The sequence below is a fragment of the Vicia villosa genome, linkage group LG4 (genome assembly GCF_029867415.1).
Source record: "Vicia villosa cultivar HV-30 ecotype Madison, WI linkage group LG4, Vvil1.0, whole genome shotgun sequence".
Taxonomy (NCBI): domain Eukaryota; kingdom Viridiplantae; phylum Streptophyta; class Magnoliopsida; order Fabales; family Fabaceae; genus Vicia; species Vicia villosa.
The window spans coordinates 129095660-129167748 of record NC_081183.1 but is presented as its reverse complement, the minus strand read 5'-3'; the positions used below and the strand labels follow the sequence as shown (position 1 = coordinate 129167748).

The 72089-nt window shown below is 35.2% G+C and overlaps 3 protein-coding genes across 5 annotated transcripts; 1 reads left to right on the top strand and 2 right to left on the bottom strand.

Moving 5' to 3' along the window:
• The first annotated feature begins 30108 nt into the window (after window positions 1-30108).
• LOC131595207 (kinesin-like protein KIN-13A) lies at window positions 30109-37822 on the top strand. Of its 3 annotated transcripts, none has more exons than XM_058867503.1 (13): window positions 30109-30408; window positions 30531-30779; window positions 31198-31419; window positions 31957-32145; window positions 32593-32697; window positions 32974-33051; window positions 33223-33304; window positions 33923-34085; window positions 34509-34838; window positions 36079-36297; window positions 36391-37030; window positions 37129-37194; window positions 37441-37822. In XM_058867503.1, exons 2-13 carry the CDS (start codon window positions 30582-30584, stop codon window positions 37624-37626), a joined length of 2478 nt encoding a protein of 825 aa, XP_058723486.1. In that variant the 5' UTR covers window positions 30109-30408; window positions 30531-30581; the 3' UTR covers window positions 37627-37822. The 3 variants fall into 3 exon arrangements, with proteins under 3 accessions (XP_058723486.1, XP_058723487.1, XP_058723485.1); XM_058867504.1 differs by having other exon boundaries at window positions 30517-30779; XM_058867502.1 differs by having other exon boundaries at window positions 30514-30779.
• Window positions 37823-41377: 3555 nt separating this feature from the next.
• On the bottom strand, window positions 41378-47872 carry LOC131595205 (ubiquitin-like-specific protease ESD4). The gene is made up of 9 exons (XM_058867501.1): window positions 46900-47872; window positions 45846-45922; window positions 45670-45763; window positions 45440-45538; window positions 43937-44029; window positions 43723-43842; window positions 43484-43587; window positions 42370-42442; window positions 41378-41958 (listed from the first exon to the last, which is right to left on the bottom strand). The coding sequence occupies exons 1-9, from the start codon at window positions 47629-47631 to the stop codon at window positions 41896-41898; spliced, it is 1455 nt and encodes a 484-aa protein (XP_058723484.1). The 5' UTR covers window positions 47632-47872; the 3' UTR covers window positions 41378-41895.
• A 5403-nt stretch (window positions 47873-53275) lies between these two features.
• LOC131595204 (ABC transporter C family member 14-like) lies at window positions 53276-59546 on the bottom strand. Its single transcript, XM_058867500.1, has 11 exons — window positions 57335-59546; window positions 56777-57097; window positions 56595-56681; window positions 55881-56507; window positions 55622-55786; window positions 55248-55542; window positions 54476-54690; window positions 54087-54392; window positions 53926-53989; window positions 53587-53826; window positions 53276-53457 (listed from the first exon to the last, which is right to left on the bottom strand). The coding sequence occupies exons 1-11, from the start codon at window positions 59426-59428 to the stop codon at window positions 53363-53365; spliced, it is 4509 nt and encodes a 1502-aa protein (XP_058723483.1). The 5' UTR covers window positions 59429-59546; the 3' UTR covers window positions 53276-53362.
• Window positions 59547-72089: the final 12543 nt, after the last annotated feature.

Genomic DNA, 72089 nt, shown 5'->3' with positions numbered 1-72089 from the left:
AGATGCTCTTTGTGAAGCATGTCAGAAGGGCAAGTTCTCCAAACCTGCATTCAAGTCTAAGAATGTTGTCTCTTCCTCAAGGCCGTTAGAACTCCTGCACATTGATCTGTTTGGCCCAGTCAAAACAGCATCTGTCAGAGGGAAGAAATATGGATTAGTCATCGTAGATGATTATAGCCGCTGGACATGGGTAAAGTTCTTGAAACACAAGGATGAGTCTCATTTAGTGTTCTTTGAATTCTGCACTCAGATTCAATCTAAGAAGGAGCGCAAGATCATAAAGGTCCGAAGTGATCATGGTGGCGAATTTGAGAACAGATTCTTTGAGAAGTTCTTCAAAGAAAATGGTATTGCCCATGATTTCTCTTGCCCTAGAACTCCACAGCAAAATGGAGTTGTAGAGCGAAAGAATAGGACTCTACAAGAAATGGCCAGAACCATGATCAATGAAACCAATATGGCTAAGCACTTCTGGGTAGAAGCAATAAACATTGCATGCTATATTCAGAATAGAATCTCTATAAGACCTATTCTAAATAAGACTCCTTATGAATTGTGGAAGAACAGAAAGCCCAACATTTCGTGTTTTCATCCTTTTGGATGTGTGTGTTTTATTCTGAATACTAAAGATTATCTTGGTAAGTTTGATTCTAAAGCACAAAAGTGTTTCCTTCTTGGATATTCTGAACGCTCTAAAGGCTACAGAGTATACAACACTGAAACATTGATTGTAGAAGAATCAATCAATATCAGGTTTGATGATAAGCTTGGTCTTGAAAAACCAAAGCAGCTTGAGAATTTTGCAGATATAGATATTGATATATCAGAAGCTGTAGAACCAAGAAGCAATGTTGCAGAAGCTGGAAGTCTCAGAAGCAATGGATCAGAAGATCAAGTTGCTGCATCTTTAGAGAATCTCAGGATTTCTGAAGAACCAACAGTCAAAAGATCACCTAGCCTTGCCTCAGCTCATTCAGAAGATGTGATCCTTGGAAAGAAAGATGATCCAATCAGAACAAGATCATTTCTTAAGAATGACAATCAGAAGCAGTGATCAGAATCTGAAGGCGTAAAGTCTTTCAGAAAAATACAGTTGTCATCTACTTTCTGATGATGAACACGTGTCTGTACGGTTGGTACAAAGCGTGCAGTTGAAAAGACACCGACCTAGGTAACTGTGTTAAATCATTTCTTTTACCACGTTCTCTCACCTAACGTCACTTATCATTTAATGTAAATTGATTTCTTTTGATTCTGTAACTGTTCATTTTCTAATCTTATTGCATTTTTTTTAAATCCGTCTCTATATATTCTTTTCAAATCATCTCATATATCTTTTTCGCTCCCTGTCTCTCTTTCTTCTTGCATACTCTCTTTTTTGAAAACTTCTTAGTCTCTTCTAAACCCTAACCGAAAACCCAGAATTTGTTCTTCTTATTTGTTCATTCTGTTTCAATGGCTGCTTCTTCATCTCAAAACGTTGGTTCATCTGCTCCTCTCCATATTCAAGATGAAGTAAATCAGGAACTTACTCCAGTTGTTGCGTGCTCCATTCCTAAGGATGAATTGGAAGTTCTATGTGAACTCATGGTTGATTTTGATAACATTGAAGAACACCAATTTCATCTCAAAGAAGATATAATTTTTCAAGGATGGACTTCGTTGTTCCCAGAGTTCTGTGGACCTGTCTACCCAGATCTTGTCAAGGAATTCTGGGTACATGCAGTTGTCGCCCCTAAATCCATCTTGTCTTTCGTCCATGGAAAGTTTGTGGTAGTAACTGAGAACATCATAAGGATGATGTTTGATCTGAAAAACCATGAAGGAGCTTTTGAAATCGATCAAAGGGCAAATTGGAAAGATGTTTTATCCACTCTCTACACAGACGTAAATGAAACAAAGAATGTCAAGGACATGAGAGATCTCTACAAAATCTGGACCAAGATTCTTCTTGGGTGTTTTTATCACAGGAAAGGGACACATGCTTCTGACTTCGTCAGCAATGAGCAAAAATACATTCTGTATTGCATTGCCACTAAGAAGAAGGTTGATGCTATCTACATTATCTTCAACCATATGTGGAAGGCTGTGAAGGACTCCAGAAACGCCTTCAGAGAAAAAAGTTGTACAAACATTCCTTTTGGTAGAATCATCACAAACCTTCTGGTTCATTCCAAGATTGTTGAGAACCTAGAATCTGAAGGTGTTATTAAAGACCTTGTTGTCACCTCTGGGAGCTGTCTGAATGCTTTCACTTTAAAGAAGATGAAGGTGATTAAGACTATCACAAAGACTCCCCAACCTCTTGCTGGAACAAGAATCAAAAGAGAACCAGTTCTAGCTGAATTTGAAACCTTCTTCAATAGTGAGGTACCAGAAGTCAGAACTAGGTATCTGAAGTCACAAAAAGAGGATAAAAGTCTTAAGGATCAAGAGAAAGGTGCTCCTATTAAAGTAAATCGCAAGAAGGAAGGAAGGACCAAAAGAAAGTTTGATCATCCTTCTGTTAATCAGGTGAAGGTAGTTCAGAAAGTTGCTGCTACCACTGAGAAAGAAGTGGTTCCAGGAGAAGTCATTGCAAAGGTTGTTAAGGCTGTTTCTGTTGATTTTGAGAAGAAAAAGAAGGACGCTAAGAAGAAGAAGTCAAATAACAATGCTGAGATTGTTGAAGTTATTGAGAAGGAGAAAACCAGAAAAAGGAAGATGATACTTCAAGAATCCGATGAAGAAAATGTTGTTCAAGAGACTGAGAATCAGCAGGAAGTCCCGGCGACCGTCAGAAGAAAGGAGATCTCTAGCGGCAAAACAAAGATTGTTGAAGAGCCGAAGAGTAAGAAGCAGAAGAAGACTGAGGCTGTGATCAAAGCTATTCAGAAAGCATCCAAAGGTATATGCATTTCTGAAACTGATTCTACTCCTGCTGGTATTTCAGAAGTTGCATCAATAGCGGTTGTCCCTACCCCTGAACTAGAAAAAGCCTCATCAGAATCACCTTTAACGGTCCATGTTCTTACACCTCCATCTTCTCCTGTAACCATTCCTTCTTCTCCACCCACCATCAATCCTGTTCTGGATATACCACCCATTCAAACTCTCTTTCCACCTCACACAAATATCTCCATCTCTCAACCTCCTCCTCATGCAAACTTTGAACCTATTCCTTCTACCTCTCAAAACAACCAAAGTGGTTCTGATTTTCCAGATTCTGCATCACATGAGCAACTGCTCCGTGATTGCATCTACACTCCCAGGCCTCGTCCTGAAGCCGAATTGGTAGTGTTAGATTCTGATACTGAAGCAGAATCTTCTTTTAGGTTGGATAGAGAGTGTAACACCCCAAATCTACCCAACGTTTATGATACAAATATTCAGAGTAAATTTCAAAATTTAACAATATTTGGGATATCACATTTCCACTTAATACACAAAACTTATTTTACATACTTGCAATTAGAGATACATAGCACACCTATAACAATAAAAATTCACAACCTGTATAATCTCAACTCAAAACAACTTTCAATTAAAAAAAAAACCACGCAGCGGATTATTCGACATAATTTCAATGTCAACATGAACTTCAATTGTCGTAGCATCTTTTTAAAGTAAACAACGTAAGTCAAAACAATTCTTTAAAATAACAACTTGAGTTCAACAGAAAACAACAAAGAAAATTCAGATAAGCGTTCATTCCCCCCGAGTGCTACGTATCAGAGCAATGACACCCTCTCGAACTAAAACGATAACAGCTACTCTCCTTGGTTACCTGCACGTTACCAGCAGAGGATAACATTCAAACAGAAGGGGTGAGATATCGAATAATATAAGCAAGAGTATGATAAATATTATGTTAGACTAGGATCATACAATATTCACCACTTCACGACAAACACAACACAACCATTCAATACTCAACATAAACAACTTCATCAATACGACTCAATGCGACTCAACTTGTGCAAATGAATGTGGTACCATTGGAGCAGAACTCCTAACTTAAACATATGCCAGGTTATCGAGGCATTTTCAACTTAAACAGGTGCCATCAAGGCCAACTTAATCGGATGCCATCAAGGCCAACTTAAACAATGCAATGTATGCGACGTTATGAATGACATACAATCAACAATATCCACACAACAAAGCAACTTAGAACAACTTAATCAACTTTCAACTTTGGCTATCTAAGCCTCCAACAAAATTTATTCCATAATTCGGAACGAATTCAACATATTCAACTGTACCTGCAATTTTATGCGTTCGACAATTATTCAACAAAATAAACACGTCACAATTATCTACTAGTGAGCACGAATCTCTCCAACAAATTTCATCCAATTCCGGACAACTAACTATACCGCTAAATTCTACCGGTGTGACTAAATTCCGTACTGTTTCCTACTTCTTGCATTGCAACCACTCAATTATACATTTTCTGTTGAATTCTACTGCTGTTGAATTATTCGGCTATAAGTTAATCGTTCTAACTAATTTTTTTGCCACTACCAAACTGCACTGTCATCATTTCCAGTCCTGATACAAAAATCTAATTTCTGCTGTTTCCATGTTTCTGCTAAAATTATCATCTGCACAATTCTCTTGTTAGCACCAATTATTATTATTGCTATTATTTATACTACTTAATCAAGTATTTCCAATGTCTAATTCCATTACCCATATTTAATAATTCATACTACTACCTAATAGTAAACTAAAAGAAACCAACTACCACCAATAACAACACACTCACGTTTTAGAAGAAAAAATAGGAAAAAGTGAGTTATCTTTTCAAAGGTTCATTCACTTATTTATGTATATTATAATCTAAAGACACTACTTTTATGTAATAATCTAAAGACAAAACCATAATCTAAAGACACTACCTGTTCTAATAAACTAAATACACATTAAGAGTTCATGTGGCCCCCCACTCAAGGTGCTAGGCGACCACCCCCCACATTCTCAGCTTTTCTTCTTTTTTTTTTCATGTTTACCTATAATATAATAAAAACAATTCTAGATAGGTCAAAAGTAAAGAGAGACAGAAGGGCCAATAGGCGCCGCCCCTATGTGTCTGTGTGTATATCATTTTATTACCACTATTCCAATTGTTTCTCTCAAATATCAACGGGTCTCTGTAATAAACCAGTTCCAATACAATCAATACCACATAATAGAAAATTATATAAATCTCAATCCTACATATTCACTATCATAATCCCGGTTATAAGATTTGAACCCCACCCTTACCTGATTGGATTGAAGGAAGCTCAAAAATTTGATCGGGATCTGAACTCTAAGACAACAACCTTGAACTACTAGCACCAAACCCTTATTTGCCTTATGCTGCTACGTGAAGCTTTTTCTTTTGCTTTTGTTTTGTTAACTGCTACTTCTAACTATTAGAAATTTTAAGACTTAATAAAATAAAAGGGCCACTATGGGTCTTAATGGGTTTACTAGTAGTCACTTTAATTTTTGCTATTACCACCCAACTTAACTTAACTATTAAATTAGTAATTCTACAAAAACTAATATTATTTATAATATTAATTTCTCGTTTAATTTTACTCGACTATTAATTTAACGACTTAACCACATATTCGACATATTCATCTAATATTCTAAACAAACCAAAACAAAATATTCAATAATATTTAATTAAAATAGTTAATTAAATACGGGCGTTACAGAGAGCCTCAACCTTATTCCATCCCTAATCTTGTTTTCTCTAAAACCTATATAAAATCCCACCGTTTGTACCCTATTGGTGTAATTTTTGAAAAGGTAAAGAGGAATCTCAGAAGTATCTTTGATACTCTCAGAATTGCTGAAAGTTCTGGCTTGAATGACGTCGCCATGCGGAAGTTCTGGAGAATCTTACGTAGAAAATCATATGCTCTCTTTATGGAACTTCAGGAAGCCTGTGTAAAAGCTGCTCCACGGCCTCGTGGAATTCTAAGAAGCTATGAAGACTTCTGGTTTGCTCGTCTCGGAGGAAGGTACACCTTGGAAGAAAAGCCCTTTGTGGATGAATTGGAAGTAGCAAGATTGGCTGCTGCATTGGAAGCTAATCCTTGCAGGGAAATTGTGGTCTGGAGACCTCAATATCCAGTTCTGCTCGGGGATTTCAAGACCCTCTTTGACTTTTGAGGGAAAACCCTTCTAAGGAAGACCCAAGCTTGGTCATTCCAGAAGTTGTTGACCCACCAGAAGTTGAAGGTCCTTCTGCCCCCAGGAATCTAGCTGCCATTCTTCAGGCACTTGAGAATGGAGATTCTGAGATTCCAGCTACAGATTATGGAAATGCTTCAATGCAAGAAGCAGATGTAGAAGATCATGTTGCTGAATCAGTTCCTGTTGAGGAAATCCCTGCAAATGATCTCTCAATGGAAGCTACAGAACACAATTTCATCCCTTTGGATAGAAGCTATGAAGCTTCTTCTAATGAACCTTCCCGTCTTGCAAGGACTCTGGAAGTTCTGCAGAAGAACCAGGATGAGCAATGCTTAGTCAATGCTGAGTTTAGAGCTTTCATAGAGAAACAGAATGAGCACAACAATGGGGTTCAAGAGATGCTGGCCAAGATCTTATCGAAGCTAGGTCATCTTAGATTGAGTCTTAGTTGTTTTGTTTTTTGCTTTTGCTGCATCTGTTTTTGTGCATCTTTTCTTCTTCCTCTTTGTGTACTTCTGTACTTGTCTGTTTGAACTTCAATGAAAATCATCTTTTTCTTCCATGTGTTTCCTTTTGTTTTTATCTGAATCTTTTATGTTTTTTGATGATATGACAAAAAGGGGGAGAAATATGTGATAAATGATTTGATTTAATCAGTCGCTTTACTAACAGGACTTGCAAAGTTCTATGCTTTTCAGTTGTGTTGTTGCAGGAACTGAAGATTCTCTTTAAAAGATCAACATAAGAAGCAACAAGATGTGGAAAAGCAATTCTTTAGAGAATCAAGCTCTTGGATTCATGAAGAAAGCTGAGTGCTATGAAGCTTCAGAATCAGAAGCCAGAAGGAAGAATGTTCAGACACTCTGATGATAGAATATGATCTGAAACATTATGTCTATGTGTTCTGACACATACCATATGGCTCTGATACATATTATGTGTTATAAAACATACTCTATGTTCTGACTCTTTCATGCTGACTTCTGTCGTTTAGTTTTGTTCTGTAACATTTCAGGATGTAGAGATGCTCTGATAATGCTCTGGTACATTCAACAATGTTCTGATACATTCTAGCATGAAGTGATGAAAGAAGAAATTCAAGTTCTGAAGCTGTCCTAGTGGAAGCAGAAGTCAGAAGCTGTGAATGTTCTAAAGATCAAAGAAATTCAAGTTCTGAAGCTGTCCTAATGGAAGCAGAAATCAGAAGCTGTGAATGTTCTGAAGATCAAAGAAATTCAAGTTCTGAAGCTGTCCGATGGAAGCAGAAATCAGAAGCTGTGAATGTTCTGAGGATCTAAAGAAATTCAAAGTTCTGACGTTGTCCTATGGAAGCAGAAATCAGAAGTCATGAATGTTCTGAAGATCAAGCACATGTGAACGTCTCTACTGAAATACTCAGGGAAGTCTTTTATTTATAAAATTCTTCTAGTATTAATTTCAGGGGGAGATTATTCATCTCAGGGGGAGATTGTTAATCTCAGGGGGAGACACATTCACATGCTTATGCTATAGCTGTGTAATTGACTTTAGCCGTCTGCTCCTTCTGATCGCAAATTCATATCATTTATATATGTTTTTGTCATCATCAAAAAGGGGGAGATTGTTAGAACAAGATTTGTTCTGATCAATACTCTAAGTTTTGATGATAACAAGGATATGAATTTTGTGTGAGATAATGTGGTACTCTAATACATTGCAATTTCCCTTTCAGGAAATATATAAAGAGTATGCACAAATCAGCGCTCAGAAGCTTTGACTCAGAAGGTTCAGCATGCAACATCAGAACATGGTCTGGCAAGACATCAGAAGATGGTCAGGGCAGAATCAGAACATGGGTCTATGAAAGCATCAGAAGAACTTGAGTTCAGAAGCAGAAGCACTGAAGTTCTCATGGTATCACGCTCAGAAGCACTTCAAGGTCAGAAGACAAGAAGATGCTTTGCACCAAGCTGTTTGACTCTGATGATATTCAAATGTTGTATACACAAACATCAGATCAGAAGCAAGTACAGGTGGCAGGCTACGCTGACTGACAAAAGGAACGTTAGAAGCTATTAAAGGCAACGTCAGTAGACACAGCGTGAACAAGGCTCGAGGTAGTTGACAAAAGGGTGAAAGATTAAATGCAATGCTGTACGGAATATGCAAAGCATTAAATGCTCCCAACGGTCATCTTCTCAAGTGCCTATAAGTATCAAGTTCTGATGAGAAGCAAGGTTACCGATTCTGTGAATATTAACTTGCTGAAACGCTGTTCAAATCAAAAGCTCAAAAACTTCATCTTCATCAAAGCTCACTACATTGCTGTTGTAATATATTAGTGAGATTAAGCTTAAACTTTAAGAGAAATATCACTGTTGTGATTAAAGCTTTTCAGAAGCAATTGTAATACTCTTATTTGATTACATTAATTTGTAAGTAACTAGAGTGATCAAGTGTTGATCAGGATACTCTAGGAAGTCTTAGCTTGTGTCTAAGCAGTTGTAATTAGAGTGATCACGTGGTGGTCAGGATACTCTAAGAAAGTCTTAGCTTGTGTCTAAGCATTTGTTCCTAGAGTGATCAGGTTGTGATCAGGATACTCTAGAAGACTTAGTCGTGGGCTAAGTGGAAAACCATTGTAATCTGTTACGATTAGTGGATTAAATCCTCAGGTGAGGTAAATCACTCCGTGAGGGTGGACTGGAGTAGTTTAGTTAACAACGAACCAGGATAAAAATAACTGTGCAATTTATTTTTATCGTCCAAGTTTTTAGACTACACTTATTCAAACCCCCCCTTTCTAAGTGTTTTTCTATCCTTCACAAAATTCATATACATTGTTATCATCAAAACTAAGAATATTGATCAGAACAAATCTTGTTCTAACATATGTAAACAACAAGGATAATGTTAACAATAATATGCATAAATCATATAGATATAATTCACAAGATTAATCAATCACCAATGTAATATGCAATTCAATTCAGTTCTCCTCCTCAACTCCATATGCATGTGGTACCAAGTTTTTGGATTTCAAAGTTATGTTTTTGATTGATCCAACGTCTCAGGTTCCTTATCTTAATTAAGATTCCACTAATGAATCTGAGACCCGCCTCTGGTTTCTCATTTGAACCAACAATTCCACCAATGAATCTAAGACCACCTCACTGGATCAAAATCCTACTTATCTTCGATATACATGACACATGAGTGTAACAAACAACATAAATATACTTCTCAACAAACGGTTCCTTATCTGAACCCACAAATTCTCTAATATCAGACCATCACATTAGTTCCTCATATGAACTACTTATCTCAACAATATATTTATAATTACAATTCAACACCTTGTAGTCCCTCATATGAACTACTTATCTCAATAACATATATATTTATAACTCAATTCAACTCATATTGTTATATCATTACTTAACAAAACTCATCAATAGAGCAAAACAAAATTATACACAACACGAGCATATAATTAAATAATTATTTAAATATACTCACCAACAAGGTAAGAAAATTACTATACATTCTGAATAGCTCGTCAACAGGGTGACAATTTTTATCTCAAAACCCTCACTCTCAACCAGGTAAACTCATAATCAATCGAGTTTCCAAGGAGAACTCTAACCTTAGCTATTTTAACATATAACAACTCTAAATTATATCAAAGTCAGCTCTAACTCATCAAATAACTCAATGCAACAAATTATTATTGACCTCTCGCCATTTGGCAAGGATTTTCTCAAAACATTCGCCATAACTCTAAAAATGTTTTGAAGTAAATCTAAGATTTTCCCTCAACGTTATTGGCACAGTTTAAACTAATAAAAATAACACTATAAACTCTAAACTTTTCCTCATGCCAATTCGGCAATGGTTGCCTTAACCCTCGCCCAAGCTCTAAAGTTATAATTCTGCCATTTGGCAAGGGTTTCCCAAAACTCTCACCATAACTCTAAAATGGTCTCACTTCACAATTATTATAGACTCATGATAAAATTATCGAACTCTTTAGTTTAAAATTTCTTTAAAATGCAATTGATTGCATCTCGATTGGAGTTACGAAACTCCAGTTCTATTAGTTTATGTTCAGTTATATCACAATATTTCCTGCTAGTTGTACATCAGATTTGAATAATTATTTAAAATATGAAACTGAGTTAGAATAAAAAAATGAATATGTTTCGAAAAGCTTAGAGTGTCTATTTTCAGATTATGACTTTTATTTTAGGACCTAAGATCCCAATCAGTTCAATTTAATCAAACAATATAAACTAATACAAACACCGAACAAAATGTTTTCTACTAGCCATACTCTAGATTCTAACAATTCTTTAAAATATCAAACGTTGTTGGAATTAAGTAAATTAATATGTCCTGGAAGGATTAAAATGTCTATTATTAGACTATAATTTTTATTTTTGGACTTAAGGCCCCAATTGGTATAGTTTCATCGAATAATGAAAATTGATACTCAAAGTTAATGAAATGAGATACTTTTTAAGTCTAATATGTAGAAACTTTGTCTATTTTCTTGTAATATAAGGTTTACTCTTAAATGACTTGCGAAACTCAAGTTATGCATGAAACAAGACAACAAACACATAAAAATCGGATAAATACTATTGTTGTAGCGCTTTTATATCCAATTTCCCCACTTCAAAAGAAAGATTATCACGTTATCTTTCAAACACAACTGACAACACCTCAAACGGACTTACGAAACTCAAGTTACCCATTTCCTTGATATTTTCAACATTTTCGGACTTTTTGAATCTTGGGCGACCCCCCCCCCCCCCCCCCCCCCCCTCTCTCTCTCTCTATATATATATATATATATATATATATATATATATATATATATATATATATATATATATATATATATATATATGTTATATTTCATAGGGTTCAATATAAGAAAATATCAATTACTCAAAATAACTCAGAACTCATTAACGAGATAAGAAAATTATTATTTATACATTGTTCATAACTTAATAGACAACATGACCATGAACAATTGAGGCTAAATATCACATATTAACAATCTATCACAACATATTAACATCCATACACAAAACATGATACAATTATCATAATTTTATATATTTGGCTTAGGGCTAACCATCGTCCATTCAATCAATATCGCCTTATCAAAAGGCATCAACATGATTATCAACTCAAAGCCAACATATCAAAAGAGAAAATACAAATAAGAATTCATATCAAACAAATATGTTATTCACAAGGGAATTATACTCATCAAATACAACGAAGCAAATATAAACAGGAATCCATATTAGTCGATAATCCAAAGATTTTGCCCAAACCTTGTCAAAACACGTATGACCAAAACTCTTTTAACTTCTCTATTCAAATTAACACTAATCTCATTATTTTAATAAGTCTCACCAGAACCTCATCATTTACTAAATTCATCCTTACTCCTTAATTTAAATTTAAATATATTTTTCTTCCAATTATAAAATATCTCTTATTTTCTATTATTTTAAATATTAATTAAATTAACAATAATTCTAATTAAATCTCTACCATTCCTCTAATAATCCAAAAAATCACAAACATCACTAGAATAAATAAAATAAAATCATATAAATTCAATTAAAAGGAATAATTAAAAATTGAGGTGTTACAAGGAGCATTGATGATGGTTCTTTTATTTTCCTGTTAGTTTATATTGATGATATGTTGATTGCTGCCAACCATTTGCATGATGTAAATGAGTTGAACACCAAGTTGGGTAAGGAGTTTGATATGAAGGATTTAGGTGCTGCAAAGAAGATTCATGGGATGGAAATTCAAAGGGACATATATGCTAATAAATTATGTTTGTCTTAGAAAAGCTACGTTGAAGGAGTTTTGAGCAGATTCGACATGAGCAAAGCAAAGACTGTGAGTACTCCATTGGCGAATCATTTTAAGCTTTCTTTGAAATAATGTCCGAAGACAGACTCAGGGAATGAAGGTATGTCTAATATTCCTTAAGCCAATGCAGTCGGTTGTTTGATGTATGATGTGGTTCTCACTAAATCAGATTTGACACAAACAGTTAGCTAAGTGTGCAAGTTCACGTCTAAGGTAGGGAAGCAACATTGGAAAGCAGTTAAGTCGATCCAATGATACTTGAAGGATACAAGGAATCATGGTATCATGTTCAACATGGATCAGAGTGTTCCATCAGTTGTGGGATATGTAAATTATGACTATACAGGTTATCTGGATGATAAGAGGCCTACAATAGGGTATGTTTTTACTCTTGCAGGGGCCTATATGCTGGAAAGTGTCAATTTAATCCACAATATATATGTCTACAACTCGGGCCGAATACATGTCAGTAGCTGAAGCTGCCAAGGAAGCATTGTGGCTTATAGAGTTAGTGAAAGAGTTGGTTGTTGAAAAAGATGAAGTTCAGTTGCATTTCGATAATCAGAGGGCTATCTATTTGGTGAACAATCATGAGTATCATGCTAGGACCAAACATATTCATGTAAAGTTCCTCAAGATCAGAGAGTTGGGGGCATCCAAACAAATATTTCTTCAGAAGGTTCAAACTTTAGAGAATGCAATTAATATGTTGACCAAGTCAGTCACCAATGATAAGTTCAAACACTATTTGGACTTGTTACATGTTTTTCAGTGTTAAGTAGGAACAACACACCCCAAATTACTAGGATATTGATATTATGCAGTTATCTTCATAAGGGTTTGATATTCGTCAAAAATGGGGATTGTTGAGTTTCACTCATAGGTAATGTCAAGTGGGCAAGGGCGGGAACCGCGGAGCGGCGACAAGCCTTGCCCTTGTATTTGGCCCAACTATTTCTTAGAGGGTGGGGGGGGGGGACGATTGAGGTGTTCACCCCCTTGGTACGGTTTATGGGTATTTATTGTAATTTGAATTATTATTATCCCTATATATACTTGTAACACTTAACCCTAATGTGTAGTCCAGAATAAATCAATAAGACGGAACTATAACTGCTTTATAGTCGCTGACCGAACTCCGTAAACAAGACTTTTGTGTGTTTCTCTCTACTCTGATCTTTCTAAAAATACTTAATATATTAATTATAACAATTTTTTTTTTTTAAAATCTTTTCCTTCTTTTGTTCATTTGCAAAATATAATTATACTTTTAACCACTATTTAGTCATGATAAATTTTAAATTATATGTTGTCGTTTATCTTGCACGTCTTAAAATCGATTCTTCTTAACACTAATGAGGAGTGCTAGCAACACTCTCTTTTGTACACTCTCTCAAGTACTCACTTTCTTATTGGTTGAAATATGTGTGGGCCCCTCATTTTAAAAATAGGTCCCACATAAAGTAGTAGGACTCACACATGTTTCAACTAATAAGAAAGTGAGTGTTTGAGAGAGTGTTCAAAAGAAAGTGTTGCTAGCATTTCTCTAACACTGATATTAGACAAATCAATAGTAGAATGTGTGGTGTTGGTGTCGGATGTTTGTTTAGAAATGATGGAACATTTTTAATTTTACTAAACAATTTTATTAAACAGAATTAAAACAGTGATGATGTCTGTCATTCAAACTTGTTCCTACTTAATCGTTGGATTAAGCCACTCATACCATGCTTTAAGCAAAAGCAATGACTTTTTTTTGTTGAAAAGAAGTGAGCTGCAAGGCATGACAAGTGACAACCAGTTAGACATGATTGAATTGAAGAGGAATCCCTTTTTAGAAGAAAAAGAAACAAACGGTAGGCCCTCCTTCCTTTTGAAATTCTTATGCGTCATTCCCTATCATTCATGGCCTCAATCTAGTTCAAACAAGATTATTTTTTGTGTGCTTAAATATTTTTAATAAATTAAGCATGTGATTTAGCCGTTGTTTGTTAATCAAATCATGTTACTCTATCTATCTTATAATAAATATTACATTTATATATTTTTAGTAAATAAAATTTGTTTTAAAATAGTATTTTAATTTTTAATTTAACATGTTTTAATTATGTGCATTATTCTTAAAATATTATATTATATCATATTTTATATTTCCAATGTTGGGAAACACTTTAATATTCAATCAAAATAATTTAGTAAAATTATTAATTTTCTTTTTCATATTGATTACATTTTTTAATATTATTGTAAAAAAAGTTAGATGATATTCATTTTTTGGAAGTATTAACAAATTTTCAATAAATAAAATTTTCAATTTTTTTATAAAGTTAGATGAATAATTTAATTGGCATCAATAAAATTAATCGAGTAAAGATTTTCTCAATTTCTTTTTAAAAAAATGGATTTTCTTTTAAGAGTGATGACCTAAGTTCGAAAAAGAAAAAGATTAAACAACAATATAAATATAAATATCTTAAAGTAAAGATTAAAATTATTAATTTTTGTACTTTAAATCTGTAGTAATGAATAATTGCATTTCTTTAAAAAAATTAAGATGATCTCTATCAAAATTAATTACATGTAGTGTATAACAGTTTTTATTTATAAGATAATTTTAGAAAATTTGTTTTCATTACAATTTTTTAACATATTTATTCCTTTATTTTGGTTTCAGAAATAAGTAATCTAGACATATTTATCTCTTAAATCACCTATTATATGAACCAAAACATCATCTCAATCAATTTTTATAAATATAATACTAAAAATTTATCTGAGATGATGTTTTGGTTGGTAATTTAGGAGATAAGTAACCTAAAAGATAAGAAGTTCAATATAAACATGACTTAACAAATAGACAATCTAGTAGATAACAATGCAATATATAGGCAAACTAGTAGATTAGCAGTCATATAGAGACGACCTTCTATTAAGGAATAAGAGCACGTTTTTAGACCTTTACTTCATGTTTTCAGATAGTTCATTGTCCATATGTACCTTGCAATAAGGTAATTCAAATGCCAAATTGTGTTTCTTCAACCGCCTCTTCCACGAAAGTCACATAATGAGTGACGTTAGAGGCAACTGGGGTGTGAATTCTTTGACTTTATTGAGGGAACCACATCCTAACTTACTCTCATTCTCTCTCTAATAACACAATCTCTCTCTTCTTGTTTACCTCCTTTTTTTTATCCCTTTCTCACTTCTGTTTCATGAAAATTGTCTAAAGTTATAGAAAGTTAGAGGGTAGGAAGTTAGAGGATCTGCTTCCGTCTTATTGCAATCCATTTTTTTAGAAATGACAAGTTTTGAGACGATCCCTTCCCATGGACAACACAAAAAGATCATGAATAATTTTTTCTGGCTCACAAAAAATGGTAGAAGCTAAGATCTAATAATGAACTCCACCGAGAGACATGACATCTTTTAACCTGGTCTGGAGATACCTACAAACACTAAGATACCCCAAATCAATAAGATACCCCAAATCAATGTTAATTGAAAGTAAGAGATTTATAGAATTAAAATAATTTGTATTTGTATATGAGGTCTTTTATTTAGCTTTTATAGGAGAGTTTTAAGGTTTAAGTCCCTAAAACCTTATCTTAGAAACACTTATTTCATTAGACAAATACATAAACTCTAAAATCTAATGGTTTATCTTGTTCTTGTTTTGAGAGGCATTTATATCATTAGTGATTTAAATAAATACTTTTGTGAAACTCTTTATTATTTAAGTTATTTTTTATTGGTGAACTGCTACCATTGAATTTAGTTGGGTACTATTAATTCCTTTCCAATGAAACAATGATACTCATAACTATATCATGTTTTAATATTATTTTATTTTAAAATATATTAAAAATTTAAATTTATTTATACTTAGAATTTGTTTGAGAATTGATTTTGGGAAGAGAAGTATTTAAAGGATTATGTCTACATTTTAAAATGGATTTAATAGTTCTAAAATATTTAGAAAATAATATGATTTCATATGTTAATGTAATACATTATTTTTAAAACTTTTAAAATGTCAAACACATTTTAAAATATAGACGTGACATTCCAAAACTTTATCCTCCAAATCCTCTAAAAAAAATCAATTCCCAAACAAAATTTAAAAATACTGATATCCAATAAAAACTCATTAGTACCAAAATTTAATAAATGGATACTTTTATGAGTAACTAATTTAAATTTGTATTTAAATTTTTATTAAATAGACATTAATTAGAAAAAAAATAAGCAAACTAAATCTTCCGCTGTACTCCTTCTGGTCTCAAATACAAGAAGATTTTTTTTTCAATTGCCTTCAATATAAACACTTATATTCACTGTTACTATTTTAAATATATTTACACTCTCAACTAACGAGGAACATGTATCACAATAAATCTTATTTTTTTTAAATAGAGAAAAGATATGATAAATGTAAGAATTTTTATTGATTATATGTGTAAAATTGTTTTACACCAACAATGCACTATCATTAAATTCTTTTAAATATATCATTTTTTTATATTTTTATATTTTTAACAATTTTCAAAACAAAAAAGTAGAGTAACATTAGAAAAAAACGTAAAATTTAAGAGTATGTTTGGTTCGAGGTAGAGCGAGGGGAGGGGAGAAAATATTTATAATGAAATGTGTTTGGTTCAATTTTTAAGAGGGGAGAGGAGGGGAGGGGAGGGGAGTAAAAATTCTCAAAGTGACAATTTTTGCATCCCCAAATCGGAGAGATTAGGAGGGGAGAGGATGAAATATGAGTTTTAATATTAATTAAATTAATATATTTATTACAATATCCTCAGTTTTATTTTATTCTTTTAAAATTACTATTTTCTTTCATGTTTTTTTTTTTTTTTTGTGATTTTTCTCTATTACTTTCGTCAATTTATTATAATCGTTCGTCACCTTCAAATTATTTTTTTATTTAATAAAAATTATAATTGCTGTAATTTTTGATTTTTTATTATAATTTATTTTATGCAATCAAAAGTTGTTACCAACGTATAATTTATTTTGTGTCAAGAGTTATAATACGAATCAAGTGTATTCAATTTTTTTAATGTTATGTGATAAGTTATGACTTTTTAATCACTCAATCATACAAATATTATTTTTAGAAAAATATTTATGAAATTTTCACCTTTGAATATCATATCACTTATGTAAAATTACAAGCATAAAATTGTAAATTATTATTAAAATCCCTCCTCTCCCCTCGTGAACCAAACATAATTTTAAACGAAATTCATATCCTCCTCTCGTTTTAACCAAACATATATATAATTACAAAAATTCCTTCTCCTCCCCTCCTCCCCTCCTCCCCCTTCCCTCCTCTCATTTGAACCCTAAGACTACATTTGGAAGTTTGGAGGGAAAGAGAGGGGAGGGCTTTGAAAAAATAGAAGGATTGGGTGAAAAAAATTAAATGATTTTGATTGAGAGAGTTTTAGAGGGTTTGTTTTTATTCATAACACTAAAAACCCCATAATTTGGAGGAACTTGAAATTTGTATTGAATGAGGGTTTCGGAGGGCTTACATAAATTTTTAAAATATCTTTTATGTTATTATAGTATTCAAAAAATTAAAAATATAGTAATGATATACACTCTTTTATCATTCTATACAAAATCATCTTTTTAAAAAATGTCAAATATTTTCTTATAATTTTTTAAAAGTTCATTTTTGAAAGTCTTACCATCCCCTCCTTTCCAAACTCCCAAACATAGCCTATATGTATTTTGTGAGATATTGGATCGAACTCTAGTATGGTCGAAGGGTAGTTTCTTGGTTCGATAGTTCGACAGAGTTAAGCATGAAGTCGAAGGTGGTTCACATGCTGGTGTCGAAGTGTGCATGCTGTAGTCGAAGATGGGTCTAGCATGCAGATGTCGAAGATGCTAGGGTTGTTAGCATGTTATATTAGGTTTTAGTGTTTAAACCCTAATTTGTTAAGTTAGCTTGTGTATTAAGTTGGCTTGTGTAATGGGCCTTGCTGAAAAAGCCCATTAGTTAGTATGTTAGGCTTTATTATAAATAGCATACTAGTCTCTCATCATTGCTAAGCTGCAAATCCTAATTTAGGGTGAGAGAGGTTATTTGTTATTCTTGTAAACTTGTAATCTTGTTTTAAGAGAAAGTAAAAGAATAGCAGTTATAACCAATTCTCGTGTTCTTCTTTCTCCTCTCTAATTCCCTATTATACTTTGTTATTGGTATCGTTTTTCACAACAAGTTGGTGCGGTGAGCGTGGAGAAGATGCCTTCAACAAAGTATGAGATTGAAAAATTCACCGGAGTGAATGATTTCGGTCTGTGGCGCTTGAAGATGAAAGCCCTACTGGTTCAGCAGGGTTGTTTGGAAGCGTTGAAGGGGGAGGCATCCATGAATGCAGAATTGACGGCAGCGGAGAAGACGAATATGATCGAGAAAGCACACAGCGCAATTTTGTTGAGCCTTGGTGATAAGGTTCTCCGGCAGGTATCAAAGGAGACGACGACATCAGGGTTATGTGTGAAACTTGAAAGTTTGTATATGACCAAATCGCTGGTAAATCGACTCTACCCGAAGCAAGCTTTGTATTCATTCAAGATGGTTGAAGACAAAGTGTTAGCTGAGCAGTTGGATATGTTCAACAAGCTGATTCTTGATCTTGAAAATATTGATGTAAAGATCGATGATGAAGATCAAGCGCTGTTACTATTGTGCGCTTTGCCTCGATCACATACTCACTTCAAAGAAACTCTCCTGTATGGAAGGGAGTCCCTGTCCTTTGAAGAAGTTCAATCAGCCTTGCATTCTAAGGACTTGAATGAACGAAAGGAGCATAAACCTTCGACTGTTGGTGAAGGTTTGGCCGTTAAAGGAAAATTCTTGCAAGAGAATGGTAAGTTCGACAAGAAGGGCAAAAGCCAGTCGAAGTCTTACAGTGGCGAAACATCTGGCATTCGATGTTATCATTGTAAGAAGGAGGGTCACACAAGAAAGGTGTGCCCTGAACGCCTGAAAGATCATGGAGGTAAGGATAATGGCAATGAAGCCATTGTTCAAGATGATTTTGAATCATCTGATGTTCTTGTGGTTTCAAGCAGTGACTCGAGAAGAGAGTGGATTATGGATTCAGGTTGCACTTGGCACATGACTCCAAACAAACACTTATTTGAGGAATTATGTGATCAAGATGGTGGATCAGTATTGCTGGGAAATAACAAGGCTTGCAAGATTGCAGGTATTGGATCTATTAGATTCAAGCTCCATGATGAGTCAATAAGGTTGTTGACTGAAGTCAGGTATGTTCCTGATTTGAAGAGAAATCTGCTTTCTCTTGGTGAATTCGACAAGAAAGGATATGTTTTCCAAGGAGAGAAAAGTATCCTAAGAGTCATGAAGGGTTCGAAGGAAGTCTTGAGAGGCGTGAAGAAACAAGGCTTGTATACCCTTGAGGCTGAAGTTGTAAGTGGTTCGACAAATGTTGCATCCACGAAACCGTTGTCGAAGACAGAAATCTGGCACATGAGATTGGGCCATGTCAGTGAAAGGGGTCTGATCGAATTAGGGAAACAAAATCTGCTTGGTGGAGACAAAGTCGAAAAGCTGAAGTTTTGTGAACCCTGTGTATTGGGAAAATCTTGCAGAGTGAAGTTCAACAAAGGCAAACAAAGAACACATGGATCCCTTGACTACATCCATGCTGATCTTTGGGGGCCTGCAAGGTGTGCATCACATTCTGGGGCAAGGTATTTCCTATCCATAGTAGATGATTATTCCAGAAAATTATGGGTATTCATCTAGAAGACTAAGGATGAAACTTTTGAGAATTTCAAAAGTTGGAAGACTCTGGTTGTAAATCAGACTGGCGGAAAGGTCAAGAGGTTGAGAACCGACAATGGCCTTGAATTTTGCAATGAGGCATTCGACAGCTTTTGTGCTGCCTCTGGTATTGCAAGGCACATAACTACTGCAGGTACTCCACAGCAAAATGGTTTGGCTGAAAGGTTTAATCGAACTATTTTGGAGAGAGTCAGATGCATGTTGACTAGTGCTGGACTAAAGAAGGTGTTCTGGGATGAGGCTGTTTCGACAGCAACATATCTGATAAACAGATGTCCTTCGACAGCGTTAGATATGAAGACACCTGAAGAAGTTTGGTCGGGACATCCACCAGATCTCGACAAACTGAGAGTATTTGGCTGCGTAGCCTATGCTCACATTAGGCAAGACAAGGTCGAACGTAGAGCTCTGAAATGCATGTTCATGGGATACCCTGAAGGAGTCAAAGCTTATAGGCTATGGTGCCTAGAGCCAGGTCACAGAAGGTGTATCACCAGTCGAGATGTAGTTTTCAATGAAGCTGAAATGGCTTTTAAGAAAACTGATGATGTTGGTCGAAGTACAGAAACATCTGACGAAGAGCTGGAACAGGTAGAGATTCCTGTTGAGGTGGAGCATGTTGATGCTGAATTGCATATCCCAGATGAAGTCGAAGAAGAAGCATAAGATGTTGAAGTTGAGGAAACTGACGATGACGACCTATTGTCGAGAGATAGGTCGAGAAGAATCATCAAGCCACCTCAGAGACTTGGATATGCAGACCTTATAGCTTCTGCCTTAATCTCTGCAAGTGAGGTTCTAGACGAAGAACCTAGAGACTATAAGGAAGTTATGAGGAGTCGAAATAAGACTGTATGGCTGAAGGCCATGGATGATGAGATGAAATCTCTTCATGATAATCACACTTGGGAACTGATCAAGAAACCTGCTGGGGCAAGGTTAGTCAGCTGTAAATGGATTTTCAAAGTTAAGGAAGGAATTGAAGGAGTGACGTCGAAAAGATACAAGGCAAGGTTGGTCGCAAGGGGTTTCACTCAGAAAGAAGGCGTCGACTTCAATGATGTGTTCTCTCCTGTTGTGAAGCATAGGTCCATTCGAATGTTGCTTGCCATGGTGGCACAATTCGACCTTGAATTGGAACAGATGGATGTGAAGACTGCGTTCTTGTATGGTGATTTAGATGAAACGATCCTGATGAGGCAACCTGAAGGGTATGTCGAAAAGGGAAAGGAAGATTGTGTGTGCAAGCTAAAAAGATCTTTATATGGGCTGAAACAATCTCCTCAATAGTGGAATAGGAGATTCGACAAGTTCATGGCACGCATAAGTTTCATTAGAAGTCAGTTCGACCACTGTGTTTACTTCAGATTTCGACCTGGTAATTCATTTGTTATTCTGTTGCTTTATATGGATGATATTCTCATAGCAAGCAACAGTGTCGAAGATGTGATGAGGGTGAAGGCTGAACTCAATCAGGAGTTTGATATGAAGGATCTGGGAGCTGCTTCCAAGATTCTTGGAATTGACATTCGAAGAGATAGAAAGAAGTCGAAGTTATGCCTATCTCAGGAGGCATATCTACGGAAGATTCTTGAAAAGTTTGGTATGTCGAATTCGAAGCCAGTTGTGACTCCAACAAACCCTCAATTCAAGCTGAGTATTGATCAGTGTCCCAGTACTGATGTTGAAAGAGCCTATATGAATAGCATCCCATATGCTAATATAGTCGGTTCTTTGATGTATGCTATGGTCTGTACTAGACCCGACATAGCATACGCAGTAAGTCTTGTAAGCAGGTACATGGCGAATCCTGGAAAGGCTCACTGGCAAGCATTGAAGTGGATTTTAAGGTACATAAATGGGTCTCTGAATAGAGTCCTAATTTATGGTGGAGCCTTAGGTGAAGATAGTAAAGCAGTAATCGAAGGATATGTCGACTCTGATTATGCAGGTTGTATGGATTCTAGAAAATCTATTTCTGGATATGTTTTCACTATGTTTGGCACAACAATTAGTTGGAAAGCAACACTTCAGAAGGTTGTTGCTCTATCAACCACTGAAGCATAATATATTGCTCTCACTGAAGCTGTGAAAGAAGCATTGTGGCTTGAAGGTTTTGCAAAGGAGCTGAAACTTCAAGGTTAAGGTATCATTGTTAAATGTGATAGTCAAAGTGCAATACACCTGTCGAAGAATTCAGCCTATCATGAGCGAACTAAGCACATTGGTGTGAGGCTGCATTTTGTCAGAGGAGTAATCGAGCGTGGAGAAGTCCAAGTGCTGAAGGTTTCGGCTGAGGATAATGCTGCTGATATGATCACCAAGACATTGCCGAGTTACAAGTTTTTCCAATGTATGCAGTTGATAAAGCTGCATGAAGAAAGCTAGTTTGTTCCCTTGACGTTGTAGAGTTAGGTCCAAGGTGGAGATTTGTGAGATATTGGATCGAACTCTAGTATGGTCGAAGGGTAGTTTCTTGGTTCGACAGTTCGACAGAGTTAAGCATGAAGTCGAAGGTGGTTCACATGCTGGTGTCGAAGTGTGCATGCTGTAGTCGAAGATGGGTCTAACATGCAGATGTCGAAGATGCTAGGGTTGTTAGCATGTTAAATTAGGTTTTAGTGTTTAAACCCTAATTTGTTAAGTTAGCTTGTGTATTAAGTTGGCTTGTGTAATGGGCCTTGCTGAAAAAGCCCATTAGTTAGTATGTTAGGCTTTATTATAAATAGCATACTAGTCTCTCATCATTGCTAAGTTGCAAATCCTAATTTAGGGTGAGAGAGGTTATTTGTTATTCTTGTAAACTTGTAATCTTGTTTTAAGAGAAAGTAAAAGAATAGCAGTTATAACCAATTTTTGTGTTCTTCTTTCTCCTCTCTAATTCCCTATTATACTTTGTTATTGGTATCGTTTTTCACAACATATTTAAACATTTTGTAAAAGGTAAATTTTTTTGTTACTTATATGAGCAGACAAGAGGAAGTATTTTACGTTTTTTATTATTAAGGAGAGGGCAAAAAAACGCCCGGAACTACAAGAGAAAACTACAACGCAGCAAATCTGGGGTAACAAAACTCATACAATTCAAATCTAATAGCTTTTTATATTCTATAGGACAATCCGTAAAGACAACACTTACTTCAGACAAGGAATAACAATGATAGTGATGCGCAAGAGCATCCGCCACATGATTTGCTTCAGACAAGAAGTATCTTACATTTTGTTAAAGTGTTATGGTTGTGAGCGGTATGCACCCGCTGCTACCAAATGTCCATAAGTACTTCTCATTAAGTAGGGAAAAATATTTTAGATTTGACTTTAGAGGAAGTACACCGCCTTGACCTTAATGGCATAATGACATTCAGTAAAATTAAACAACTTGATGTTTATTAAAGATGATAGTATTTTTAAATTTTTATATAAAAAATGCATTAATCATACTTCTTATAGCTAATGTTTTTTTTTTATAAATAAACTGGATAATTTATATAATATTATTTTTAATAAATCAAATTAAATTTGAATAAATAATTATATTTACGTATATTTAAATACAACAAACAATTTAACTTTTGTATATAAAAAACAAATGTATACACCCATTTTTCTTAATTGAGTTCTTATTTAATACTATTAAATGTTTCTGTCGGATGTGCCAAATGTGTTTTTTAAAAAAAAATGATTATGACTTTAGAATTAATTAAAACATGAGGATAGAACCTGAAATGTTTATATTTAAAAATAACTAAGTTGCTAGTAAAAAAAAGATAAATATATGCAGTTATAATTAGTCGAATGAAAGATAGTCAAATAAAAAAAAATGAATATAAAATAGACAAATTTTTCTCGAGTCTATTAAAGTTCACGTAGATTGTGAGAGTGTTAGAAACGTTTGATTACATGGAACATATCAATTTAATGTTTTTCGTGTGGTTCTTTTTTATAGCGGTACTAACAAAGTGATTATCAGTATGAATGCACATTATGAGAATTCCTTACACACAATGAGAAAAATAGACTAAATGTGGGGCGTCGCGTATACCCAACCATATAAAGAATTACACAATACCCACAAAAATAGCTGAACTAGGTTGAATTTGGTAGATCACAAAGTTTTGACCAACAATTCTAGTTTTGTTTATAAATGTCATATAAATGTCACACATGTATATTTCATTAACATAAATGTCACACATGTACATTTCATTAACATGCATATGAGGTTATAATGTAGCAATACTTGTGAGGGTATAATGTAGCAATACATCATCAGTGAGTTCAAATTTATTAGAGTAGTTTGTGGTTATGCTAATGAACAGACATATATCACAAATCCACTTGGTGGTTATGCAATACAACCATTATCAGTATAATATTTTACCTCATACTCAACATCAACAAGGTTTTCACAATTTTTTCATAAAATATGTGGCATCAGTTAGATTTAGGCGAGGCTAGCCTTCAGGACAAATATTGTTGAATCTTAATGTCATAGCTGATATCATCAAAAGGGATTTTAAGGTATAGTTAAAATTCATGAGCGTGCCTATGTGTAGGATGCCTTATTATCATTGGGTGAATAAGATGATCCATTTTTCCAAAGGTTATAAAATTCTTGATTTTGCTATATTTTGTGGGAATGATGAAAAATCAACTATGAAGTACATTGAAAGTCCCATCGTATAATATGGTGAGGGAGATCAAAATGAATTATACAAGTTATAGTTGTCCCCATTCTCGTTGACAAAAACAACAGTCACTTGTATTCCTCGTTGCCCCTTAGCTCTATTCAAAACTCACAGACATGGAAATGTATTTTCATGACAAATTCTTTTATCATCAACTTAAAGTTACAACAAGTGGATGCATTGACTAAAAGTTTCATTAAAACATTCATAAAAGGGAATGTTGTATCTAATTCTCAAATCTCGAGTATACATCAATGGCCATCAATAATATGCATTCTTTTTTGAGAGAGAAATTGATAGGACATGTCTGTCGTGACCTAACTAAATTGGATTCCATGAAAATACATATTAAGCAGTTTATTCAATGAAAAGAGAAAATGTGTACTATTCGTGTAGAAGGCATGGATATTGTCTCCACTAAGCAATGAAAACTAAGACACATGCTAATGCGTAAATAATATATTATTTTAAGAGAAAAAAACTCTTAGATTTCCACCTAAACCTTAAGCTGCAACTATAAGACACTCAAATAAAATAATTATTGAGTTAAACACCACAAAAATATACATCATATAGACTACCTAGGCCTAGTAATTTAGCCTAACAAAAGAAAAACTCTCAGAGTTGATACATCGACTGAAGGGAATGACAGAACACACAAATTATTCACGATGTATCTTAGAAGATAAAATTTCAATGGACATATATTTTTGAGCTTCTACCCTTCTTGTAACACCCCATACATACATTGCCTAGGATATACGTATATGGCATTAAAATGGTACTCGAAAACCATAAACATAAGCAGCGGAATGGATAATGTATGAGTACAAGTACAAAAGCCCAAACTGTCATGGCCAAAAAAAATACAAGAGTTTCAACTGGTACAAATACATATCCATAGTACAAAAGATGGAGATACAAAAGATCATAGACTACAACAGAAAGCATCGCCAAGAAACATCAACTCGAAGCTAAGTCATCTTACCCTTGCCTCGATCCTGCCTCGAACCACCTGTAAAAAGAATAATTGGAATGGGGTGAGATTACTAAATCTCAGTGAGTCTCCCTATCTTACGGGTTCACTCAGTTCTACAGGGAACATGCAATCAACTGATTCACCGAGAATCCGGGTTACCTCACGGCTAGGTACAAGTACAAACAAGGTACACCACCATTGGAAGTCCCATAACTATCCAATGTGGCCACAAAGATAACCATATAGTCAAAACCACCGTATGCAAACCCGTACCCGTGTACGAGGAATCCAGGAGTAAGTTACAGCCCGCTCATTAGGCTACGCAATCCACACCCTCGGTGAGTTACACCCGTGCATCGCATCAAGAGACTTGTACCGGCACACGGAAAGATGGAACAAACGAGTCCTATGTGGTACACCGTTCGTGACGAGTTACCGCGGTGACTTTGCCTATGTGGTGTCACAGCCTCATCAACCATCAAAACACACGTGTGAGGGACCCAGCCAGCTCAGTACAAAACGCCATCTTGACAACACGAGCCCACCGGGCGAAAGCCTAGTGATGTTGCCTATGTGGAATCACTAGAGGTGAATCGAAAGTAATGTTGCCTACATGGCATTACTTCTCCACCATACCAAGTACGCCGATGTGTAACCGCTAGTGGAGAAACGCCCTATAAGACCTCCACATGCACATCGGAATGGTAGCTCAGGTGTGTAGAACATACCGAGAACGCTGATGTGTACTGCAAGTGTGGAAGTGCCCCCATACGGCCCACACAAGCACATCGCAACGGTACCAAGTGTTCTATGCGGTTTATCCCCTAATAGCCTAGGCCCACTCCGATTCAAGCATACTACAACACAATCAAGCCACACAGGCAAAGCGTCTCCGAACGTTCAACCGGAACGAACGAGAATAACAATGATCACATCATAACACAATCAACAATTGCATATCTCAAATATACATGCATACAAGTAAGATGATGATCATATCATAGTCTCATACACTTAAAACAAGTACTGGCATATCATACAAGTCATAAGAGGCCTTCGATTCCGATACGAAGCGAAACTGCACTCAAACGGGAGAAATATCAATTCTGTACCAGACTAGTTCGCTACAGCGAACTTCTGTTCGCTACAGCGAACTCAAACAGAAGCTAAACTTCATCAAACCCAGGTCAGTTCGCTACAGCGAACTCCAGCGAAGCCCCGATTCGCTACAGCGAAGGAAAGTTCGCTACAGCGAATAAATCAATTCAGCTCCCAGGTTTATTCGCTACACCGTTCGCTACAGCGAACCATTCGCTACAGTGAATGAAAGTTCGCTGCAGCGAACTCTGCAAAATCAGCAAAAATGCAGAAACGTATTTGGGGTCCCCAAGCCCCAAATTTCCACATGCATCCATTCTTAAGCGAAAATGAGACATAGAAACAATATGTAAACTAATTATTGCTACCATTAAGGTCTAACACATGCAAAAGGATGAGGATCAAAAGCATTTACTCACAAACCCTTAATCCCCAAAGTTAGCATAAACCCCAAAATATTCCCCCAAGGTCTCTATCTATGAGACTCGCCTTGTATAATAGCAGTAGGAGCTGCGAAAATCAGAAGAAAAGGTGAAGATTGCTGAATCAATGGTGCATGCAAGGTTGATGATGAAGTTGACAATGGGTTCTCTTCTTCCTCCCTCCTTGTTTCACGTTTTCCTCTTCTTCTACTCTCCAAAATTCTGTTTTGGTTCACAAATTCAAATGAGTCTATAGCCAAACAATCCCTTAAGCCTTAGTTATTAGGTGCATAGACCAAAACACCCCTCAACTATTCCTTATTTACCATAGTGCCATTTAGTTACATCTCCACTAAATGAAATTATTATTATTAAATCTCTTGAATAAAACATTGGGATATTACACTTCTATACATTAAAAATTTGTTATAACTAAAAAAGGAATGTCAGTCAATCTTGATCCGCAAATATATTAAGGTGTTATTAACATTCTTAAGTTTTTTTAATGACAACCAATATTCTTAAGTAACCTCAATAATCTTAAAATATTCAATAACACTTTCCAAAATTTTATTAGTGTTACGAAGAAATAAATGTCAAATTAAAACAAAAATGTCATTATCCTCCAAGAAGCAATTCATTCTATGCATAAATCTAAAAAAAGACTAACATGGTGTGCAAAATAGATCATGAAAAGGCCTATGATCGTGTTAGTTGGTATTTCTTGGAATTTTGTTTGGAGTGAAACGAATTTTCTCCCATTAACTAGCTCTTCTATGTCCGTTCTTTGGAATGAGAGACGATTTCCAAATTTTGTTCCGACTAGAGGATTACGACAAGGTGACCCTTTTCACTCTATCTCTTTGTTATATGCATGGAATTCTTATCGCAGACAATCATCAAGGCATTCAATGAAGGCCATTGAAAACCTGTCAGGTTATCTTGTAATGGAACCTCTCAATCACATTTATTTTTTGCTGATGATGTTCTTCTTTTTATAAAGGTTTCTAACTCCCAAGAAAGGATCATTTCTAATATCTTGAATCATTTTTCTATGATTTCTGACCTTAAAGTGAATGTTTAAAAATCAAAGATGCTCTTCTCCGCTACCACTAATAGGAGTAAAAATGGATTTAATTGTCTCCAACACAAGTATTAAGAGACCTCTTACTCTAAAAAAGTAATTAGGTTTCCCTTTGTTGCATGGTGGTATTCAACGCAAGGACTTTGAGTTTCTAGAGGAGAAACTCAATCAGAGGTTATCATTTTGAAAACATAAATTGTTAAACAATGCTGGTTGTTTAACTATGGTTAGGTCTGTCCTGAACTGCATTCCAAATTATTATATGCAAAGGGCTTGAGTACCTCTGCCAACTTTTGATTTTATTAATAGGATGTCTTGGAATTTTTTATGAAAAGGTAATTCAAACTCTGGTGTGCATCTCGTTGAATGGAATACAATCACTAACCCCAAAAAGTTGGATAGTCTTGGGATCCAAAAAATAAGAGAGGTCAATACCTCTACGTAGGGTAAGCTGGTTTGGTATCTCCACTAGGATAGTGATTCCTTATGGTTCCATGTTTTAAAGTATAAGTACTTCAGTGAACTATGAAAAAGAAATTGGGATCAGTTACTTGGAATGCAATTATGAAAGCTCTCTCAGCTCTTAAAAAGGGATTTGAATTTAGATTGGGGCATGGAAACTCCTCTTTCTGATTTTCCAATTGGTATGGAGTAGGGAAATTAGTAGAGCAGATTCTCTATATGGATTTGCACGATTTGGAAATGCGAGTGAATGATGTTTGCTAGGATGAAAATTAGAACTTTAATTCATTATATACTAATATTCCTGCAGTTGTTTGTGCCCGCCTAGAAGCGCTTCCCATTTGTGTGAATTCTCTGGTTCCTGATCAGTTATCTTAGATGCAACTAGGACGCTGAGACAACTTTACACTACTTGAGACACTGTGAATTTGCTACTCAGTTTTGGAGATCTATTGGCTTCTTGGATCCATTAATCTTCCAACGGGATAATTTATATGATTGAATTAAATATGGTATAAATGGCGAGACTCTATCTTTTTGGTTGCTTGTTGGTGGTTGTGGCGTGCTAGGAACAAACTGTGTCTTGCGAATGAAGTGGCGTCTTCCTATATTTTAAAACTCATCACAGTGAATTATGCTAATATGTTAACTAAATATTTTCTCAAGCACAGTGTCTCATCCAACGAGAGCGATCACGTGGAATGCACACAAAGGTAGTAATATAAATTTGAATGTTAATGGCAGTACCCTCGATAATTCAAACATCTCTGGTTTTGGTGGATTAATTCGAAATATTGATATGTTTGGGTTTATGGTTTTGCTGGTAATATTGGTTATTCCTACATCCTTCATGCCGAACTGATGAAGTTATATCATAGTTTGTGTATGACTTGAGAACTTGGCATCAAATAATTGATGTGTTATTCTAACTCCTACTTTTCTATTGAGCTTATCTCAAAGTCTATTAAACAATTTCTATATAAGAAATAACGAGTTCAAATATTTCATACTCTTAAAAAAGAAAAATGTTTTTGTTGACTACATAGCAAAACATGAAACTGAAACTTATAATAATGCGTGTATCGATATTTTACATAACCTCTTGTTAAAATCATCATTCACTTACTAAATATTAGTAAAACTTTATTTTCTAAAAAAAATTCTGCTTTATTTTTTTTCTTTTTCTTTTTCTTTTTTCACTGAAAAAAATTACAACAAATATGTATGGCGAAAGAAACACATGAAAAAGAAAATAGTTTTATCAGTTTTTTAAACCGGTGAAGAATTAAGACCAATTTTTTTTAATTAAATGAAGAATTTGGCGTTTGTTTAATTCATAATGTCCAATTTAGCATACGTCATTGTTAGTTTACGTTACGAGGGACGCTAAGGGCATATTAGTCTTTTCACAACTAGTTAGTTGGTTCGTTGGACTTCAATGAAGTCATAGCCGTTTTATACAGGTTTTGAAAATGTGAGGATTATGATTAATCATTACAACGATTAAATCTCAACAAATCTTTAATTAATCTCAAAACTCTGTATTTCATTTTCTTCCTCTGTTTCGTATTCGAACCCAAAAACCTTTCGCACGCTTCGCTCTCTCTTCACCGGAAACGAACAAAATCAAACGCCATTTTGCGGTGTCACGCATCGGAAAATTCAGTTTCAGCATCATCGCTATCGTTTTCAGATCTGAATTGAAAATCTCGAGCGCCTGAAATTCTCTGTTCACTTTCTCCGATTCGGTTTCTTCTCACTTTCATGTTCTTCTGGTGAGTTTCGTTGTTTTCGTTTTCTTCGTCGTTTAATTTCTTTCAATTTTCGTAGATTTTTTTTTGTGAATTAATTTTTTCTATACATGATGATTCTGTGTTAAGAAGCGCGTGTGTAACAGATCTTAAAATTGGCGCCTCAACGACGTTCCCAGCGCCACGTGGCTGGCCAGATGCCGCCACAGGGTAATGCCGCAGCAGCGGCTGCTATCTATGATCAAGCTGCCGGCGGCTCCCTGCAAAGTTCATCCACTGATGCCGGAGAAGCCGTTATGGCGCGGTGGCTTCAGTCAGCCGGCTTGCAGCATCTTGGCTCTCCAATTGCCTCATCTGGCATTGATCATCGCCTCTTCCCTAACCTTCTAATGCAGGTATCCTCGCTTCTCTTCCAAAGATAGAAACATCTTATGTATTGTATTTTTTGCTCTGACTTTGTATTATTATTATTCTCATTATTATTATTATTATTTAGCCTTTGAGTGATTTAAAATTTGTTGCACTGGCTTATGAGATTATATGTGTATTATATGCTTTGTGAAATTGGAGTTTGAGTTATTTCTGTAGCGGCGCAGTTTGTTGTCCGTCTGTCTTTTATTTCTGTATAAACTTTACTTCGTGTTTAAACTGAAATTATAATTTGAGGGATAATTATGTATGCCACTGTGTTTTTTTTGTTAGAGGCTTACATTTGAGTGTAATGGAGTCAAATTTGTCAATAGTTGAGTACATTTTCTTTATGATAGTATATGAATTGATTTTATAGTTTAGATGGATATTTTATATGGATAGGGTTATGGAGCACAGTCTGCTGAAGAGAAGCAGAGGCTTTTGAAATTAATGAGAAACCTCAATTTTAATGGGGAATCTGGTTCGGAGCTGTATCCGCCCAATACTCAAACTTTGGGTGGAGTGGCAGCATCAGATGGGTTTTATTCACCTGAGTTCAGAGGGGATTTTGGAGCTGGGCTTTTGGATCTTCATGCCATGGATGACATAGGGCTTTTGTCGGAGGTATGAATATGATTCAGTTTTATTATAATGTAGGGTTTGTTTGGCTAATTTCCTGCATATTTGTTTAGAGTCTCACATCGGACAATATATGGTCTGAGCATGTGCTTATAAGTGAGTGCAATCCTCACCCTACCGGCCGGTTTTGTAGGGTTGAGTTTGACCCAACTCACACATTCTAAGAATATTATAAAGGAATATGTTCAGCTTGTAGTGTCGTTGTTATATATGTATCGAATGAGATTAACTAGTGACTAAGAGCAGTGTGTCCTGAAACGTTTTATAACCAGCTATACCATTTGAGACAACAATTTTTTGTTCGCAATGTTGAAAGGTTATATAACCAAGAATTACACATCAATCTTGGATCTGAAATATATGAACACTCGGCACTTCTGTTTCAATCAGTTTCTTTTCATGTCAAATGGAATATTTATGATCCCTTATTGTTCTGCATTCAGCTTAACTTTCTTGTGGTAATAGTCAGTAATCAGTATTTGTTGTAATACATGTAACTCTAATCCCCCCCTTTTTTTTCAGCATATGATTTCAGAACCTTTCGAACCATCACCCATCATACCTGGAGATACTAGAGCATCTGGAGATGATTTCTATCCAACTAACAGCAAGCTTGAAAAAGAAGCAGATGTTGACACATCAATTAATTTACCTATGAATGAAAAAGAGAATAGCACAAGGGAGAATAATGTCGCCAAAATTAAAGTCGTGGTATGTCAATTTTATAGACACCTGTATGCATGCACAACTTCAGACTTTATGTGATTTCTTTCCTTTCTCTTCTTCCTTTAGTTGGCTTAATCACGTAGTATACCCCCCCTACAAATAAATGAATAAACAAATAAATAAAGGATAACACACTATTCTCAGTTTTATTTTTAAATTCCTTCAAAATATTTATACATATTATATTTATAATCTGAAACTTTTTTCTCTTAGAAAATGTACTTTACGATTCTACATGAACTAACTACAATTTACACATTCATTATAATTTTAAGCATTTATCCTCTCAGATGTTTTTCTTTGAATTCATACTTTTAAATTTATTCTTACCTACTATACTTGAGATTCTTGATAGTTAAAATGCCCTTTTAATTCACTAGCATTCAGGTGATATTTGTCATTATGTTAAAAAAATTCTAATGCATGTTGTAGGTACGTAAAAGGCCTTTAAACAAGAAAGAGCTTGCTAAGAAAGAGGATGATGCTGTAACGGTATCTGACAATGCTCATTTGACAGTTTATGAACCTAAGCTAAAGGTTTGCTTTGATATTGGACCAGAGCTCTATTATACATATATGTATATGTACATATATGTATATGTACATATATACATATGTACATATATACATATGTATATATATGTATATGTATATATATGTACATATATATATATATATATATATATATATATATATATATATATATATATATATATATATATATATATATACACACACACACACACATGTAATCGTAATGTTTTCATTGTTATTTACTGCCCAAAGATCTGAATGTTTGTTTGATCTTGACAGGTTGATCTGACAGCTTATGTGGACAAGCATGAGTTTTGTTTTGATGCCGTTCTTGATGAGCATGTTACTAATGATGAAGTAAGGCATCTCTTATCCAAAGATCGAACTTCACTATTGTTTACTAATATGTTAGTAACTTGTTTCACTTGTATTCACACCATCTACTTGCTCATCTTTCATGATACCTAAGCTTTATGAAAGTTATCTTGGTTTTGATTTAAGGCATGATTGGTTTATAATAAATAACAGGTATACCGAGCTACAGTTGAACCAATTATTCCTACAATTTTCGAACGAACCAAAGCTACCTGTTTTGCTTACGGTCAGACAGGTGAGAAATTTTATTTGCTGTTATTATCATACCTGTACCAAATTATCATTATTCTCCAGTTTTGCATATTAAAATGTTTAGTTCTTTAATATGACATATTTATGCGATTTTTTTGGTGTTTGAACTTTGCTAGTTTATTTATACATCGTGTAACATTTGCTACTGGTTCTTCATAGTGTCAGTGCTTATCTATTTATTGAACAATGAAAGATATTGATGCTTGTCTATTAATTTTTATTTTTTCTGTGTGGATCATGTTGTTGAGTTGGTTCTGGCTGGTATGTGTGATATAGGTCTAGATATTTAGCATTTAATAACAGTATTCGTACTATGTAAAATACTTGTGCTGAGTGAGTGGGAAGGATATTTGATGCATGAAATTGAAGATTTACCGTGTATCCTGAAAATCTTGCATCTTTTTTTCATGAAACTGAATGTGTAATTGTTGGGGAGTTATAAAGTTGGCTTGGTAGTTGGGGTGGGAGAGTTAAGAATAGGAGTGACATGGAGGGAGAGGGTTAAGTCCTGACCCCCAACAAAATACTAACTACATAAATGTTGGCACCACGTTCCATTGATGTCCTGATCCTCAGACAGCCACTTAATCTTTATTTTCAGGAAGTGGCAAAACATACACAATGCAACCTTTACCGCTCAGAGCTGCAGAAGACCTTGTTCGACAGTTGCATCAGCCAGTTTACCGGAATCAGAAATATAAATTGTGGCTTAGCTACTTTGAGATATATGGTGGAAAGCTATTTGATCTTCTTAGTGACAGAAGGTTGGTATTTCTTTCATAATCCACCCATCATGATCTCTTATACGAACATATTGGGTATACTATTTTAATGTATTAGTTGATGATGTTGCAGTAGTTTGTCCTTGAGCCATTATGGTTGCCTTTGGTCTAAGTGCTTTGCTTTAATTATGAGACAATATGTTTTATTTCTTCACTAAGGATTCAGCTGCTGAAATAAATATTTGTTATAATATCAAGCATTGCTACTTAATTTTATCCCACATCAAGCATTAATTTATTTCTGTTTTTCACTGTACTGGAATGAAATATCTAGCTATCTCAATTAATATACATTTACAAATGTCATCTTGCTTACTCAATGCTTCAACCTCCATGTTTTATTTGTTCTTTGGTGTGTGCTATGTTTGCTTACTGATGAATGGTGGTTTAATATGTTATGAATAGAAAACTTTGCATGAGGGAAGATGGACGGCAGCAAGTTTGTATTGTAGGATTGCAAGAATTTGAAGTTTTTGACGTTCAAATTGTCAAAGACTTCATTGAAAAGGGAAGTGCTTCAAGAAGTACAGGATCCACGGGTGCTAACGAGGAGTCCTCCAGGTCGCATGCTATCTTACAATTGGTTGTAAAGAAGCACAATGAGGTGAAAGAGGGCAAGCGAAACACTGATGTAAATGAGGCAAAAAGTGGGAAGGTTGTGGGGAAAATATCTTTTATTGATCTTGCTGGAAGTGAAAGAGGTGCTGACACTACTGATAATGATCGTCAAACACGGTACTTCTACATTCAAATCCTTTGCATAATATTTTGAGCTGCTTGACGGTATTTTAAGCTCCTTAAAGTGAACTGCATGATGGTTCTTTCTAGAATGTTTCATCCATGAATATTTTTTAACACTTAATCTTAAATTTACAACACATTTTTTTAGTTTGGTGCATAAGCTGACTATTTTAGCCGTCTAGGGCACATAGTATAAAGTTGAATCACTATTGAAAACGGGAAAGCTCTAAAGACCTGACAAGAGCTCTCTTTTCCTTTTTGTTTAGCCCTTTTTACTCAATATTGCCTGGACTATCTTAAAAATAAGAGCTAAGGTAATAAATATAAAGCATATTAGATTATTAGTTGACAAAGGTAATGAAATGTTAGGACCCAACCTGGAGAGAACGAAATTAGGAACGATATTAACACTGAAAATGTTTAAACAGAACAAATCACAGTTACATTGAGTATATATGAGCAAACAGAAGAAATGGATTGTGGATGGAGTTATTATATACTCCTTTGCAGGAATGGAAAACTAAATGGACAATAAAATATTCCGTTCACTATTTTCTTGATATTCTTTCTGTTACTCACCCTCCTCTTATATTCAGCCTTCTCCCTTTCAATTCCTTATTTTAGTATGCTCTCAGTTTTCTCACCAGTCACCACCCACTCTGCCATGTGGCATTTCTTTTTTTCCTTCACTTTCCACCAAATGCACACATGGCTCCCCTCCCACTAGCTCTTTTTGATGTGCTAAATCCTTGTGTCTTCTTTCATAGACATGCAGAGGCCTTTAGTTAAATGTCCAATCTCTTCCTCTTCTGTGTAACAGGCTTATCATGAAACCATCTAATTTACTTGTACTGATTCTGTTTGCTAGTTAATATTTCATGAGGAAAAGAAAACTTAAAAGCTTTTCATAGTAGCTACCAGTTTTATGTATGTATATTTTTGCTATCTGTCTTAGAATTTTGAATTATTGCTTTAATGTTTTTTAAACTCAACTATATTTAATAACTGAGTATTATCTATTTACACATATTGTTATAATAATGGGAGATTACTTTATAAATATAAATCTTGGCTATTTGTTGTTGAAATTTCACTATGTTTTGAGTTAACTGCTGAAAATAATACTACAATCCCTCCCTCCCTCAAGTAAATTTTAATTGCTCAGATCAAACACTTTCTGTGTGTTATAAAAATAAAAGAAATTTACTCTGCAATTGTTGTATCTCTACCATAGGATAGAAGGAGCCGAAATCAACAAGAGCCTTTTAGCTTTAAAGGAATGCATTCGGGCTTTAGACAATGACCAGATCCATATTCCGTTCCGGGGAAGCAAACTTACAGAAGTGCTGCGGGACTCTTTTGTAGGCAACTCTAAAACTGTTATGATCTCTTGTATATCTCCTGGTGCTGGGTCTTGTGAACACACGCTTAACACCCTGAGATATGCTGATCGGTACGTAGTTTAGGTATTATACGCTCAGTGCATCTGTTCTTTCAATGGTGTTCATGTTTGCAGGTACTAAATGTTTCATCTTAATGTGAACAGAGTTAAAAGTCTTTCCAAAAGTGGAAATCCTAGAAAAGACCCGATCCCCAATTGTGCACCACAAACTAATAAGGACGTTTCGTCTACATCAACCCTTCCAGCTAGTGACCGTACAGAGGATTTTAGTAAGCCACGCCTAGAGAAACCAATGGATTTGGGCAGGAAACCATTTGAAATGGAGAATACTATGTATCGTTCTGCTGCTATTGCTGACAAACAGATACCTAGTATTTCTTCAAATTACCTATCAAATGGGCGAGAAGAAAAAGACGTTACTTCTGGTATTTCTTCAAATTACCTATCAAATGGGAGAGAAGAAAAAAGCATTACTTCTGCTTCTATGGAGAGGTTTGAAATGAAGAACTCCTATAATGATTCTTCCAGTCCAAAGACGAACTCTTACTCACGAAATGATTCAGATGAGAAAGTGCAAAAGGTGTCTCCCCCACGCAGAAAAGGTTCTAAAGATGAAAGGTCCGAAAGGCCTACAAACTTGATGAAAAAGGATAACAATGGATCCGATCCCTCGACTACTAGCCCTAAGCAGCAGACCACAGGGAATCACAATACTGTTACCGCTGGATCTAGGCTTTACGAAGCAGAATCCACTCCTGTTGGAAATATAAATGCAGTACTTGAGGTTTGTAAAATATGTATAATTAATGACCTTTACCAGCTTTCCATTGTATAAAAACCAGTATAAGTTATCTTTCTAATTTCATTATTGTACTTTTGCAGGAGGAAGAAGCACTGATTGCTGCTCATAGGAAAGAAATTGAGGACACAATGGAGATTGTACGCGAAGTAAGTTGTTACTTGCTTTTTCTTTTTTAGGCTGCACATCAATATTAGATTCATAATTGCTTGTTAGGTCACTTCACAACTTGAGTTTTTGTGCCACAGTTTCTTTTAATGTGCTTTTCAAGTTTTCAATTAATTAATAAAACTTTTGTACTGATAAGAAAAATTAGTAGAGTCTTAAAATTACAGATAACTTATATTTGCTATTGGTTTGTGCTCACTCATCATGTATTGCTTTTACTTTTTCAGGAAATGAAACTCTTGGCAGAAGTGGACCAACCAGGAAGCCGTATTGACAACTATGTAGCCCAATTGAGTTTTGTGCTTTCTCGCAAAGCAGCTAGTCTAGTGGGTCTCCAAGCTCGCCTTGCAAGATTCCAACATCGACTAAAAGAGCAGGAGATTCTAAGTAGAAAAAGAGTCTCCCGTCAATAAGAGATCCAAGAGATTTGGTTTCTCTTATTGTAAGTGTCTTGTGAATTGTGATCTGTATTTGCATATTTGATATCTAATGATGTTGGATACATATAATTAAAGTTACCTACATGTATATACTCATATGTGATATTTTAGCCATGTCAGGCCTTTGCAAAATTGCCATAAATATTCTATGTAGGTTATCCCCTCAAAATTTAATGTTTTTAAAGTGCTAAATCAAATTAGAACTCAATGAGGCTGCAAAAACAAAACATATTCATCGCATTTAATACAACTCAATTCAACACAATAGTTAAATCAGCTCAAATTGATGGAGTCCTCACACACACACCATCAAAATAGTTTATAGTTTAGTTGAGAGGAAACATAATCATCATGGGATGGAAACTGGACTCACTCTCATAACCTACCACTAAATTTTTGTGATCATGCATTTCAAACTATAACATGGAGTACCTTATTAATATCGTTACACAAGCCATGACCTCCCCCTGTTTTGCTTTACATAAACTGTTTCAGATTATAAATTTCTTAAGATACAAATTTGCTTATCACTCGAGATTGTATGTTTCTAGGCTATTCATTTAACCATAAAGGCTACAAGTGTATGGCAAGTGATTGGAGAATATACATCTCCAGGAATGTCATATTCAATGAACTAAGGTTTCCTTATTCCATCATGTTTCCCTCAACCTCATCTTTCTCAACTAGAACTGCCATTTTATCAGTTCTCTTCCCCTCATCATATTTTCAAAACGCATCACTACATACCTCCCCTCATTCCAGCTATCTTGATAACTCCCTCTCATCACCACATACAAGTGCTTAACCTTTCTCTTCTAACCAATATGCAAACTTGTCATCCAAGCAAACTCCAACTGCAATTTTACCCACACATTCTAATACCAACATAACCACACTAGTTTGATTCACATTCACAAATTCAAATGAGGTCACCCCTTCTTCAACTACTATACACACCTCTCCTGCTTCCTCTCCTGTCCTCAATCATACATAATTCACCAACAAAATACTCATTCCATGACTTCTATAGCCAAACAAAGCATAGCTCAACCAAGACTCAATCCCACCCTTCTCCTCACTAACTTGAACATGTGTCTACTAGTTAGCACTCAAGAATCCTAAGTGGCATTCAGCTATGCAAGATAGATGAGTACACAACTCTACTCAACGATAATACATGGACTCTGACTCCTCTCCCACTAAATCGAAGTGCTATTGATTGCAAGTCGGTTTTTAGAAACAAACAAAGCCCGCATGGCTCTGTTCTAAAATATAAAACTAAGTTTGTGGCAAATGGATTTTATCAACAACAAGGTTTTGACTTTTGAGAGACATTTTCTCCTGTAGTGAAGCCTATTACACAAACTCAATTCATTGTTGTTGATATCCAATTTTTGATATCTCACTCTTGTTATTTCTAGACAATGGCACATCACTCAATTGGATATCAACAATGCATTCCTAAATAGATTGCTTGAAGAAAAAGTATATATGTAACAACTACCTGAATTCCTCAATTCGGACATATCACTTGTTTGCAAACTAAACAGAGTTGTTAATACCAAAAACAAGCACCTAGGGCCGAGTTTGCGAGACTTCTCAATATCTTGCATAGCTTTGGCTTTCAAACAAGTGTGATCCATCTCTTTTCACAATTACAACACCTACCTACTCCATATTCATGTTATTCTAGGTAGATGACACTATTGTCACAAATAATTTACATCCCCATATTCAAAACATATTCTCAAAGTTACATGCTCAATTTTCTCTCTAACAATTAGACAACATTGACTACTTCCTAGGTATTGAGGTGTCTCTTATGTCCAATGATAGCTTTTTTTTTCTGAAACTGATCTTCTTGCCAAGACAAACATAAGTGGTATTGCAAATCTCAGACTAACCAAAATGGGATCTGATTATTTGAATGAACCTACCTACAATAGGTCAGTAGTTGGAGCATTACAGTATCTAACCATCACCAGACTTGAAATCAGTTTCTCTATGAACAAATCATGCCAATTACCATCCTAGCCTCTAGAAAGTCGTTGGTCTGCATTCAAAATCATTCTAAAATATCTTAAGAGCACTTTTCATCATGATGACTTGCATCTCAATCCCGATTGTTCTTCCAAACCTCTATTTATCGGTGCTTTTTCATTAATTGGGGGTGCTGGTCCAGCTGATAGAAAACCAACGAGAAATTAACTTGCCCCCCCTAAGTAGTACCTGTTACCCCCCAAATCTTTTTATTCCAATTTTATTCCTGTTAAAAAATGTGAAATATAGAGAATTTTCGAAGTAAATTTCCAGTATGCACCTCAAAATTTCCGGTAGAATTAAAATATCGGAAATTCAGTTAATTTTAAATTTCTGGTACAACATACCGGAAATTTAGTTTATTTTAAATTTCCGGTATACCGGAATTTTGAACTTTCCGGTATACCGGAAATTTAAAATAAACTAAATTTCCAGTATGTTTTACTTTTTTGTTTTTTAAACGGTTAAGATTTTAGCGACACTTTTGGAGGGTATGATTGTCAATTTTATACTTGTTATTTGTTATTTGTCATCTGATGTTTTTTAAATATGTTTGTTTGTTATTGATGTTATTTTCTTTATCTACTCGAAACATGTACTGGCCAAAAAGATTATGCAATAAAAAAGATGTTCAAACATAAGATGTTCGTACAAAATATACAAATAATACAATTATAACAAAATAAATCTACATAGGTCCTCCACGGACATCAACCAATCTAGCTAATATACTGTGGACCTCACCATCAGGGTTCACCAGACCTATGAGACTATCCAAGTGAACTGCGATGTACTGCAGGCGGCTGTCCTGGTCACCAGTGGGAGGTGGAGGAGGAGGAGGAGGAGGTGGTGGTGGTGGTGGTGGTGGCGGTCGAAGCAAAATGCGCCCAACACGTAAGACTGACGTACCAGCCTCATCAGCATCAGCCCGAGCACGAGTCTCGACTCTATCGACGACCCGCAATTGTATCATCCATGCCTCTTGTCCTCACTGGAAAAAAAATAAAAATATAAGAAAAATATAATTTAAAAAAAAATAAACTACCGGAAATTTCAAATATTTAAAAATTTCCGGTACTTGACAAAATATCAAAAATTTTAAAATTTACGGTATTTTTAAAAATTTATAAAATATCGGAAATTTTAAAATTTCCGGTACAAAATACCATAAATTTCATAAAAATACCGGAAACTTACTTGTTTTCGCAGAATTTCCAGTACATTGTTCAAATTTCCGGTATCGCCCTAAAATTTGAAAAAACCCGATGCTCTCCGCATATTTTTAAAAATGAAATAAATAATTTTAGTTGAATATTTTGGTCTTTTCAATCCTTTGGGAGATACTGGGGTTAATTTTTGAGGTGGCAAGTAGAATTCTCAAAATCCACTCATGCTTCTGCATCTTTCTTGGACCAAATCTCTTCATTGAGATGAACAAAACTCTTATTATTCAACACATACTAACTACAAATAAGTTGATCTTCGGACTAAGTTAGTGTCCTCACTTAAATTTTTTACCTTACAGGCCAAACTTAAATTATGGAGAAGATTACTCTCACCTAAAATAATCTTTCGAAGGGAAAATTTTAGAAGATTAGTTATGCATATTATTGTTTCGGTTTATAATTAACAAAACAAATTTCAGTTCAATCACAACAATTATAATAACAACTATTCATTGAAATAATAGAATAATGAGACATTGTGAAATCTCGTCTCCATTAATTTATTCAAATCAGTTTTGACCAAAGCTCAAATTGTAGAGCCTGCCCCAATAATAATCCCCTGAGAAATCACCATTCTTTTCTTTCCTCTCAATTTCTTCGACGACAATAACAAACGCTATCTGAGCAAACCTATTACTACATTCTAAAAACCAACAATGCAAAACTGAATAGAAAGAGAATGGCAAGGAAACAATATCGTCTTTATATAGTCAACACCTCAACCTCATCTAATAATCCACTCGTGTATACTGTATATACAACCTACTGCAACCTACGCTACCGTCCGCTGTACCTAGACACCGGGATCATGAGTAGTCAGTTCAGCTTTCATGCAAAACAAAAGCTTCAATTCCAGAATGAATTGTTACGACATTGCCAAAAGTGAGGATCCTCCATTAACTAGTACTGCCAAAAATTCTATGTTGACGGCGGAGGAGCAAATGATTGAGATCTTGATGAATGGTCACTCCTTTGCTTAGTCCGCTCTCAATCTCAATACCTCTTTAGCTGTCCTGCGCCGAAAGTAAGACATGTGTTCCTATAAATGGAAAGAGAATTTCAGTTATGACAAGATGTAGAAAAATAGTAATCCATCAAAACAAATTTCCTTTTCCAGTCTCATGATATGTATCTTTTAAACTAGCAAGGGAACAATGGTATTAGATTAATTTTGGTCCTGCTATGCACGATTTACAAAGACCACAGATTATAAAGCATTATATATTTCTAGCAAATAAAGTCGCGTCAAATTTTGCCCCCAAAAACTTGAACGGATTAACAGTTGCAGTGTTTCTGATATTAAATATTTCGAGCAATTGATTTTCATCTCTTGAGTTCAACTAATATGGCTATTGAATTGTACACTTGAGAAAAGGAAAATACCTCAACAATATACAAACATCAAATGCAAAATTTTCCAGCTATAAAGTGAAATTGATTCATATCATACCTGATTAAAACATAGCCCCAAGCCTCTGCTATAAAAGTCAGCATATTTGATCATAAATACACCGCAATCAAACCTGTGCAGTGGCAAAACTTATTTTTAGAAAATAAACGTGCAAATATATTCTGAAAAGTTGGAGAAGCAATGATGCAAGGAATAAAAATTGAAAAGGTATTCAAAACTACTAATGTCAAGATATATTTATTTATATTCATTCCATTTTCAATCCTACCAAGCACACAATAGAGAAGCTCTTCTAAGAAAAGAGCAGATAAAAAAGTTATCTCAAACAAACTAAGAGCAAAAAACTTTTCTCAAATGCAACCATTTTATGGTTAATTTTCAGTTTCCTAATTAAATAAGTTACTCAAATAAATAATTCTTTAGAGTATTGCAATAATATCAAGTTTAGCCGTTTAGGTGACCAAGAATTGTGTCTTAAAAGTTAAAACTAATAACTACTACGGATTGCTAACTTCAATAAACTAGGGTCCCAAGGAACTTTTAATCCAAACAATAATAGACAGAGTCAAACAGATCGAGATGCAAGTTCAAAAAGATCAATGCAAAAAGGTATAGTTATCATAACACAACAACTTTTTAGGTGCCATTTAGCTATGTTTGGGAATTGAGTTTTTGAGGGCTAAGTATATATTTTGATATTTTGAAAAAATTGAAAGAACATGATAAATTATCATATAATAATTCAATCATGCTTAATTCATTTTTAAAAACATTTATAGTGCCCTTAATTTAAAATGAAGATTAAGCCCTCCCCTCCAAAATCCAACTCACAAACAAAGCCTAAAGCAACTATATTTGTTATCAACACTAAATTTTAATTTTAACTTAAAATTGTAAGAAAAATAGAAAAATATTAGTTATGTAATGGTAGTATGAGAGCCTGTAAAATACACGTCGATAAGATTTAGACCACTTCAGAAAAACTTGTTAGATTTTTTTCTCTAAAAAATTAGACATGCTGATAGGTTTCAGTTAAAAATGTAAAGCAATCAATTTTTCTTTGCAAATATCTCATTTTAAGAGAATGAAGCAAAAGCTCTCTAAACTAAATGATAAGTATATAGCATGATTTGCAGAAGATCAGAATACACACCCATTTTCCTGCTCAGGAAGGTCATCCACAAACTCTTTCTCCCATGTGCTTACATCAATATCTTTCCCAGTTTTGTCCCTTACTTCATCTACCAAGTATCTAGCCTGGGAAACACAAATGAAAAACGTTAGATAAATCTTACAACTTGTACATCATTCTTTTGTTTCATATGTAATAAATTCTGCAATATGCGTCTTGGAAAATGACATTCTCAATTAAACTACATATACTAGAATTACCAGCACTTTTAGCACACGGTTATCTTTTCCTTTCAACGAGTCAAGATACTGGAATTTTGCATCTTTTTTATTGATAACCGCCAGGCACCAGTGGATTTCTTGATGGATGGGCACAAATATCTGGTAATGACAACAAATCAGGTAAATGGTCAATGAAAAAACCATTTAAATTGGCTAAAAAAACAGAAAAATGAGTAAGTTCAAACATAATTACTTTATCACAATCAAATAGGTTGTATCCCAATTTCCTTTGACTCGTCCATCTTCTGACAGATTTGTAATCATATCCATCCCTGCCACTTATTAACTGGCAATTCACATTCAAAATAAAAAGAATCAATATCTGACCAATATGACTAAATTACAGATAGTAAATATAAAAAAGAATTAACACCCACACTAATACACCTTAATATAGAAATTACTTAATAAACCTATTAGTTAATTTTGCATAATGTCATGTAAATCATGTATGCCGAAACTCAAAAAAATAGAATTTTATGATCACGTAGTGTATAATGTTGATTTCTATAAAAGTTCATAATGAGAAAAGTACAACCCCCTCCCTTAATAGAAGCTTGGCTTGCCCTTCCTTCTCCTCTTACATTTAATTTTACACTCCCCACACAAAAGACATCCTCTTATGATATGTCATTCCCTGTCATTTAAAATAATTATAGGATATGCTTGTGCCAAATGAAACAATATGAAAAGTGCTTACTCTTTCCAACACTACCTCTACTATTGGGTGAAATTCATGTGAGTATCGTTTCATGTGGGACCATTTTTAAACAGGGGGCCACAAGAATTTCACCCATTGAGAGGACATGTTGGAAAGAATTTGTTACCAAACCTCTTGAAACAATATTGAACTAAAGTGAGGCATTATAGACTCTAGAGATCGTAAAGATCTAAAAAGGAATTAGATATATCAGGCTGATAGGCGATGTGATGAAAATGGTGGTTTCGCTTCTTTAAAGTAATCATAATGACTTGGTGAAGTTTAAGAGTTCTAAATAATGAAAATTCCATTTTTTTTAAATGCCAGGGCTACTGCAGTGCAGCTATTGAATGGGAAGCTCTCTGTCAAGGTTCGGTTTCAGGTGTAGGATGCAGAGTGTCAAAGGAACAAACTTCAACATCCGAAAAGATAAAAATAGATTGGGTGAATGAAGAAATCCTTTTCTATTCCTTGTGGCATAGTTGGCACTGAATATGCTGATTGAAATATTAGAAAACAAATGCCAAACACCAAGTATATTTTCAGGCATTAGTTAATAAAACAGTGAAGGTTTTTCCAATAAGAGTTTAAAAGAGGGAGATAAGAGGAAAGAAAGAACACAAATTTGTAGGAAGTCAAATGTATGTTACTTGAAATTGACCAAAATAATCATCACTATTGTGTCAGAAACCATATTAATGTCTAACTGGGAATAAAGAGGATGCTAAACTATTATGCACAAAGGTTTGGAGGTTAGTATTCCCCATGTGTACATGAACAAATATATGTTTTATGTTAGCTATGAGCTATAACAGGGTTTTGGAGCAATGGCATATACGGAGATAAAAATTTCCTGTTTAAAAATGACTTCAGGAAAATAATGCTCAAGGAAGAGGAAAATGGCTCCCTTTTCTTTAACAATAGCAGCCATCTGAAGGTAGAATTCTTTTTCTAAGCCAACACTAAACTAAATAATTATGGGAAGAGGTATCCTACCTTTTTGTAGAAAAAGGTGTTGAAAAAATGACATTTCAGAAACTTCTTTGGTTCTCTCCGCTCCCTCTCTTTCAGCAACTCAAGGTACAAATTTATCACCTGCACAATTAAGGTAAATCAATCACAATATTTAATTTTGTAACAATGTAGGATCATGATATAATAAGCGAAAGTTCTTTTCAGTAATTCAGCAAAATGAGAAACCAAAAACAATGAACAAACAAGATCACCTCATCATTTAACCATGCACCCGGGAGAAGGCACCGAATCTTTTCTCCCGATAACTCAATATTAGAACTCTCGTGAGCAACCAATATCTTCTTCCTGTAAAACCAAACCCTCAATGAGCTAAAATACAGATTAAACACTTCTCTCAGTAACATATAGCTGAAACATCAAATTATACCGGTTGGACGAAAACGCACGAGAAACCTCATGTTCTTCATCATCCGTTAGAGGGATAAAGGGCTCAAACGGAACTTCCTGTAAATCAGAGTAACATTCAGTAAACCACAATAAGATTCATAGTAAACCAATCCACACAAAGAGTCGAGTACCAACAATAAAAATTAGGGTCTAGACAATAAGTATCCTTACCAATACACTATTAAATGCTACCTATAACTTTTTTTTGAGGATGCTACCTATAGCTTTAATGAGTATTTTCATTCATGCTTTTTCGATATAATAAATAATTTCCTTTTCATCAAACACTTGCTACTCATTAGAATAGTATTGAATTGCGGCCAGCCGTGACTAAACCATAATTGGGGTTCATCAGTAAAATCTATTCCGCAGTATCAAGATTGCTATATAATAGCACTGTTACCACAATTTTAAAATCTACCTCACATCAGAGAAGTCATTCCAAGATAGCGGCGCGGAGCGGCCAACCCTAAAAATGCGATAGCGGGATAGTGTACAGCGAGATGACTGCTCTATTTGATCATTTTTTGGACAAATTACATATAATAATTATAAACATATATTTAATCTAAATTTAAACAAATAACTCAACTTATAAAATATTCATAAATCAAAGCACACGTGACTCTTGAAGTGCATAAACGACTAAGAAGGAAGGTTAATGTTGAATCTCAACTCAAATTTGATAGAAAAGGCAAAAATTATCGTTAAAAAGTTGTAAATTTAAGGGGTAATTTCGGACTTTAAGAGGGTAAAGGATAGCGAGCCAGACATAGCGTACTGCACCGATATAGCAGCCGCTATAGTGTACTGCACCGCTAAGGTGCTTCTCATAGCCGTTCACTCCTCTATAGCGGGATGGAGCCGCTATTAGCCGCAATTGACTACACTGCCTCACATAGACAACATTCACCTTAAACTTCAATACAAACTAAGAAAATAGCGCATTACTACTACTACTCAATTATACAAAGAAACAAGGGCACGAAAAACCAATCGAACAAAAAAATATCAGTTAAAAAAGCAGCAATCACCTCAACCAATTCCTTCTTAGGACGCAACAACTGAAACGTCTCCCTACGCTTCTCATTCAGCTCAATTTGAAAATTCAGACTCTGAATCGTGTCCGTTCTTCTCTGAACACCCTCAAGCAACTTCTTATAAACCTGAACACTCGAAAGATCATGCTCCTCCAAGTTCACAATAGCATTAGTCAAAGCCGAATCCGGCGACGATGCTAACCTCCGCTGAACACCAATTTCAACCACCTTACCCTTACCCTCCAAACCATCAACCTTAGCCTTGGAATCATCAACTTGAATCACTTCCATCATATCAGAATCATCTAAAACCTCCCTCCCGCCACTCTCTTCATCCAAATCAATCACCACCTTCTCCCTCTGAGACACCAACCTACATTCCTCCAACGCAACACGCTTCGCCTTTTCATAATTCCTCACCAGGAAATTCCCCATGATATCTTCTCCGGCGCCGAAGCTCGATACCTTTCTGGCAAGGTCGAATTTTTTAGGCCTGCACGGCGCGTGAACTTCACGGACAAACGGAGGCTTGATATCCGGGTACCGAGAAATCCTCGAAACGACGGCGTATGAGGTCGAAACGATTCGCGTTGTTTCGGAGGAGAATTTGAGTCGCTTCCTGCGGTAATCTGAAGATGAAGAAGAGATTGTGTGATTGAGATTGAGATTGTGGTTGACGGACATGCATTCTTCAGAGCGTTTGCGGTTGCTAGTCGTCACACCCATTGATCGAAACCAAGTGTTTCGACAACGAGCATGTCCAGAAAATCAATTTGGGGATTTAGGGTTTTGGGTTTTCGCGAGGATTTGATTTTGATTAGTACTATAGAAAGTGTAGTGATTTTCTATGTGGTGTTTAAATTCACGGAAATTGTTGTCTGTGTGAGTTGAGAGTTTCTGAAAGACGGTAATTTTGCCGTGTCAGGGGGGAATGGAATTTAGATTTGTTGTTACTTTTTTTCTTTTTATGATTTGAAAGAGAGGGCATGCTACTAATTTTAATTTTAAAATAAAGTAGTGAAAATATTTGAGGTCTTTGAGTTTTGGAAAATACTTACATGGACACAACCATACCACCTGTACTTACACACAACCAATCATATTTTTTTTATTAATTAAAAATTAAAAATTAAATTGTCTCTCTCCCCTTTTATCTCAACCACCCCATGATGCCAATTAAAAACGAGATTAATATTAAATAAATTTATATTCTCTCTCTTTTCATTGGTTGTGCCTAAAAAATTGGATTTAGGTTCGTCTCCATGCAAGTATTTCTCTTGAGTTTTTGGTACCAATTTAGTTACAAAATTATTAATTTTTGAAAAAAATTCAAACAGGGGGATTGAAGTTTAAGACATTACAAATTATGTATTTATCCTTTATATTTTCGAAAATATTAATAGAAAATAATATATTTATAAATGTGGGAAGTTTTAACCGAGAAAAAAAAGAGTCTTTAGTTTTTCGTGGGTATTGGTGTTTCAATCAATTAAGTAATTATTTCAGTTATTGACGTTGTAGGTGATTCTTATGATTCTCGTCCCGGCCACCACCTTTTTATTTAAAATCTGATCCATAATTATGGTCGATTGACTATTGAGATTGCAGAGTAGGCATATACTCTTGCATATACTCTTGCATGCACTGTGTATGGTTGACGCGGTTGTGATAACTTAATGGTTGACGCGGTTGTGATAACTTAATACATTGCACAAATCAAAACAGTTTCATCTCCACCATTTACAACGATAGTCAACATATCTTTTGACACATCTATATTATTTTTTACTCGATTCTGAAAGCATTAAATATCATCGTTATTATCCTGATTGATATGTACGAAACAATTTTATCTATTCTTCAAACCATTTGTTCCCCTACATTTAACTCTCCCCTTAACCAATAGTTTTGACACGCCTTTACTAGCTCAAAATCGCAATAGAGTTCAAACTCTATTTTTAGAAGAGGTTTGTTCGTCGTAAAAAGATGGTTCCACTAACACTCGTGTTAGAATTAATGAAGAAAAAAAACTGAGAAGAAAAGGGGATGAGGTATGCAAAAATATTCATAACACACCTTTATTTATATAAAATTTTCCACATGGATCTGTCGATACAATTAGCTAGTCCATTATAGAAAAAATCAAATCAACCGCCAATAAAATATTGAACATGTGCCTAATAATATAAAATTTAACTGCAAATGGCAATGGCGGAGCTTGTACTTTTGATGTCAAAAGTTATTTTTTTTAATTAATTTAAAAAACAATTATTATTTAATTTAATAATTTAATTAACCTAAAATATTAATATATATATATATATATATATATATATATATATATATATATATATATATATATTAATTTTCTACCATTAATTTTTATTTTTTTTAATTCAATTTATGATGAATAATTATTTATTAATTTAAGTAAAATAAAATTGATAAGATATGTTAAAATAGAAGAAATAAAGTCGGGAAGGCCAGCCAATTCAATTGGCGGGTGCATATAAATTTGAGAGGGCCCTGCCATTTCTTTCATCAAGCCCACTAGAAGTGACTTTTGTGTTGTTTGAAAGAGTGATATCTATCATATAAGAATATTAGATGTTTTGGAAAATCCCATTATATTCTTCTGCTTCCAGAATGCGCCACGTGTATAGCTTTTCCATTCTCCAACTCTTACTTTGCTACATCATGTGAAAATGCTGGAAATACAAGCACAAATTTGTTTTCCAAATCACTTCATTTCTTGCATTTAATGCTCTTTAGTAACTTTTCATATTTCCAAATATTTTATTAACCTTATTTCTAATCAATTGTCTTTTTCAACATATAGCCAAACTAACGCATGATGCACTCAGGCAGATAAGGAGACGTCAGACGTGACCCACAAGCCAATCATCCCAAGTATAAGACTATGGCATCAAATGGAATCGTCTCACGGTGATCGATGTAAGAATGGAAGTGTATATCATCTACTACCAAGTTGTCAATGTACACTCTGAACGACTTTGTCGCTTGGTTCCCTTTGAGTTGGGAGAATGCAGAAGCACACGACATGTCCTCAATATAAGTCGGTAGACATGACCGCCGGAGATGCATGGGAAGTGCTTGAGGATCCAAGCCTGAAAAGTGTTGGAACACATGAATCATTAGTTAGTAATGGCGTTGCAATAATTTAATAAAACACAAGCACTAAAATACCAAGAAATGTTTCCGTTAAAAGTGTGATATTGCTTGTCACCTGCTTCATCTTCCACATATAACCTTCAGATAACTTAGAGTACAAGTAGACCAAACAAGCGGTCCCCCAATTGTACTCATGGATCCACTCAAAGTCTTCTAAGTACTGTAGATAGATGACATCCACGTAAGTGACACTCTTGTCCAAAAAAATGGAAGTGCCAACCAAATACAACATGTATGCTCTTGTATAACATACACTTTATATTGTCTTACTTGCTCATCATCACTAGTGCTCTTCTCTTAGCTCATACGTAAACACTTTATTTAAGAAGCTAAACCTAGCATGATCCCTTCGGGTGAATTCAAACTTCTCCATGGCAGCCTCTAGGTGAACTCCTAAAAGGTCGACCATCAACTCCAACCCCTCGTATTTGGTAATCTTCCCATGATCTAAAAGTTCCCCCTAGCCAAAAGATGCAGCAGACACGAGATATCGTCTAGTGTGATAGACATCTTACCACGTGGTAGATGAAATGATGACATCTAGGGGTGCTCAAAACCAAACCAACCCAATAGAAAACCTCAAACCAAACCAAACCAAACCAAACCAAACCGAAACCGCAAAAAGCCGCATTTGGTTCGGATTAGTTTGGGTCATTTTTTAACAAAACCGCATGGTTCGGTTCGGTTTGCGGTTTGTATTTTGTAAACCGAACCAAACCGAATCAAACCGCATTATGTTACAACATAAAATTTACTTAACTCACATCCAACCCAAACTTAAACCTATTATACATTAGCCTTATGATTATGAACAATTTTCTCATTCTTACACATAATTTCAGTCTTGATCTTCTCAAATCTCTAATAACATTATCGCACCTTCTTTGCCACATACATCTTCTCTCTTCTTCTATAGTCTCTGTACTCTCTTATATTCTTTCTTTTTCAACTTCTCATTTTTATATAAATGTTCTGTATTTTAGTTTCATTTTTATCGCGCATCTTCTTATCTAATCTCTCAACACTTTTTTTTCTTTTTCACCTTCACTAATCTTTCGTCTCTTCAATTTTTTGTTTCATTATAATAATTTTTATATTATTTTATGCTATTATTTTATGTTTAATATTCCACTTTTGTCTAATTTAATTTTTACATATTAAATGGAAAATTGTTGTCAAAATATGACGAGTTTTGTTGTTATTTGATAGTGTATGAATGTCTAAATACAAAATTATATTGTCATCTATATGTGTATGTATGACTCAATAAAATATTTGTAAAAAACCGAACCAACCGAGCCGAACCAAACCGCATTAGTTTGGTTTGGTTCGGATTTTTTTTAAAAGCCAACCGAACCAAACCAAACCGCACTATTTTTTCTCTTGCGGTTCGGATGATTTTTTTCGTCAAAACCGCCCAAACCGCACCGCGAGCACCCCTAATGACATCTCTATGTCATATCTCTCTACAGGCGCATTAAGCATATCATGGTTAATTGTAACATAATCGGTCTTGTACAAGTCACGCATCCCTGATATCTGCAAAACTTCCTGAAACCATGGTTCATTAGGCTAAGGCAGGCCAATAATCTTCTGCATATGGTTGATAATTTTTAGAGGTTCACGTTCATGCATACATAATTTCATAAGAATGAATCCAACAAACATAATTTAATATTACAACATAGGTTCAAAAGAATGAATCCAACTAAATTTCACCTCTCCATCTCAGATATGTCTAGCAACATGGTAAGTTTGACGAGTCTCTTCCAAACCCCTAAGGTGCCTCTGCTGCTTCCTTGGCCTAGGATGTCTCGAGGGCCGATGTTGTCTCCTGGGCCTAGGATGCCTCAGGTGCCTCTAGTGTCTGAGGTACCTCTAGTGACTTAGGTACCTCTATTGTCTCGGGTGCCTGAATAGGTGAACCGAGTCTTCTATGGGAAAATGTTGTCTCTTGGGCCTGGGATGCCTCAAGTGCCTCTAGTGTCGGAGGTACTTCGGTGACTCGGGTACCTCTGTTGTCTCAGGTGTCTAAATAGGTGAACTGAATCGTCTACAGAAAGATGTAGGTCGGGATGTGTGAGGAGGGGACCCTCGACTACTACGGGAAGAGGAGGGAGAAGAAGAAGAAGAAGAAGGCGAAGATACATGAGCCTGAAACCTGGTGCATTTGCATCAACCAAACTAGAAGTAACATGAGCTTGCGATGGTTGACTTTTTTCCTCTGAACGGATGTATGTTATGTAACCCTGTCGTGTGTATCAGCCATAATTTTTGTAATTAGACAGGACAAGTGTTACACAATGAGTTATGTACTAAAAAGACAAAACTTTACAAACAGACTAATACAGAGATGCATCTCCGATTTTTGGACAAACGTTGCAAAATTCTTGAGATGCATCTCCGAAATTTCCTGCAACTATAAACACCGTCAATGGTAGTTTCTAATCATAAAAACAATGCATTGGTCGTAAAAACTACCTATCTAACTAGTTTCTAATCAAGTATTAAATATCAAACATGTCAAATCATTCAATTTCATAGCCTAAACACCAACTTCTACATATTAATACATAAACCCGATATAGGAAAAAAAAAACTTACATATAGTGTCTTAAAGTTGCTTGTTGTTGTAGTATGATGTTACTTGAAGTTGGATATTTGAAGTTGATTGATGATGTTTGCCAGAGTTTGAGAAAATGTAGTTTGAGAGAGTTTGATAAAATGAGTTTTGGAGAGAGTTTGAGTAAGTGAGGAAGGTAAAAAGCTTCAGACGCATATTTGAACGAAGAGCGTCCGAAGATACATTTAGGTTGTTTTTGACAACTCAATTAACTCATTTAGGTGACTTTACCAAACTTGTAGAATAGTAGATACCTACTTTTAAATAAAAAGTTCACCCATCTGTCTAGCTAGGTACCTTTTCCGTCGTTCTCACTACTTTTAATTTTGTGGAACAGAACGGCAATGACACCATCGCAATTAATCGCCGTATCGTCAAAATCTGCTTTTAACCAACTTCTTCTTTCATTAGAACAGAGCAGGTTAATATTGCTTTCTTCTTTTTCTGTATTTATTTATTTATTATTTTGAATTGTCTTCATTCCCTCTGTATTTAACTTGTAAAACACACATTGATAGTAAACAATTGAACGTTTACTAATTAAAATATTATCAATGAAATAATTCTCTCTTGCAATATTATCATACTCAAATTATACAACTACAAAAAGATAGAAGTTTCATAATAATGGAAAAAAAACAACTAAGTTGATCTGTTAGAGTACTCTTTAACCAATGCTGCAAAAAGTGAAGCCCTTTCAAGCAAACGCGATGGTTTCTCATATTCCTTCGCAAAACCTGCCATAAAAATATTCCACAAATTCATTAGTAAACCAATCTAACGACCTAGTTCCGACACTACATATTGAAGAAGTGTTCAGCATTGGACACAGACATTGTAACACAACACTAACATAAAATACATACCTGCGTCTATGACCAAAACCTTGTCACAATCCATAACCGTTGGTATTCTGTGAGCAATGCTAATTATTGTACGATCTGCAAAATCTTCTCTGATGATCTTTTGTATTACTGCATCCGTTTGTGAATCAACCGACGCTGTCGCTTCATCCATGAATAGTATTCTGCTGCGTTTTAGCATGATCCTTCCCAAGCATAGAAGTTGCCTTTGTCCAACACTCCAGTTGTCTCCACCATCAACCACTAACAAAATAGTATACATATTTCAGCTCACATTTTCTAATCACATTCCATTAAACTATTCAAAATTGAGATTTAGAAGAAGACTGTAATTATGATCACCTAAAGCCTCAAGTTTCTCTGGTTTTGCAGCTACCACATCTTTCAATTGGCACCGCTCAAGACTCTGCACCAACAAAAATAAACACAAGTTATTAGTTATGACAAGCTAAAATTATTAACTGAAGTTCCCTCAGACATGAAATATATATTTATATTTATACCTTCCAAATTTCATCTTCGGAATACAATCCAAGAGGGTCAATGTTGGTTCTAACTGTTCCTTGAAAGAGGACAGGATCTTGCGGAATAATTCCAAAACGCGACCTCAAATCATGAAGGCCAACAGTCGAAATGTTGATACCATCGATGATTATATTCCCAGCGGAAGGCTCAATCATCCTAAATAAAACTTGAATGAGTGTTGATTTTCCACTTCCAGTACGGCCAACAACACCAACTTTTTCTCCACCTTGAATGGTTAGAGAGACTCCCTTAAGAACTAGAGGAGTATTTGGCCTGTACCGAACCTGTTCACACCATTTAATATATTCAATCGTCTAATCTTGCAAATAATATTTGTTTACTTGGCCATTCTGATTACAATATATACCTGTAAATTATTTAACTCTATAGTTCCATGACTAGGCCAATTCTGAGGAACAGACTTGTCAGCTATTTTCCATGGAGCTTCTGATGGGAGGTTGGTAAACTGTTTTATCCTCTCAACCGAAACCATTTTGTTCTCAACATTGCAACTCATATATATGGCAAATGACAAAAGACCACTCAGAGCCAGGCCATAGGATAGAGACATACCAACATATTCTGCAAAATTATATTTTCTGTTAGCAAAACATCTTTTATATATATATATATATATATATATATATATATATATATATATATATATATATATATATATATATATATATATATATATATATATATATATATATATATATATATATATATATATATATATATATATATATATATATAAATACTATAGTTATAATGAGATCAAGTTAATATATAAATGATTCTATACTACAAAATTCATTATTTAGGGTTTATGTTTCGATTGACTTATTTGAGTTTATGTTGGAAATTCCGCCTATCAATCATTTGGCTTGCATTAATTGTGTTGGTTTGAAGGGGTGGATTGAGTCACATCTTGCTTAGAGATATGGTTTGTGTAGTGTTTATAAAGCTTAGACAACCCTCATCTTACAAGCCGGTTTTGTATTTCTGAGATCGGTTGGAAAATCTTGTAGTCAAGAACCAACTGCAACGATTACCGCAGTGGCATTTTAAGAATTTGGTGTAAAATACTGATTGGCTATGATGGTTGTTAAACGAAAAGATGGTGAAAATGATTGTACCTGGTTTAACAATCGCACTTGGCAAAAAGATCATAAAAAAGGTGGCAATACAAAGGAAAACCACTGCCATGTAGTCCAAGCGAAACCCAAGCCATTCATTTGCACCATTGTTATGGAAATCCATTCTTAGACTTGCATTCACCCTGTCAATATTTTCCTGAGAAAATGCATTCTGTTTTCTTAAGCTACGTATTGTCATAACACCAGAAAGGGTCTCTGAAAAGTGATGAATCACTGGAGCTTTTGTGATTGAATCAAGACGAGTCAGTTCCCTAGAAGTTGCAAGATAATATTTCTGCAAACCAAAACAATGTAAGCAACAGAATAGGACCAATTTGCAAGATAATATTACTATAGGAGTAGGTATATCATACCCTATACCAGTTGTAGAGCCAGACCAGTGGAATTAAGAGAAAGACAGTCTCCCAAGAATTCTGGCATGTGACAATGAGGATACTAAGTAATGTTAAGTAGGCTATCATTACAAAGTTTGCAAACATTGGAATTGTTATATCCACCCACAGTATATCAGTAGATACCTAAATAATTCATTACAAGAGTAGAGTTAGTAAGTTCAAACATTACTACTAGAGCATAAACCAAATATTAAAAGGGTTATTGAACGAAACTCACACGACTCAAAATTCTGCCAGAAGGAGTGGTATCAAAGAATGACATTGGTGCATGAAGGATACTTTGAAGCATTCCAACGAAGAAGCTTTGAGATGTCTTTAAACCCAAATACGTATACAAGAAAGCTCTTACTATAACAACTATGCATGCAACAACAGCTATAGCAGCATAGACGGAAATGAAAGTAACTGAAGAAATGCCAGAACCATCTGACGTAGCAATTGCTAACCAATAGTCACAAGCCAAAAATGACAACACCCACCCCGCTGACATTGCTACTACAAGTGCTATTCCCCACCATCCAAATGCTTCTGTGAAATATTGTTTGTATACTTTAAGGCTAACATGTCCAGTTTCTCTCCCCTCATCTTCAATGAGCTTTGCTGCAGTTTTATTATCAGACTTGGATTGATCTTGAGAAGACTGCTTTTCACCGCCGCTTTCTTTTTCTTTCGATGCAATGCGAGCAAGTTTTGGAGATTCAGCTGAATCATCACTAGTTTTGTCTCCCGTTTCTGCTATTTCCATTGAGGATTCGTGAGCTGCTACAAGTGCACCAAAATCTAGTCCTGCTTTGAGAAGATCATCATACTTTCCACTTTGCACTACTCTCCCATCACGCATCACCTTTAAAGTTGGTGTCAAAATGTTAGAATAATAGATGCTATGCAAGAAAAAGTCAAACATTTAAGGGACTTGTGAACATATACATACCATTATAGAGTCAACATTATGCAAGAAATCAACTTGATGGGTTACAAGTAAAACAGTCTTATCTTTCAGAGTTCCCATGATACATTCCTGCAAAAGCATGGAGAATCACTTGTGATTTGTATTAGAAATCTATTCTGAGAAACATTATATAACTAAACTAGAAATTTTAGCTTTGTGCTTACCTTAAAAATAAAAGATCCTGTTTGAGCATCAACAGCACTGAATACATCATCAAGGAGATAGATGTCAGTGTCCTGATATACAGCTCTAGCAAGCTGTATGCGTTGTTTCTGACCGCCGCTAAGGTTTATTCCGCGCTCTCCAATCTCGGTCTCATCACCATCTTCCATCATTTCAAGATCCTTCTCAAGGCAGCACACTCTTAAAGTTTCCCTGTACTTGTCCATGTTCATTGGTAAACCAAACAATATGTTTTCTTTGATGGTTGCGTTCTGAATCCACGATGTTTGTGCTACATACGCTGTTGTCCCACAAACTCTAACCTGTAAGATTTTATAAGTAATAATGACAAATGATAAACATTTAAAGTAGACGTACTCAAAACATTCACAGATCAATCGTATACTGTTGCAGATAATGTTTGGTGAGCAATTTAAGTTTTTAATAACAATTTCCAATCATGATGAACCAAAATACTATTCTTCTTTGCAAGAAGAAGCAAATAACTTGAAGTGCAAGAAAATAAAGAAACTAGAAGAGTTCAAAGCAAACATATGTACCTTTCCTGAGATCTTGAACATTTCTCCCAACAAAGAAGCCAATAATGAAGACTTGCCTGAACCAACAGTTCCTACAACAGCAGCATGATTTCCTTTCTTAATTTCCAACTCTTCAACTCTTAAAGCATCATTCTCATCGTTATCATCCCACGAGAATTTCCCATCTTTTATCTCCACAGCTATATCACCATCACAATTCTCCACTTTTTGCACTGCATTCTCATCCATTTCCCTGCTCATCATGAACTCATCCAACCTCGCTAAAGATATTATTGCTTGAGAAACCATCATAAGAGCCTGAGGAAAACTCCTCAAAGGCTCTTGAAGTATCTGGATAATCGAAGTTATTGTGAAAACAGTGCCGGGATTCAAAGGAATTCCAATAAAAGTTGCAGTTCCAAAGGTAAGAACAGTTACAACTAATGGTGCAGCAGACAATACTCCATAGTTAACAGCAAAATTGTACAAGAACTTCCCAATCCATCCATGCTCGGCTTCACGAAACTTTCGAATTTTGTTACCGAAATACTCTTCCCACGCTTGAAACTTAATCACACGCATATTGTTAAGCAATTCATTTGTCGCCTTCAGTCTCAAATCGCGGCTCGTCATTATCTGAAACTGGAAACCATTACTACTCTTAGTTCGATATGTCGTGAAGAAAAAAACTACCGCAGATCCAAGAAATGCTGCAACAGCAGATACACCAATATAGCTATATATAAGAACCAGTGCAGCAGTAACTTGCAATGGCATCAACCATATAGGATGTAACTGCATCATCATATCTGAGAGTTGTTGAGCATCAACAGCCATATGATTCACAATTTGTCCTGTTCCATGAGTTTGTCTTGAAGAACTCGACAATCTTAAACCCTTTTTGTAAACCGAAGTGATTATGCTTGAGCGAATAAGCATACCGAGTTTCTGACATTGGAAGTTGTATTGATGGGCACTAAGTACTTCAACTGATTTTGCTACAAAAAGGATCAATATCAAAACAATACCTTCACCAGCAGTGCTATCTTTCCTCGATGTGAACTCAATAAAACTCTGAATCAACAATGGACCAACATATATAAGACAAAGCTTAATGAATGCAAGGAAAGCAGTGAAAGCTACGTGTTTCCAGAAACACCTGACAAGGGTTAGTCCAACAGGATGCTTACTGTTTTCATCTGCTTTTGGCCAATTGTTTTGAAAAAGTTCAGACATTTTTTCTGCTCTACACTCAAGAGGAAGTGAGGGAACATCTTCTAGGTTAAGGGGTGTTTTGTAACCTTTATTAAGTAAAGGGTTTATCCATAACCAAACTGATTTGGATAAAATTGAAGAACTAGCATAAGGACTCAAAGTTCTATCCCTCGAATTCAATGGATATATCGCTACTTCATCGGATATTCTTATCACTTGAATCCCTGATGACCCTTTTATGGATATCACAAAAAAGAACACAGATAATGGAAGGTTAACCAGTGAGAATATGTCATCTATTCTCAAACTAAGTTCCAATTTTTCTTCACCTAAAGTTACAAACCGAACAATAGCTGAAGCAGCAAACAAAGCAGCAATCACAAAGTTTGCTACCCAATAGATTCTTAGTGATAAAGGGTGTTTGAAAGATTTGAACTTTTTCTCATGTATCATTAGAACCACTATCACTATGTTGACTACTGCTTGAAACAACCGAAAAAGCGCTTCTATTTGTTTCCATGAAGCAAAGTTATTGGTTTGAGTAAAAGCCAAAACTCCTAGAACAGTGTAAGTTATAGCCAAAAGGATAGTTACCAACAAAGGTAGTTTGAACAAAAATGTGATTCTATAGTCAGAATCTTTCTCCTGCAGAAGTGGTTTTGTGATTGAGGAGGTAGAGTTGGAAGCTGAGTTGAACCTTGAGTAGAATTTGTGAGCTGCAAAAGCTAAGAGAAAGAGCAAAAACAAGAAATCAAGAGCAGAAAGAAGAAGTCTTTGAGGACATGGAGATAGAAAAAGAAAGGTTAACCATTGAAGTATGAGGTTTGGTGTAGAGGAAGATGAATCTATAGGCCAAAGGGTGCATGAAGGAGAAGTTAGCCATGAATAAGAAGAAGACATGGTTAAAAGATTATGTTAGAAAATACATATGCAAATGTGTCTGTGTATTATGGAATGTATGGTCTCTGTGTTTGAGTGTTTATAAAAGAAAGAAAAGATTTACTTTTTGTTGGGATATGAATTGACATAAGTTTATTTCAATTTATTTTGAAAATTGTCAAGTATACTAACGTTGGTGTCATTCAATTGACTGGTATCAATTTGAACACAACTACACTTAACTACTATCATAGTACTCCACATGAATTTTTAATGACATTTAAATGTGTGGGGCCTTCATTTGTGTTTTTTTCCAGAATAGAATCAATGTTAGTATCTTGATCTTTTTGCATTTTTGGGTAGTTGGTAGATCGAATGGTTGTAGTTTTAGAATCCTATTGAAAGATTTAGAAAACATTTATATGAATCACGAAATTCATCTCTATGACATGTCCTCTTATTCTACCTATAATGTTGGGCACTTGTTTGCCAATACACCAAACGGGGGTTAAGCACATTTTTAGCCTACCCGGGGAAGGCATTGGCTAATATGCATAAGGATTTTCCTTATGCACCATGCATAAGTCAATCTAAGCTATTGGATCATGTTTTTAATCCAGTATTGAGTATTGAGTATTGAGTGGTGAGTATTGAGTTTTGAGTAGTGAGTGTTGAGTATTGAGTAATAACAATTGATCTTTAGAATTTGATCTAATGATCCAAGGGTCCATAATAATCTATACACAATGCATAGATTTTTATTATGCACGGTAACTGCACCCCCGGGGAAGAGTCATCTTAATGAATCATGAAATTATTTTTTTAAGACGTATCAATGCAAATCAAAACACGTTATAATTGGTGGTTGGTAGATCCAATGGAGATTATATTTTTAGAATCTTATTGAAAGATTAAAAAACATTTATATAATCATTAAAACTCAATTATTAATCTTTAATATATTAAAACAAAATACAAGTTTCCCTCCTAATCTTTAATAAGTTTCCCTCCTAACTTTTTTTTAATCAGTCATGTGCATCGCACAGATAAAAGTACTAGTTATTTTAAGAAACAAATTATTTTAGTCAAGAAAATATCTTTAATATATTAAAACAAAATACAAGTTTCCCTCCTAATCTTTAATAAGTTTCCCTCCTAACTTTTTTTTAATCAGTCATGTGCATCGCACACGTAAAAGTACTAGTTATTTTAAGAAACAAATTATTTTAGTCAAGAAAATATCTTTAATATACTAAAACAAAATACAAGTTTCCCTCCTAATCTTTAATAAGTTTCCCTCCTAACTTTTTTTTAATCAGTCATGTGCATCGCACAGGTAAAAGTACTAGTTATTTTAAGAAACAAATTATTTTAGTCAAGAAAATATTAATAACATCTTATATAATATTAAAAATGTTATATTAATAAATTTTTTAATAATATTAAAATACGCATATATAATTTTGATTAAGAAAATAATAATAAAATATATATTAGTCAAGAAAATAATTATTATAGAAAATTATTATTATTATTATTATAATAAATAATAATAATAATAATAATAATAATAATATTTATATTTATTAGAATAATAAAAAATTCTATTATAAAAATAATAATAATTATAGTAACTAATAATAATATTAAAATTAAGTGAAGATAATACTAACTATAATAATATCTCAGTTAAGAATAATATGAAAACAATTATTATAGAAAATAATAATAATTATAGTTATAATAGTTATTATAGAAATAATATAATATTTATATTTATAAGAATAATAAAAAAGAATTTTATGAAAATTTTTATTTCTATTTATTGAATTTTGTTAAAAAATTGATGATAACGGGAACAAATAGTATCTTCGGAAATGCATCTCCGAATTTGCCCAAAAAAATCTCAACAAATGGTATCTTTGAAGATATATCTCCGAATTCGCCCAAAAAATCTCAAAAAATGGTATCTTTGAAGATATATCTCCGAATTCGCCAAAAAAAACTTAAAAAATGGTATCTTTGGAGATATATCTCCGAATTCACCCAAATTTTTTTTCCAAAAATGATGCATTCAAAAGTGCATCTCTGAATGGCATTTTAGAGTTTTCAAGTTCGGAGATGCATCTCCGAAAGATATTTTGAAGTTTTCAGAAGTGGAATTCACCCCATATAAGTGTACAAAGAAAATTCCATATTGTTAACATGTTGAGCACTTTGTTTGTCCATACACCAAACAGGGTTAAGCACAATTTTAGATTATCAAAATACATTCTAATTGAGACACTTCACTTTTTTTAAAATTAGTCGGAATTAAATTTTATAACTCAATGAATAATTCAGAAGTGTAGTTTCAGATTTGTCAAGGGAAATTGAACAAAACACCACATTGCATGTATTTCATAACTCACTGAATAATTTGGGAGTGAATTTCAAGATTTATCAATCACGAAATTGAATAAAATATCACCTTGCATGTATTGATTACTCATGATCATACCACCATTCTTCTTCAAACTCTATCAAAATCTCCTTCAATACTCAATCACATTTTCTACTTCAAAACAACATTCCTCTGTTTTTTCACATCAGAAAGAGAAAAAGAAGTTTGAATTTAAGGTAATGTACATGTATTTCCTTACTCATTACTTACTAAAATCTGATTTTTATTTTAAAAACATAAACGTTGTGCCCGAGAGTAATGTAATACAGAAGGGTATTTTCATATTATTATAATGTTGAATTTAAGTTTTTTTGTTTGTTTGTTTTGATTGACCTTAGATAAGGTGTACCCTGATGATGTCCCCAAAGTTATTGTTTCTTATGGATGTTAAACCGTTTTATGTTGAGGTAGATGTTGGTAAATAATTTATAAATAAATAGAAGTTTGTTGTTCATGAACATTTGCTCTAATGAATCCACACGAAGGCTGCCCAATTAGATTTTGATGTTGTAATCGGAAGGTCAGATAATGGTTCTAATATAAGATAGACATTTGTGACAATGAGATGCAAAAAAAAGTGACAAGTACACAAAACCTATTCGAAAGTTGAAATGGAATGCGTTTACGGTGATTTTCGGTAAACAACCGCTAGTCCTCCAAACAATAAATATACTTTGGTTACTCGCAGGATCGACCAGATTGATCCTAGGACATAGTCAAAGAGTTGTCTTTCATGATAGTTTGGTGCATATTCTTTGGTCTTTTGTTTCACTTCGAAAACTTGGTTATGGTATGAACTAGGGATGGCAACGGGTGCCCGCGGGTGCGGGTTTTATACTACCCAAACCCGCACCCGAAATTACCACCCGAACCCGAACCCAAACCCAAAAGCTATTCGGGTGACAAAATAACACCCATGCCCACACCCGTTGGGTTCGGGTTTTTTCACCCAAACCCAAACCCGCAACAAAATACATAAATATATTTTTTCTACAATTTTCTTACAACTTTCCATAATATATATATATATATATATATATATATATTTATTTATATATTATAATATATTATATATTATATATATAATATATTATAATATATAAATAAATAAATATATATATATATATATATATATATATTATATATATATATATATATATATATATATATATATATATATATATATATATATATATTCGGGTGTGATTTCGGGTTTCGGGTGCGGGTTTCACACTACCCAAACCCGCACCCGAAATATCGGGTGGCACCCGAACTCGAACCTAAACCCAGTCAACTCGGGTTTTCACCCGTTGACTTGGGTTCGGGTGCGGGTGGACCCCGCGGGTTTGGGTCTATTTGCCATCCCTAGTATGAACGTATAAATAACTTGCGAAATAAACTAACAAAGTACACAACTGAAAATAAACTTGTTATAAACGTAAATAGAACTTTGACGAAGATGTAAAAGAATATAAATTTCAGAAATGTAAAGTGCAAGAATGTAACAACTTAAAGAAATAAGTAAAGATACTTGAATCAAAAGAAAGACCAGGCGAAAAAGTAAAGGAAATTAAAAGATATTTCGATTCTGAAATAGAAACACAAATATATTTAAAGTGTTGGTGTCATACGTACATTTCTCAGCAAACTCTTTCTCTTAACACTTGATACTTGAGTAATTTGTGAGTGATTTGTACAAAATGAACACCCTGGATCCTGATACTAAGACCCTTATTTATACTAATTCGACCCTAACGGTTTTATGCTAATGAAATGCCACGTTGCCCACATGCATGTGTTTCGAATCCCTGGGGCGCCATTTGTCCACGTTTGTTTAATCAGATTATTCGAAATTCAAAACCTCCCGCCTGAATCCTATTTCGATACGTGGCAACGTGAGAATGCAGCGAAATACTTCAAGTTTCAATACTCTAGTATTTTAGAAAACCATTTAAGTCTCGAAGACAACCTATCTCAATTCAGCTTCGATTTTAGGAATCTTCATCATAAATAACGTCTTCGGAAATGGCTATCGAAATCCATTTTCTCTTCGAACCTTAAGTCTTCGAAAAGGCATATTTAACAATCGAAATCTCCAGCTAACAAATTGCCCCCAATAAATGCCTATTTCGAAAAGATGAGAGAAATAGGCATTTCTTGCTATAATGAGATTTCGATATCCTCATATATTTTGAGTTCCAAGACGCTGAATAACGTCATACTCATTTATGACTCCTCTTTCAAAGAGGTCTTGTCATTTTCAAAAACGTCTCTTCAAAACGTGTGTTCCCACGTTTCATCATTACTTATGATCATTGCTCCTAAATACTAGGAGTAAGGCTAATAACTGTTCGACCGCCAGACAAATAAATCAGCTCCCGACGCGTTTCCCATTAACCTTTATTAAAAAACTAAAAGTAATTTGAAAAGTTTTCTTTAAACCTTTAAATACCAAGGTTTTATCATCCAGGATTCTTTCTTCTTCACACATCATCGTTTCTTCATCTTCCTGAACGCAAACACTCAAAAAAAACCCTTTCTAGGTTTCAATTCTATTTCTTGAAGCAATCCACTCATGGCGTCTTCCACCGTCCAAAACCCACCACCGGAAACTTCAAGCGCTCTCCAACCTGTTCAACAGTTTCAACGTCCTACACAAGTGGGCAATCAGCAGTACATTCCAGACCCAAACCTAGAAGAATCTCGTACCATTTACTCTTCCCAGGTAAGCATCCCTTTTCTTCTTTCTGACAAGACTCATGCTTTTATGGGTCCTTTACCTGGCGATAACAAACCTCTTCAAGACAAATTCTTCTTTGTTTATTACAAAACTAGGCCTTTGGTTAGCCGGAACAAAATAGACAAAGTGGGTAACTCACTCTTAGCTGAAACCACCGATGTATACGGCGCTTCGACTGAAGCCGCCATAGTTCTAGAAAAAATTAGCCTAAGTTACATGACCAATTTTCTCAAAGTGTTTAGAGCATTTCCTTTAGAGAAATATCCTGAACTTATTATGCTTGGTTGGCTAAGGTTGATGCCAAAAAAGCTCCATTCTAGAAGGAGTTATGGATCTATGACTTGATCCAATTATTTAAGACAGGCTTAGGTTATAACCAAACCATGTTAGTAGCGTCTATATATTTCTGGGATGCTTCTCATAATACCTTCCATCTTCCTTGTGGGATGATTACCCCAACCCTTTTCGACATAGCCGCTATTACAGGGCTTCGACCAACAGGGGAAATCTTCGATCCCAACTTCATGGATACATATACCATACAATTTAATGAAATCAAAGCCACTTTTACTCCATTCATTATGAAACATCACGACACAACGACTAACGAAGTATCAGAAGAAGAGCATATCGCATTTCTGGCACTTTGGCTTTCGAGATGTGTTTTCTGTTCGAGGTCTCTTTAAGTAGCTAAGAGGTATCTTTGTATGGCTAACCAAATCAATTCTGGAAAGAAATTAAACTTAAGCCAGCTAATTCTAGGGTACCTTTATGAAAGTCTTGGCGAAGCAACAAACCTCATCAAAGACAACAAAACAGGAACTTCTCTTCTGTTCGCTGGACCCTTTTGGCTTTTGCAGCTATGGCTCAATTCCACCTTCGAAGCTTTCCTTCCAAGTAAAGGTGTTGTTGATGAAAGAGACCCAACTATTCGGAACCGAACCGTTAAAGGAACTAGGTTAGCTCACCTAACCCCTTTAGAAGAAGGAGGAAAACTGCGCGAAACTTTCCGAGCATACATCATGATGTTTGCTAAATGTTATCAGTTCATCCCTTCTATGGCTCCGTTCGTGAAAAGAGAAGTAGGTCCCGAATGGTTTACACGAAAATTTCCTGCAACCTCTCCAGATCAACAAGCTGAATCTATGATCATTTGGGAAGCTTTCTTGATGCCCAAACTATTGTACCATCGGCTACGGTCCCCAAAGAGTCACTATTGTCTTCTCTGTTACCAGCTTAATCTTGTATCGAGACAATTTGGGTTGGTTCATCTCAAGCCTAAGTGCATGTACGAAAAGAGAAATCACATGTGTTTGCACACTATGCACTCATCTGAAGAAGATTATGAGTCCAAGATCTCCAATATACGTTGGCATTACGACCCTCTCTCCCATTTCTTTCGAACCAACCTTCTATTCCACTATAGATTTCCATCAGTGGTGGACGGAATATTATAACAAGCAAATCTTCGACGCGGATAGTCTTTCACAAGAACTAACGGAAGCTTTTGCTGCTGTGCAGGCGAACTTCAAAAAAGGTACTTCAACCCATATCAAATAAATTCAAGCTTTTCAAAAGTTCTTTGAAACTATCTACAGGCCTGATGACCTTAGTATGACCGTTCGTGAAGCTGCGGTCACTTTACGTGAAAAGTTTTCCAATAAACTGGATAAGCTGAAATTGCCCACGTATGTTCGACCTGAACAACGTTATGAAGTGGCTTTCAAGCTCTATCCCCCAAAATTCCCTCCATTACCTAGCGCTGACTTTGGTGTGGCTTTAAGCCCTCCTTTTCCAGACTGGTTTGTGTGTGGGAATGTCCCTAAATCCTTTGCGAACAATCCAAAAAACGCGCTGAACGAGTGGTTCCGACTAAGCATACCTTGGATAATTTCAAAGGACACCTTCATATAAGTCTCGAGCACGTTTATGTTCTGACTCCAATACCTGAAGGTTGGGGCTTGGACGATCTTTCGATTATAAACCTCTCTTCATCTGTGTACTAACTTTTGTTTTATCCACAACTTAAGGTCGAAAGAAAATTATCAAGGAGGCTGCTGCACAAAAGGATGTTGAAGCTTCAAAAAGCAAAAAGGCAAGTGGGGATGACTCTGTCAACACTGGCAAGAAACTAGCGGTACATATTCTCACACTTTAACTTATGCTTTTATTCTGAACATTGCTCGAGTTCCTCATTATAAATATCTCCAGAGTTCGAAACCCCCACTAACTCCGAAATGGAAACCTTCGACTACTAGTGCTGCCAACGCTTCAGATGATGAGGATGGATCTCCCCCTCATACCAGACAAGTTGCGAAGAAAAGACAGAAGGCCACCATTTCTTTAGCTAAGGGAAGAGGATCTGGGACTTCAAATCCCACCTCATCAAGTGACAAAGTACTCTCTAACGAACAACTTTTGAAGACCAGTGGCAACGCTCTTGTTGTCGAAAGTCATAATTCGAGCCCGGATAATGTCCCAACCAAGGTATTGAATCTTGGATTCTAACAATTCATTATACTTAACTTTTAATACTAAGTTTATATTTTACCTTGCATTTGTAGGACGATACAGACACAACTACTTCTGATCTCAAAGCTTCAGACCTTAATCTCGACCTTGATAACCTTCAAGGTATACATTTATATCCCTTGAATCTATCAATAATTTTTTTCATAGCTTTTATCTTAATGTATCATGGTTTTGTAACAGGTATTCCTTAATGAAAATCTCCCATCCTTTCTCCAGTTCTCGAGGATGATGAACCCACCACAATTCGACTCGTTCGAATGATGCTTCTCCAATCATCAATCAGGACGAAGATATGGAAAATAACCCTCAACATTCTAACACTGGTGAGATATTTGAGCAATCTACTGGGAGCGAGGATACTAACCCTGAAAATGAGACCATGGATGAAGTCTCCAGTTTACATCAATCAGGGAACAATGAAACTTCGACCTTTGGGACGATTGTTACTCCTACAACCACTTCGACCAAGACTGCTCCTGTACTCACTTCAGCCGAATTAGAGCAACTCAAGAATACCAATCCTATAAGCTTTCTCAAAGCCATGATGAATGCCAAAAGCGTTTCGTCCATCATGGTTGAAACTTCCTCGAAAACCTTAGTGGAAAGTGGCACGGGACTCGATACTCCAAACCTTCTTCACCAGATAAAGGAGAAGTTCTTTGGGACTGATCTTATCGAAGTCCTAAGGAAAGATTCCACCAGCTGCTTTGGGCTAAAAAATCTTTTAAAGAAGGTGGACTTACTCCAAGTCTCTGACGAAGTTTCGCAAGTGATTGTCTCACTAAGTTCTTTACTTGATCAGCTTCAAGCCGCTAACCTTTGAAAGCAAGAAGTTAATCAAAAACTCAGCACGAAAATAGCTACTCATAGCTCTTCGTGGAAAGCTGCTAACGAATCAACTGTCAAACTTGATGCCCTCGAGCTTGAGCATTCGAATCGCCAAAAAGAGTATGAAACTTGTGGGGCGAATATCAAATCTTGGGAAAAAGAAATTGAACGCCTCTAAGAGAAAGTGAAAGCTGCCGAGTCTCGCCAGGAGGAAGTCAAGCAATTAAAGCAAAGAGAATTGGATGAAGTGGTACAAGCGGGGATTCAACACATCGAAACGGCCCAAAAATTGGTGCCAGAGATCGAAGAGTTTAAGAAACAACAGGCCACAATCGAACGCCGTTTGTCTTTGTAGGCTTCTCAATATTCCAAAATAAAAAACAATCTCCTTGAGGATTTCGATTAATTGTAATAATTTTTTATAATGTTTTTCATTTTATTTGTCCTGCTTCTGTAATCGAACTCATCAACGAGTATATATAATTTTGTTTTGGCTATATACATGTTTCCATGCAATAACACAAGTAACATTTCCTTTGCCATTTTCCATTACTGCACCTAATCTTCTAGCCATCATAATGGCCTCGATATCCTATGCACGCGATATAATTACCTTTCGCAGCCACTTCGCTCTTGATTTGACGTTCCAACTCTACACGTCATAATAGTCAGTAAATCATGACTTCACTTTTTCAAAACGTCTAATTAAGACGTGCGTGTGTTAGTTTCCACTATGATTAAACTCCAACTTCCAAGATTAAAAACGGAGGACTCCACATCTTCCCTCGGGGATCCAACACGTGGTCCAATGAGCTTTCAAAGCATGATCTTTCTCCAAGACAAACATCCTCTATTTAAACATTACCGTTCTTCTTCATTTTTTCCATATTTTTCCAACTGTTTCTCTTTCACAAACTTCTCTTTCATAGCGAAAATGTCCCAAAGTTTCACTCAAATCATTTCTGCCATCCACAAGGAGTTTAAGCCTTCTATAGAAGAGTTTCATCGTCATGGTGTTGATTTAGATGAAATGTTTGCTACTCAAAATCTCAGAACTTATCTCAACATCTTAGAAGGCCCCGTTTATCCAAACATGGTTGCTGACTTCTGGATGTTTGCTTCCATCCAAATGGACCCATAAGGCAAAACTACCATTGTTTCTCAAGTCTGTGGGTCTCGTATTATCATTTCTGCAGCACTTATCGCAGATGTGATGAGATGCGAGAATGCTGGCCTTCTTTGTGACTGTTCTTTTACCAAAAGTACCTCTGATGTCTTAACACACATCTTTGCTAACAATCCTTTCAATGCGCTCTTGTGCAGAATCTGGAACCAGCTCCTTGTGGGCAACTTTCGTCCGAGAAAAGAGAATCAAGAGGACATCATGGTTTGGGACATCGAGTTCATGCTTTGTGCTCTCCAAAAGCGGAAGATCAACATTCCACTGATGATCTTTAAACATCTCACTGAAGCTGTTACAGTCTCCCGTCATGGAAAGCCTTTCTGTCTTCCTTATGGAAGGCTCCTGTCCCATATGTTTGTCAAACTAGGGATATCTCGAAGGCTGCGCAAGAACGGACCATTTGACTCCTTCCAGGCGGAAAGCTTGCCCTTGCTAAGCTTAGAGGATTTGCAACTTAGGGTTACATGAAGGGATGTTTGAGGATCTCGTGGGCTTGTTCTTTTGTTTTGTTATCCTTGATGTTTAGTACTTATTACGTTTAATAGTACTTATTGTAATTTTAGGTTTGCATATATTGCAACCTATTTTTGAACGCATGTATCTCTGGTTCCTTGCAGTAATGAAATATATTTCAACCTCAATTCTCTACTTACTTTATATTACACACCTTGTCCAAGGATAAAGCCATTTTTGCAATCTTTACTTAGTGCATGACTGGCTTGTATCTTTTCAGATACTTTCCGTTTACTCTTAAGACCCTACGATCTTCTGCCAGCTCTTCTATCTCATAGGCATTATTTGAGAATACCTTTAAAATTCGAAAAGGGCCTTCCCAATGTGGAGACTATTTTCCTAAAGCTTCGTTATTTCAATCTATAGGCAAAATAACTTTCCAAACTAAATCATTATTAACAAATACTTTATCTTTCACCTTCTGGTTATATGCTCTTGATACTCTTTCTTTTTGCCTTTTTATCATCTCCAATGCTCGAAGCCTTTCTTTGTCCAGATCAACTAATTCATTCATCATCATTTCCCAATATACATTTGGGGGAATTTCCTCTTGTCTCTGAATCCTAACTGATTGCAGGTATATTTCGACTGGAAGTACTGCATCATGTCCAAACGTAAGTTGGAATGGTGTAGTATTGGTAGCTTCTTTAGGTGATGTTCGACAAGCCCAGAGTGCTTGGTCTAAAGTCTTGTGCCAATTCTTAGGTTTCTTTCCTACATGCTTTTTTATCAGCCCAATTATTACTTTATTAGCTGCTTCGACTTGCCCGTTTGCTTGAGCATAATAAGGTGTGGAAGTGAATAACTTGAATCCCATTTCTTTCACAAAATCTTGTATCTTTCGACCAGTAAACACTGATCCCTGGTCTGTGGTTATGCTTTTTGGGATTCCAAATCTATACAATATATGTTTTTGAATAAACTCAATCACAGTCTCTTGGTCTACATTGACTAGCGGTATTGCTTTGACCCACTTTGTGAAATAGTCTATTCCTACCAATATATACCTCTGGCCTTTGGATGATGTGGGAGGGATTTCTCCAATTAAGTCTAGTGCCCAACCTCTGAAAGGCCATGGTTTAATGATTGAACTCAATTCGTTTGCATGTGCATGTTGAATACTTGCGTGCTCCTGACATTCTTGACAACCCTTGGCGAACTCTATGCAATCTTTTAACATAGTGGGCCACTACATTCCATAAAGAAACAACAGTCATTTCATTTTGTGTCCCGCTTGATGAGCACCACATGCCCTACTGTGTACGTTCGAGAGTGCCAAGTAAGCCTCTGCCTCGCCAAGACATTTTAGTAAGACCCCCTCAGGGGTTTTCTTGAACAATTCATTTCCCATCAAGAAATATAATAAGGATCTATATTTTACTTTTCTGTCCGTATCTGTCGAAGGATCTCTTAAGTAGTTTACAATTGGACTCCTCAAATCTGTATCTGCTAAAGAATCTATATTTAATACTTCAAATTCCTCTTCATTGGCGAAGCCTAATTGTGAGTTCTCCAAGTCGCTTGGAGACAATTTTGTGGCCATTGCCTTTCCTCTTACTTCGAACAACTCTTCTATTTTTTCCTTTGATACTTTGTATCCTGAGGCTAACTGTGTCAAATCATTTGCTTCTTGATCGTTTACTCTTGAAACGTGTTTCAAATCCACGTATTCGAATTTTTTGAGCAACCTATTTGTCAGGACAAAATACATGATCAAATTCTCTTTGATGCATTTGTACTCTTTTGTCAGTTGCTTTATTACTAATTCCGAATCTCCTTTAATTTCGACTCTGGTTGCCCCCAATTCCAACAAGGCTTCAAGTCCTGCAAGTAATGCTTCGTACTCAGCTTCATTGTTAGAGCGTAGAGGGCCTTCAATTTTATACTTGAGCTTTGTTGGAATTCCTTTAGGAGAAATTATAAGTATACCAACTCCACTCCCCTATTTGTGTGTTGAACCATCGAAATACAATTTCCAAGGCTTCAAATCAACATATTGCTGAGGGTTCTCAACCACTGCATGATCTACAATGAAATCTGATACAACTTGCCCTTTCATTTCCTTAAGAGGTTGAAAGATTAAAGAATACTCAGTAAGGGCTAAAGCCCATTTGCCACTTCGACTATGCAAGATTGTTTTAGATAGCATGTGTTTAATAACATCGAAATGAGATGAAACATAAACTGGCTTTATATAATACTTAAGTTTTATACAAGAGAAATATAACCAAAGGCAGAGTTTTTCTATGGCACTGTACCTAGTCTCTGCATCATTGAGTACTCTACTTAAATAATAAATGGCTCTTTCGATGCCATTTTCATCTTCTTGTGCTAACATGCTACCTATTGTAGTATCAGAAGCTGAGATATAGAGTCTCATATGCTTCTTTCCATTTGGGGGGGACAAGATGGGTGGGTGCATCAAGTATTGCTTGATTTTCTC

Bases quoted from the DNA above. Each gene is read 5' to 3' on its own strand.
- LOC131595207 (XM_058867503.1), top strand. From the start codon at position 30,582: ATGCCGCCACAGGGTAATGCCGCAGCAGCGGCTGCTATCTATGATCAA. The intron at 32,146-32,592 runs GTATGTCAATTT...TGCATGTTGTAG, and splicing joins TCGCCAAAATTAAAGTCGTG to GTACGTAAAAGGCCTTTAAA. The intron at 33,052-33,222 runs GTAAGGCATCTC...AATAAATAACAG, and splicing joins AGCATGTTACTAATGATGAA to GTATACCGAGCTACAGTTGA.
- LOC131595205 (XM_058867501.1), bottom strand. From the start codon at position 47,631: ATGGGTGTGACGACTAGCAACCGCAAACGCTCTGAAGAATGCATGTCC. The intron at 45,923-46,899 runs GTGATTGCTGCT...TCTGATTTACAG, and splicing joins CTAAGAAGGAATTGGTTGAG to GAAGTTCCGTTTGAGCCCTT. The intron at 45,539-45,669 runs GTGATCTTGTTT...TTAATTGTGCAG, and splicing joins GTGCATGGTTAAATGATGAG to GTGATAAATTTGTACCTTGA.
- LOC131595204 (XM_058867500.1), bottom strand. From the start codon at position 59,428: ATGTCTTCTTCTTATTCATGGCTAACTTCTCCTTCATGCACCCTTTGG. The intron at 56,508-56,594 runs GTATGTATATGT...CCAACTTTAAAG, and splicing joins ATAATGTTGACTCTATAATG to GTGATGCGTGATGGGAGAGT. The intron at 53,458-53,586 runs GTATGTATTTTA...TTTTTATGGCAG, and splicing joins GGTTTTGGTCATAGACGCAG to GTTTTGCGAAGGAATATGAG.